Genomic DNA, 54,996 nt, shown 5'->3' on the forward strand with positions numbered 1-54,996 from the left:
GTGAACAAAGAGAGGGCATGGGGATAGTCATTAGTGGAAGCTTTAGTCCAAGGCTGTTTCAAGCTTATGTACGGAGGATGAGCCGCAGCACATCCCCCTGAAATACGAAGTAAGGCTGACGGGAGTTTAATGCATACTGGCTTCAATGCAGGAGTTTCTAAATAAATATCCAGACAGCCCCCAGACGGCGCTTAGATCTTCGTCAACTCTCCTCCATCTCTCCCGTCACTTCACAGACAATAGCCATGATGACTTCGTCATTCCCGTTGATGTCGTTCCCCGAAGAGATTATCGAAAACATATGCCGACAACTGGCCAACTATCCACGATCACGCTATAGCCCAAAGCCTCTGTCTAACCTCTGCCAAGCATCAAAGACTCTCTATCGCATCGGCACACCTGTACTTTATTCTTGCTTCGATTCCAGCGAGCGCTTCAAGAAACTTTCCGATTTCCTTCGAACCATTGCCCTGCGCCCTGAACTTGGCGCGCTGGTACAGGACTTATATCTTAACGCGTTTTACTGGACCGAATTCGACAAGAGTCACACCGAAGCCTTTGAGCTTGCGACAAAAAGGCTGGGCGTAAGTCTCGATGGCTGGATGGAAAACAACCCGTGGGAGGCCATATCGCAGCTCGTCATCGCCTACACGCCGAATGTGAGGTCCATGGAAGTCATAGCGCACGAGGTTTACTGTGATGAGGGCGTTGGGGCTTTCACACTGCTTGAGCAAATGGCCGCTCAGGTTCCTAGACAAGTCTCACTACCGCATCTGCGTCGACTCCGCGTGGGCCATGACGACTGCCGGCAGATATCTCTCGGATACTTTGGGGGGATTCTTGAGCTTGCACCTGGTGTAACAGAGATTACGGGCGACCCAATCTATGGCTTCCATTGCAACGAGAAGAATGTGAATGATCGTATAATTCTCGACAATGTAACCCGTTTATATCTCAAGGGTGGTCACATATCCAGGAGGCAACTAAATGAGATAGTCTCGCGCTGCCAAGCCCTGGAGTACTTCAAGTACACATATCACTCTATCTACGCAGGCCTTGGCGAAGATTGTGTGACTCCAAGAGAAATCATCGATATGCTGAGGGAGCACAACCACAACGACACTCTCCGCTCAGTCTACATTGATCTAGGATTTCGGGAAAGAGCGGCCACCGACACCTTGTCCTTTTCTGGCTTATGCAGTGATGGTGACCAAATCCTGTCTCTCAAAGATTTCACACGACTCAAGAATTTCCATGTCGATGGCAGCTCAGTCCTATTTCCAGCTGTCCAGGCGCCAGACTACCGCACCGATATCCTGATCAACATGTTACCTGGTTCTATACGTCGCTTTCAACTTACCAACACGCAAGGAGAATCTGTCGCAAATATGATGACTTTGGCAACATCGCTTACTGACTTCCCGCTCCTTAAAGAGATATTTTTGACGGGAAATAGCACAAACGGGCCACTGGGCGATGTGGAAGTGGAGTTGGATGAATCGGAGATGAGCCTGCTGCGCAAAGTTCTAGATGATAATGGGATACGACTCGAAGATGCGTGGAGCGACGATGAGTCTGATGAACTATGACATGTCGGCTTGTGAGAATGCGGAGTTGCTCAGTAAGTCTGGGCACGGGCGCGTAGGTATAGATTATGTTTATTAGTTAAGAGGTAGTTTATGAAACGAATGTATTCCATGTATCAAGGTTATAGACTTGGCTCTACTATCTAACCCCTAGGCGTCGAGAAATAAGCACTCTTTTCTGATATCTGTTATTATCGTTACTCTCTTTCACTACCGCTACTCTCTTCTACTATCGCTATTCTCCTCTGCTATCCCACTTTATGCTATTATCGCTAATTTCTTCTAGACTTCTTTTGATTATGTCTGCTGAATTTGTGACATGAGACTCTGAATAGCCAAAATGGGGTACTAGTAAGCAAATCCTTCAACAATCCCTTCTCTGCGATGGATTCCAATTCTAACAGATCCTAGCGCCACTACTCGTGTTTCCAATGCAATCCAGCTCTCATCTGGAGGACAGCGATGGGTTGGTATGTGGACGCCGCCCTCTCCAAGGAGCGCTCAATGAGCCGCCAGATACAAAGAAGATCTCTTCGAGCTGGACAAGCTCACTGTTTCTGACCGCCGTGACAAGAAACCAAGAATATTGGACCCGTCTGGTCTCACCAAATATGGCGCAATCTCAACTACTGCGAGCTCTTTGGATGAAGGTGGGTGGGATCCATATTAATGCCAAATACTTCAAAAGTAAACCATTCTGTTACGCAAGCCTGGACAGCAGTGACTCTTTCGTTCTCGCCGCCTTTTCAGTATGCAAATAGATCTAAAGCACAGGCCGCCGCGTATGCTACATCATCAAATATAAACTACTTGTTACCTAAAGCCAATATGATCACGGTTCTCCACCATTACGGTGCCACCGTGACTTGAGACTTGAAGATCGGCTACGTTTTCAGCTATGCCTTTGCTCCCTGCATCGATCCGGTGTAACGAAGCTGTCTATCGTATTTTAAGTTGCAAAGAAAAAGAACACATATTGAAACTGGTGTGTAAGGGAAGATGGGAACCATGTATGTGGAGAAATCCACGCTGTCTAGCAGCTTAGCAGTTCAGCAACTATGAGAACGCATCCAAACCTGAGGCTCTACTGCCCATACAATAGTAACCCAAATATACGTTAATGAGACAATAGGTTACACTTATAACCTCATATATAGGGACAAAAATAGCAAAAAAAGGAAAAGAAACATACAACAGCCGGTGTTCGCCAGTGGTCACCCACCTGACTACTAATCTGCCTCTCATTCGCTTGACTCTGGGAGAGCGGACGGGATCCCGTATTTTCGAATGGATATGGTCGTATGTGCTTGATGTTGGGTCAATTCGGCTTGTGAGAGATCCGAATGTTGAGTCGGGAGAGAGGTGTAAGCATCGGGCTGTATATCCCCTGTCGCGATGCCCCAAAACAGGTGGGCGCGAACACAGTGCCTGACGGCCTCCTACTGAGGAAAAATAACACTCAATAAGATAAAAACCATTCAATAAAATGATTTGAAGCTGTTATTAATTTATCAAATGGATGAAGATATGTGTATGCCTCGTAAATGTATGTGGCGTGCAGTCTGTTGGCCTGAATCATCCCTCACGGTAATCACTCCAATGTAACTCACCGTTTTACTGCATTAGTCAATCAAAATTTCGTCAGCTATGAATTTTCTTAATAGCCCATAATGTGATACTTTACATAGACCAATTAATTTGTAAAATTTGTGACTATGTTTGTTGTAATGGGCTAGGTATTTCTTAGACTTGTCCTCAGCTGCGCTACCATCAACGACATATCATTTGCTTTTTCACCATTGCTTATCGCACTATGTAAATCTGAAGCAAAGCGGGGTATTTTTATTATTTGAGACCTACTACTGAACTTGAAAAAACTCTCCAAGCATTCACACTGCAACAATACCTCTGAGAGCGCTCAGCGCAACTCCTCCCCTCTCATGGACGAGCATCCTATGCAATAACCAGTCATGTTTTCCCTGAATCGTTGTCTCCCCTGAATCATTGTCTCCACAATGACGACTGTTTCTGAAACTCTTCAGCTGCATCTTCTAATGCACGTAGCCGCCAGATATAGTTGCCAATTTGTGGAGTCCACCACCCACACACATCTGTTGCATCTCCCTCCGTCCACAATCACGAGATATACAGAGCGAAAGCCAATCCTTTAAACTATTAAATTATAGCTGAACATCTCATTAGAAACCACTTACGTGCTGTACCGTTGATATCCTCGTCTTCCAATCATGCCGCTGTAGTCAGCCACCTGCTAAGTCCGCAGGAAACCGTTATCACACATGCACTAATAAAACACAGTGAATACGGCATACTACTACATCGGTCAAGCGATATATACTCTGAGGCAACCCACCCACTCATGATTGGGTTGCATCAATGTCATCCTCCTGGCACTTATATGGAGGGTTATTATACAAATATGGGAATATGTCCGCAGTTGATGCACATTGTGAATGATACCAGACGTAAAACCCCCCTCGTTCAACTTTCGTGGTGATCTCACTTCAGGCTTGTGATCGTACGCGAATTCACGAGAGCCGGGGTCATATCGCGTAGCCAGCGCGTAGCCAGCCTCGCCTGTGACCCCCGCATCCTAATCCATCTGGGCCTGCATATAAATACATAATCCTGCCTTCAAAGCCACAAAACCAGGATATTTGTTGAAACCGGCTTGAATTTGGGCGGGGTACCTTGTCTTGATATCCTGGGATGCTTGAGCTGAATCCTCAGTGAGCTGAGGCAATATTCACCGCTGAGGGGGAGGGCAAGAGAAAGTGAGCTATCAAATGTTACGTGGTAACCTTGTAAATGTATTGCGCAGTGCGATACAAAGATCTCTTATCTGTATAGCTTGTCTCTCTCTATTTCAAACTATAAATACTACCATTGGCTCCCATCACGTCCCAATCAACCCAGACAACTCGAGACAGCCCAAGATAACTGGGGGGGAAACACTCTTAAAATGTCAAACTTTGTTATAGCCCAGGGCATTATCGTCCTGATCGGCGTCCTTGTTTATTCTCTTTTCTTTCGCAAAAAGCGAGAGGCCCTTCTGCCTTTACCGCCTGGCCCAAAGCCAATCCCCATTCTCGGCAATATCAGGGACGGCCCACCCCCTGGAGTACCAGAGTTCGAGCACTGGGTTACTTTCAAAGACAAATACGGTCCTATAAACTCTGTAAGCGTATTGGGCCAAACAGCGATTCTGCTTCACGACAAAGAAGATGCTGTTGAGCTGTTGGAGAAATTGTCATTAAAGACTGCTTCACGGCCCCAACTGAATTTCATGAGAATTTGTGGCTATGATCGGTGGTTGGCTGGAATGCAATATAACGACCAGTTCCGATTGTTTCGCAAACTTATTCACAAGCAACTCGGAACCAAGCACCTAGCGAGTCAATACGTCGATACTCAAGATGTTGAGTCGAAGCGTTTTCTGCTACGGATTTTGATGGATCCCCTCCATCTATTTAAACATATAAAAACGTATGAAAAATCTTCCTATATTACTACGAGCATTAAACTCTGGAGAAAATAAATGGTTCACCTGCTAATAATCCGTATAGACAGACGGCTTCTACTATATTGAAACTCACCTATGGCTACTCAGCAGAGCTACACGGCCCAGATCCCCTGACTGCTCTGATTAACAAAGTTGTGGATAACGCTTCCGCGATTTTAATTCCTTTTTCATGGGCTGTTGATCTTTTTCCATTCCTCTCGTATCTACCTGACTGGTTCCCAGGCTTTAAGCAAACTGCTCGCGAATGGAGAGGGCTGCTTGATGCTTCTGCTGACATCCCTTACGCTTTCGCTAAGCAGCAAATGGAAAAGGGCTCGTATCAGCCATCGTACATAACCAAACTCATCAGTTCCTTCAAGGAAGAAGGCAAAGAGATTGATGAAGAGTTTGATGAAGCCATTCGATGGACAGCGGGAGTCATGTTTGCCGGCGGGGCAGATACTACAGTCTCGACTATCAAAACATTCTTGCTAGGCATGGTCTTGAACCCCGACGTGCAGCGAAAAGCTCAAGAGGAAATCGACAGAGTGGTGGGCACTCACCGTCTCCCCGAAGCCAGCGACGAGGAAAGCCTGCCCTACGTTGCAGGCGTGATTAAAGAAGCACTTCGAACTTTCCCCGTCGTACCCATGGGCCTGCCTCACGAAGCTGCGGAGGATATAATCTTTCGAGGTTATCGCATTCCCAAAGGTTCATTTTTACGCCCTTGTGTGTGGTGGTATTTGCACGATCCGAAAACATACGCAAACCCTTCGAAATTTGATCCTGAGCGGTATCTCGAACCTCGGAACGAGCCAGACCCCATGGAGTCGTTTGGATATGGCCGGCGAATATGCCCTGGCAGATTTCTCGCGCATGAAGGTCTGTTCATCACAATCTCACGATTATTGGCGACCTTCACCATAAGCAAAGCAATGCATGAGGGGAAGCCAGTTGATTTCGAACCCAGACATGTAACAGATGGTGCGCTGGACCATCCGGCAGATTTCCCCTATAGTATTGCTCCGAGAAGCGAGAAGCATGCGGAAATGATCCGAAGAGTAGAAGTAGATCACCCGTGGGATGGGGGCAGCGCGAGAGATATTCAAGGGAATGCTATATTTGACAAGTTCAAGGCGGAGTGCGCCGCTGGAATAAGCACCTACTGAACCATGATGGAGAAACTTTGGCGGCAAGGTCGTTTACAGCTATAGTACCTAGATTGATCCTACTTCATACAGGCAAATGACCAATGCAATATTCGATTCAGTGCTGTCATAATCGTTCTCGTAGACTTTTCACCCAAGACCCGGGTCGGCGACATGTTCTCCTTATCTGTAGTCATGCTAACAACGTTGTAATCAGATGAGACAGCCAACGGTGAAGCCATGTCAACTAGATCAGCAATTCCCGCTGCCGTGGAGATGTAGCGTAGCTGACGATATGTTGAATCAGGAAGATGAAACTTGGTACATAGTAAATGCTTAAATCGCATAAAACCGAGTGAATCCAAGCCCAAATTTGCCAATGGCGCATTTACATCGAGCACCTTTACATACCCCAAGTACATTATCAATGATTGCACCAACTGCGGATATGCTGTGTATACAAATGGAATGCAGCTTAAGCTAATTAATAGGTGGAGCTGTGTCGCGTTACAATTCCGTGCACACGATGAAACTTGGTGTGCAAAGAGTTAATTGAGGGTTCGTGCTTTTTTTTTCTTCTCTCTTTCGTATCCTAGCATCCTTCTCCCTCCGTGACTCCCGAGATAGATAATTTGTTTTTCTCTCTCTATGTAGTATGTGCAAAACTTGCAACAACTCGTAAAGACCATCCATAATTTGTCATGTAAACTCATACCCAGCAAATCCACTTCCCATTGTTCCCTGTCGACCAAAAAAAAATGGTAGAAAAAAATAACTCCAAGAGGTTGTGGCAAAGTTCCAGATCTTGGAGCCACAGTGCTCACATGCCAGCGAATCCAAACATGCGGTTTTGTCCGTGATGTATTTTTACTCGGGTTTTGTTTAGTAAACCTTCTTCTTCTCGTCGATGCTGAACTGGCCGGGGCCGCTGTTGACCAGGAGCAGCAGACCACCGACAATGGACAGAATCTGGAAGAAATCGTACTTGGCAAAGTCCTTGTGGGGGTGGTGCTCGTGAAGCTACGTAAAGAATTCAGTTAGTCAAATAAGAATAAAGGAATGGGTAGCACAGGCACTCACAGTCCAGAAGTTGTTCACCAACAGGTTGAAGCCGCTCAGGATGACGACAAGCAGCGTAGCGCTGTACTTGGCCTTGAAACCCACGACAACCATGACACAGGCGCCAGCGCCAAGGATGCAGACGATGACGCGCCAGAAGGACCACTGGCCGCTGAAGACGAAGCCAATGAAGAGGAAGATCAAGAGCACACGACCAGCCAACTGGAAGTACATCTTCTTGTCCTTCTCATCCAGGGTGGGGAGACCGGCAAAAGCTTTGGTCTTGCGAACCCATGAGTCGGACAAGACCATGAGCAGACCACCAATGACGGACAGGTTTCGCAGGAAGAAGTTGAGGTCGAAGATCAGACCATAGCCGAAAGCCTGGATGACGACGACGGACATGAGACCGGCAACAGCGTAGTCAGAGTACTTCCTGGCAATGACGAGGGTGGAGCAGGAAACCATGGCGATGACGTTGAAGAGGAGGAAGAGGTGGTTGAGTCCGGTGGGAACTGGTCAAGATGTTAGCTCACAATGCCCAGCAAGAAACGACGCTGGAAGGCTGGCATTGCGCCGAGATCATTGCTTACTGTGGCGGTAGTCGTGGAGATAGAGCAGCTGGTCGCTCCATTGAGTGATGATACGGAGCGCATCCTCGAGGAAGGTGACGACGATCAAGAATCGTCCAATGGCGGGAAGGTATCTGAACGATGCGCCGCAAATGTTAGCTGCCAATTCCAGATTTGCATGATTCTGGCAAGCCTAGAGCTCGCTGCGTGTCACTTACGGCTTGACGGGCTCGCTGATGGAATCCAGAGCATCCTCGACCTTGCTGGTGTATGGCCGGAGCTGGTCAAGAACGCTGCCTCCGTTGGACTCGTCCGAAACACCAACTCCTCCGACGCTGCCACCAGCATACGGACTGGGGCCGCCAATGCCGTAACCTGAGGGACCTCGATGCGACATTTCGAGCTTCTGTGATTGACCTCCTTCTTCTGTTCCTGTTCCTGTTCCGATTCCTATTCGCGTCTCCGCCTTGAGCTGTCGTCGGTGCTTCTCGAAGCTCCTTGTTGAGTGATTCGGACGACGAACGGAGCTTTCCGCTGCGATGGGGTTGCGATGCGATGCGATGCGCTACAAGACGACGAGCTGCAATGTCAAGGTGCAAGTGGCCAGCAAAGGACAGCGACGGCGCCCAGTCTCACAGGCAGGGTCTGACAAGGTCGAATTGAGTGGGAGAAGCGCAATTGTGCGACGAGAATCACGGCGAGAGGAGGGGCGAGGGAGGAAATTCCCAAAGGTCGTGACCTCAGAAAAGCTCGGATTCTTACATACCACTGTGTCCTTTCCAAATCCCGTGATGGTGCAGGCTCCGAGGTGTCCACTTTTAACTCTGGCAAGCCAGTGGAGTCGGGCTTCGAGTTTGATCATGATCCCCCCCAGCTTTGCGCAGGTACCTGCCGCTTCCCCTCCAGCGACTTTGGTGGGCGGTGCAAAGGCTAGCGACGGGGCGTGTAGCTTTGCCCAGGGATGCAGGTAGCGAGGCAAAAGCAAGCCCCCTTCTGGCGCCAACTCTGTGACAATGGCTGTGGACTGGCGCGACAGAGCACAAGTACATTGCTGGTACAGGCACTGCGTGACGCCGAGGGTCGGGTACCTTCTCGGTACGGCTTAAAACCGACGAGCCTGTCCGTGATTGCATCTGATCCATCCATCTAATACATCACAGCCCGCCCTTACATGTGGGCTCCGACTGCACCGACAAGGTAGGTCGGTAACTAAAGCGCATACCTTAGTTGCTTAGTAGGAGGGAATAGTAGCTGGAACCTCCCTAATTAGGGCCCGTGGCGAGGCTTGAAAGGGCCCCAGTAAGCCCATAGCCGCAGAGAGCTTGACTTGGACAAGCATCCATGGATGATGTGTGGAAAAGCTACGCACGCCATTACTACGGGCTGCCACGGCAAGCGGGGGTGAAGCAGCGCCAAAAATAAACTAATTCAAGGTTACTAGCCATGGCGGCAGAGCATTTCTTGGCAGTTGAGTGCTTGCAGCGGCCCTTTTGCCGTTTTGCTTAGGTTCATATTGCTTGATCGATTTGAAATGCCGTCAGAATGCTACTGGGTACCCATGTTCTAGTGGGGTTGAGTGAGGTATGAGGTATGAGGTACTTCGGGTGCGATGAATGGAAATGAATGCCCAACGGCAAACAATCGAATCAACAATCATCCATTGAATCCATTCTTATTGAGGCGCTATTGACTTAGCATCTTAGGTTTGCCGGGCAGCACAGCCCTACCAACTCATGCTTTGCGCTTCTCAACACGGACCAGATCCGATCCGGAAGATTAAGGGAAAACCCCAAACAAAAGCCCCCAACGGCATCTCTTCTTCCGATTTCTGACCTGTTATCCGCTATAGGTAACTAGCAGGTCTGATACTATTTTCTAGCCTCTTCTAGGCCATCACCAGCATCGGATAGTTCAGGTGAGAGGTACCTCGTCGTCACAAGTGCTCACCTGCCTAAACAATCGCCCCTCGTGCGATGGACCATCCAGTCCCCTCTTTTACAGAGATTTCAGAGGCTGTCTCGCCCTGCATGGTGATGCCCGCAGCGGAACATTGGAACTTTTATTCAATGTCCTAAACTGAGCAGGTCGTAAAGTTCTTGGTACAGGACACCTATCGTCAAAGTACCTTGCCTGCACAGGGCGCCACTGCGGTCCGAGACATGTGCATGCTTAAACACCATAAATGGTGGGTCAAGCATACGGTATGCATTGTTTGTACTATCGATTGACGTTATGGAGTACCTGGTAAGCGTAAACCACCTGCTAAGGTCATCTCGTACTATTTCGTAGAGTGAGAAAATGCGTGACGGTTGATTACGTGGGATTGACCATTTGTGGCTGTGATGGATGATGGCAATGCCAGTGCTGCTTTATTTATCCGTGCTATTTCTCATTACTTGCGGTATTTGGCATCTACCTTATTCTAACATAAACATGACCGACCTTCAGGGCGCGTAAAGAGGCACAAGAGCACATACCACGTGTCTACTTATCCAAGCGCTTAGTATCTCATCTCATACCATCTCTCCCAGATTACAGCATACAGTATGCCGTCAGATTCCTCCCGCTCTCCTCATACAGTCAAGATTCTCAATGCCCCCGTATCATCATACTCAACCCTCCCTTCATTGACAGCCCTTCGCATCTCCTCCCTCAATACCGTACGTTCGCCTGTTGTCGGGTCCCATTCCCAGCCTTCGCGCATCCACATCCACCGCAAGCAGGCTCGCAGCTCCTTGTCGGCCGGTTTCACCCTCATCCACTCAGGTTGAAATTCAGCCTCGCGGCCCTTTCCGTTCCAATCTTCAGCGCGGCCCAGTAATTCATCACGACAAAATATGCGCCAGCTATCGATGGCATACTTGCCCTGAGTCATATGGCCGATTTCCCACGCCTCAAGATCTTGATCGCTGCTATCTGATGGCAAATGCGACATTTCTGAATCCTCAGAGTCTCCGCTGCTGAGATCTCTTGGTGTAGGGCTCCTGTCCCGTTTATCATAGTTTCTCACTCGATATAACAGACCAGACTTTGGTGGCTGGTGTACAAAGGCCGTTGCGTACTTCAGGATATACGCAAGTCGAACATTGGATAGTCCTAGGTGACGTATCATGTCAAGGAGTTCTTCCTTGATTGATGGATCTAACAGCTGTAATGGCGTAGGGAAGCGTTCTTTTACCCGACGAAATGCAGGTAAAGCCACCTGCCCGGTCGTCTTTATGAGAAACGTAATGGCAATAAGCAGCCAAAATGGATCATGAGCCAGCTCCTCCTGGATGATGCCAAACGAGGGCGAGTCGAGAGGAGGAAACGGGATGCAAGAAATTGTTCCTGGCGGTGGCCGTTTCTTCTTCGGAGACTCCTCCTTTGGTGACGGTTTCTGCAAAAAGTAGGGAGATTTCGTTGAGCGTTTGCTACGTGGCGCCTCCTTCTCGTTCTCCAGTTTACAAAGAGAGTCGCATGGCCATAAGTTGTTGAGGCGGGAGCTGTCAAGTGACGATAATACGTTCAAAGGCTGTGCATCCAAAGTCGATGCAACACCAAGGAGAGCGGTACCCGTGCACTGGTGGACAGTCTGGCCGTATGGCCGTACTTGATTGCATTGACGATAGCCAGATACAGATAGAGAGAGATCAGAGAGATTGCCTTGCCTGTCGTTTGTTTTGCTCGTCTGGTCCAATAGCTCGTCAGACCAGTAATGAGAAGTTGTTCCTAGGCGCTGTTTCTTGACGCGTGATTGAGCCTGTGAGGATGCGCTCTTCCGGGCTGATTGTGATGTGGGCAGCGAGGGCGGCAAAACCTCGATATCTCTCTCGAGGTCTTTGGCGAGCGCAATCAGACGATCGGTTTCTCCCCAAGGCTCGGCAGGTGGCGATGTACCGTCGTATCCATCGAATATTTCCCAGACGAAGCTCAGAATGTCGCTACCGTCGAGACATTCAGGATGGCGATTTTGAACGCATCGAATTGACCGTGCACAGTCAATCAGATAATGCCAGTCCTCAGCTCCGCCAGTGAGGCTCTGATCGAAGAGACATTGCACTTCATCGTTTGGCGCATCCCCGGATTCCAAGACTTCGGAAAGAAATGGCGACGAGTCTTCCCAAACATCGAATACGGACAAGATGCTATGGCCGAATGAGGTTGGCATGGTGTCGAAATTCACGGCCCACCGTTGGGCACAAACGGCTTCGAGGTCTTCGTGTCTAGCAAGAGGCTTGGCAGTCGTGAACAGAAAATCGTTCCATGATGAGGTCGCACGGGCTGATTAAAATAGATGAAAAGAGTGAGTGAGAGAGAAGTGTCCAAAAATGTTTCGGAGCGCCCTGCAGGTAAGTATGCTGAATAAACAGCTGCTTGGGGTGTTGTTTTCGAAATGATTGTTAACGTCTTAACACCGCCGCACTTGGATCAAAAGCAACACACGACACTGAGGAAGAATAGAAATCCGAAGCAATTAGAGAATCGACATGACTGTTTCCTCTCTATTCTCTCTTCACCATCGTCTTTTTGTTTTGTCTCTTTTTGCTCTCTTCCAATTGTTTTTCTGTTGTTATCTATTACCAGTGTGTACAATTATCTAGGGGCCATGGTCAGCCGTCAACCTTAAAGATCAGTACATGAGTACTCATTCACCTCTACACACGAGAAACAATCAGACCAATTGCGGCCATTACAGCGAATCAAAATCAAAAATACACAGAGCAGAGCAGATGGTTAAATGCAGCTCCGGAGAATCCCCGATAAGCCGCGGACATGTTGCTGGTGTTTCTGGTCGGCGGTGAAAGCCGAGACGTTCGTGGGGTGCATGGCCAAACCGGCCCCCTGAATGGCTGTCGCCTGACTCATCAGACATCCCCCACCGCGAATCACTGCAGCCAAGGTGGCGCGTGATGCAATTCTGCGTTGCGCGTGTTTTTCCGATGGGACCGTGTTGGCAGTTGGCAGTTGACAGGTCGGCATGGTCTGATGTATCAATTCACTGCAGAATTCCATCTTGTCTTCCCGGGTACAGTACCTCTGGACTTGCAGTAAAGCACTGAGCATTCGAGGTTCTCGTTCGTAATGTTTGTGCGGTGTTGGAGCTCACGTGAGCGGTGGCCGAAATGGAACATTTCCATGTTGATGGAGGTACAAAGTCTCTTTTCTACTTGACAGATAAGCAATGTACCTGTTGGCCTCATCCACAGCATGATAAATACACAAGTACCTAGCACTATCAGAACTTCAATTGCAGATCCCTGTGATACATAGAAATGCTGCATTAGCACACCTCGAAACTGCTGATTATACTCACCGAGCACAACCGACAAGGGAACGTGTCTTGACGGAAGCGCCAATTGCAAGCAGAAAAAATAAAGTGGAGGAGCTCCAGAGGCAACGCTAGCAGCCACTTACCGCACCACGAAAAGGTACGTACCGGGCGCCGGATGTCCAACTGCCAGCATTCAGGCGAAAAACGCGAGTCACGTGGGCGTGGCCTATCAGACCCACCGCAATCGCCCATTCTCTCTGGCCGTCTTGCGTCTTGTGCCTCCACCCCGGAACCTCTTGTTTCCATTCCATCTTTCGCATTCCCTCTCCGGCGCCAACTCCGACCCTTTTCGAGTCTGAAGCATCACCACCACAACCTCAATCATCCAAAGGATGAGTAGTCGCGGCGGGAAACTTGCCCCCGAAGTCAATCGGTGAGTTTTTTCGGCTTTCCTGCGAGTCTTGGCGTCGCGGCGAGGCTGCAAAGGCGTGTGGTCTCGTTTCTCCGACCACTCGGCCGGCACGTCTCGCTGGATGCTCGGCTGAAAAAGTGTCAAAAGAGTCCTTGCTAACTTGCTCCTCATAGCGCTCTGTTCGTAAAGAACCTGAGGTACGCCTCCGTCGATAAGCAAACGCCGAATCTAAACGAGAAATACATCTGACGCTGACTTGCCGTAGCTACAACGTTACTCCTGAGGAGCTCTTCGACCTCTTTGGAAAGTTCGGACCTATTCGGTATGTCCAAATTCACGCGCGGCTGATACTTCTGGCCTGCCGCCGTTATTCTCCTCTAATATGCTTTTTTTAACACCTTTGCAGCCAGGTTCGACAGGGCATTGCCGGCAACACCAAGGGTACAGCTTTCGTGGTCTACGAAGATGTCATGGATGCGAAGTCAGCCTGCGACAAATTGAACGGTTTCAACTTTCAGAACCGCTATCTCGTTGGTACGTAACGACGTGTCCATTTTCTTTCTTTTCTTCTTTTTCTTCTCTTCTCCCCGCCAACGAACGCCCTGCTGACACGCGATATAGTATTATATCATCAGCCCGATAAGATGGTAAAATCTAAAGAGGATCTCGACGCCCGCCGGGAATCTTTAGCGCAGCTCAAGAAGCAGCACGGCATCGATTGACAATCCGACCGGTCTGTAGGCACCCTGCAGAAGAAGACCCCTTCTTCGTCTGCGGGCCGGTCTTCCTCATCCTCATCGTCCTCGTCAACTTCGTCAGAGATTAAGACAATCCTGCGAAAAGAGAGGTCGCCAGCCAAGGCCACTCTAAGCAGTGGGCACTCTCCCACCCGAGCCGTCCGATTTGCAGAAGGACTACGCGCAGCTCTACCGTCGTTTGCCTAAAACACAGAGCATTGGACGCCGTGCCCACAGAGTGCATTATTATTCTAAACTATTAGCTTTTTTCTTCTTTCCTCTTCATGCCTTGGCTGGCACATTAGCTTCTTTTGTTACCTTAATGTCAGTATTTACCGGATCAGTCACCCCTCAGGAAAGAAACAAATCACGAATGCGAGTCTTTTATCAACGGAAAGGGGAGGAGAGGGTACAGATTGGGGGAGCTGGGAAAATCAAAGGGTGTTTATTCGGCAAGTGACGACATGGCAAGTCACAAATGAACTGCTTTATTCGGAATTTGGGCGGAGCCAACTTTGCGGCCATGTTTACTAGCGAACATCTCCTGCCTCCCGAGGCCTTAACCAGAGAAATCAACAGCATGTCTCAACAACGCAAATGCAGTTGCACCTTTGATCAAATCGACCGAAGCAAGGCGTGGGGGTTTTGTTTTTCCATTTGAGTGAGCCCGTCTCAACGTTTTACGCGATTTGCTGCAGCATTTTCTTTGTCTGGCAGCTGAGAAGGACGATTGTCGCTGTGGTGGAGGTTTATGGCTTTTCACCGTGGCGCGTTGCACTGCGGTTAAATGACATATGATACATGGCGTAGAACCAAAGGAATCAACTTTGACGTCGCAACGGTTGCCTCAAGGGACGTGCCTGCTAGTAGACTTGTATTTTCAGCCTCCAATGCGTTAGCACCTGTTTGTGAAACCACAACGAATGGCCAAAGACTCGTTGATATTTGCCTGCCTCAGACTAAGGCAGACCATGCATCAAGTCTCAAGATAGTAGTAGGGAACTACGACAGTAATCAGCAACCCAAGTCTACTTTCCAGCATCCCATGTCTCAAGTTTAAAGCTACTTAGGTGGTGATAATATCACAAACTGAAGAATACGGCCATAGCAGCAGATACTAACTGAATGTAGCAGCGGTAACAGATGCTTAAGTAAAGTATCGACAGTGGCAGAAAGTACCTATTCACCCGAATCAGAGCCCGCGTCCACCTTGAATGAGATGATGGACGAGCTCCAGGTTGATCACGGTATTAGTTATCTCCGCTAATTCATCTGAGGATGATGACGATTCTGAGGATGATGATGATTCCTCCGACGATGAAGACGGCTCCTCTGACGAGAACATGGATATCGATGAACCTAATGGGAGATACTTCACAAGCCGGGTATGTCGTGTCCTGTGAACCCACAACAAAAGAGCAAAAGCATCTGCTTACCTACCTCGGACTAAGGGAGGCCAAGTATCAAGTCTCATGATAATGGTAACCCTACACAGGACGATTGTACTCTTCATCTGCTTCATGAAGCAGGCAGACATCGGCGGAGACTTTGAATTAGTGCTACCGGATCATTGAGAGTTGGCTTGCCTGCTAGCTGAATATGATCGTAGTACGTGGTTGTTGATAGCGTTTACCAACGACTGGAGCTATGAACAATCCTTTCTCCAAGTGAGTACATACTTGCATCACATGGTGAAAAAAACGCCTTGCGAGTTTGCCAGCAAGTCGCGAGACCATTCCAGCATTCGATTCTACAGATTCCTTGGGATCCAAAGTGTCAGTCGCACCAAAAAGCTCCTCCTAGGCCGCAGACTTGGTCTCCCTGGCGAGGGCGGTGTTTTCTGGAATCGCAGCTTGTATGGACTGTCCATAGCTCGACGAGAAGCGAAGATGGAGACCGGGCCGCAGAAACGGCCGGACCTGGTGGGAATCCAGCGGCGGTGCAGCAGTGCGAGAGAGCGCTGGAGCTTCGCTGGAGCGCGGTGCCGGGGGGTTCTGAAGCAAGCGAACCTCAGGTTTAGAGCTAGAGTGGTGCTGTAACGCCGTAGCGAGGCCTAGAAACGGACTTGAGGGTTTTCCCGTGGCGCAGCACCTTTTGCGGTCGCCTTTTGCGGCCAGCCGGGTGGAGTCGCGCTTATCCCCATATTCCTGAACTTCCAACCAACAACGGCCGACACTTTTGGCCATCTCGTCACCATTTTCTTAACGCCGTTGCAACAACTCGCGCAGAAACGGTCGAATTCCAAGAAAGAACGCCTGGAGCACAGCTTTTTTTGGGCCTCCCTTTGCGGTCGAGTGTATCGAGATATAGAAACAGCAGGGCTTTTTCGATTACGATTGCCGGCGCCAAGGGTCATTGTCCCGGCCTGGCCGTGCTCTAGGAACAGGAATAGCATTCAGATCTACACAATGGGCCTGGGAACAAGGCTGATAGTGAGTTCATCGTGAGCAGGAAGCCTGACTTTGTCCAGACTAAAGACAGGAGATGGCATCATGCTGGCAGACAAGATGCTTGATGGCCCATGCTGATTGGTGATTTACTTAGGTCTCTTCGTCTAACCGATATGGAGACGAAGACAAGTCGTGCATAGAAGCTGGTCATGGGCAGCCCAAGAGTGGCTTGTTGTTCAGCTCGCAGAAAATCGACGATCCAATGAGCATCCTCAGCCTATCATCTACATCCCAGTAGTTAATATCCCAGGCCCAGGCATGCCACGACACGTTCGTCCTATAAACGCCATCATACACCGTCCTCCGGCCCGGACCCACATCGCCGGCTGAGGCCCCGGCCCTCTTCCGGAACTCTTTGAGACCAGTAAGAAGTCGTTCCATTGCGCTGGGATTAGGCTTCACTGGTTTTGATGCGTTCACAGCCCCTCCGCAAGGTGTCTTAATTTCCTCCCTGGCCGTCAGCCGACCGGATTGGTCCTTTGGATGAGGCTCGATATGGGCTCTCTCGCGAGCAGCCTTCCCCCCGGGCGTTCAGCCTCTCGGCCAGTGACATACCATAGGAGGACACGGGTACTTTCGCTCCTGAGGAACTCCTTCCATTATTCAATGTATTCATGGCTCCTTCTGTATTGGTCTACACGTACCAGAGAGAGGGAGAGGCTCGGTCATTCCCCCTTGATGTTGGTTCGCGTTGTTGGTTGAGACTTGGGTTCGATTTTCCCCTTGACATGATGCGTTTGCGGTTCTCTATCTCTATAAAGCTGCTTCAACTTCCACTTCCAATCCATCGTTTCATGACATTCAAGTCATACATCCAAGAATCTGAAACAACAATACCTTCTTGTCAATACTGATCAAATCCAATGTCGGTGCCAGTCGCGCCATTCAGCAGACTGTCCCTTGACGAGATGTCTCCCACCAGCCAATCAGATCCACACGCTGCCCTACAAGGCGACACCTATGCGCCAATCGTGGAAGATTCAAGCTCTGACCTCGAATCCTACTCAGATTCCGAGGACGACGATGACGAGCTCTCTATGGTTGTGCAGTCTCCTACTAAGCTCGCCTACAACATCAACCATCTTCCAGAAAAGGCTCAAGGTGCCGTGCGCGAAGTCTTTGGCGAGCCTCCCGCGATTGCGCTACAGCAGTGCCGTCTCATTGATGATACATATGCTTTTCAGATGACGGAGCTCGTCACACAGTCTATTCGCATTCGGGCCAATGGCAATGGATCGTCCCAGCTCACATGCTCGTGCGGACGCGGAGACGAAGCAGAGCCATGCTCTCACTTGCTATGGCTCCTAGATCGGCTCACGAAGCAGATGCTCTACGACTACGATCCCAAAACTCCTCTTACCATGACCCAAGATGGTTTCGCCGAAGAGCTCGGTGATCCCTTCACGGCCATTTCAGAGCATCACCTTGATGTTCTGTCCGATGGCCTGCACTGCCAAGTCATCGACCCAGAAGCCCTCTCTGAAGACGATCTGGCTTCGTACCGCGTCCAAGAGTCGCGTGAGCTTTTGTCTGCTGTCTATGGAAAGACTCCAGAGGACTTCCGTCCGGACATCTTTGCACGGCCGGTGCTAGGGAAGAAGGTGCTCAAGCGCAACGACCTCGACTACACCGTCTTCCGCATGCTGCTTGACAATCACCACTTCTTCAACTACTTCCAGTCCGTGTCTCGGCCCAGAGATCCCATCAACGATCCGTTCAGGAAGCTCGCGCAAAGAGTCGACCGCGTGCTCCGTCGCTTCGACGCATACGCCTCCGATCCCGCACCCACGCGATCCTCCGCAGAGACGCTCCCCAACGTCGCCTGGGCGGCGAAACACCTCCTCGGCTGCATCAAGCTCATCAAATCTATTATCTACACGCGCGATCGGCCCCTTCAGCCCTCGGAAGCCGCGTCTGCCGCCCGCACACTGGTGCACATTCTTTCCGCCGTCGCCTCCCGCAACCACGACGTCGTCTCATCTGGTTCGCCCACGGAGGCGCCGCGGACAGAGCGAAACTTGTATCTGCGCCTCATCGGGGACAGGGACAGGGACTTTGTGCTGGCGGAGCTGAATCTGCTTCCCGAGGCGGCGAGCCAGCATTTGCATACCCTGGAGGCTGTTTTGGAGGACATTGGGATGCACGGCGCCCCGGTGACATTCGTCGATAAGTTCAAGGCACTGCTGGCGAGATTAAGGGCGCCAAAGAGGAGCTCTAGTCTGAAGAGGCAGGGTGATGATGAGGGAAATTCATCTCGAGGCTCCAAGAGGATGAAGTAAAGGGAGGGATGCTTGTACATGTGTTGGACTTTACTTTTCATTTCTTGTCCCCCTTTTTCCTTTTCACTTTCTTGTATCGCACTTTGTCGATATACATATCACGCTGGCCGTGATGTCATTGTTTTACTATTTTCTTCTTCCGTCTTTATTCTTCTTCTCTCTTCCCCCTTTCAATTTTCTCAACCTCCCTTGTTTACACTGGGGAGCTACTGTATATGTACAGAGTGTGCAACATGGCATTCATTGTATACTATGTAGACTAGCATTCACGCGATTCTGTTCGATTTCCTCTAGATGAGTTTCACAAGGCAATAAAACAAAAACTTCAAGAAATGGTCAAGATGAACAAGTCAATTAAATCAAATACACAGCTAGTAAAGTCATTTCCTCGTGTATACCTCCTCCAACGTTGCATGCCAAACTTAAGGCTCAAAATTTCCTTTCCTCGCGAAGAAAGGGAAACCCTCCTGACTCAAAACCCCCACAAGCGCAGACCACCCCTTGGATCACATGGAGAGCTAGGCGTCCCTATAGAGTGGCAAACTAGTAAAAGAGATGGCTGTCCTCGAGAAATTTGGTCAGCTCCTCGCGGACCTCGCGCAGGCTAGGTCGATCATAGTAGTTCTCGTTCCAGTCGCCCCTCTTCATGCCCTCCGCGCGCTCCTTGAGCCACGCCTCCGAGTCGGCGATTTCCTTTGCCCACCAGTCGCGCGCCGTCTTCTGGACCTCCTTCGCCGTGGACTCGCCCGTATTTTCAAACTCTCGCAAGACCAGCTTGTCTCTGCGGCGGACGATGAGCCTACTAAGCCCAGCCTGTCGGCCGCGAGTGCAGCGGTCGATGAGATCTCTCATGGCGGGCGGTGTGCGAGTGTATCCGGGAAACTCAACCAGGGGCTCCCACCGGTACGAAAGCCACACCGCCGCTCGCTGGGGAGCGCTGTTGGATTCAAAGATGCACCACAGGACTCGCCCGAGCATGTACACCTCGCAGGCCTCTTGCTCTTTGGGGGTCAAGCAGGCCCAAGGCACGTTGTACCCCTTGGATGGCCAGACGTAATCTTCACCCTGACCCATCTCCTCCCACCCGGGAAGCATGTCCGTCAACATAGCAGCATACTTGTCTACAATATGCGAGGGGATCTCGTCGTCGACCGCCAAAAGTCGGACATATTCGATGGCGTTGACTTCTGGGGCTGCAAATTCGCACCAAACGCCACGCTGCTCAAAGTCAACCATGACAACATCCCCAGATTCCGACAGGACAATGTTGTCAAGCCTGAGGTCCGGATAGAAAATGCTGGATGTCTCACGCAAATGCACCAAGGCGGACGCAAGTTGGACAGACCATCTGGCCTTGTCGGCTAGCGACACTCGGTCATGCACCTGCAAATAAGGAATCAAGTCACGCAAGCTGCCATGGACGTGAAACTCGAGCGTGAATCCGAGAACGGCCGTCTTGCTGCCAAAGCTGCACTTTTTCGTGATGAGGTGAACCGGTCGTGCCACAATGTTGGGGTGAGCCTTGATGGAGAGGAGCTGTCGTAGTTCATGGTACAAGTATTTGGTGTAGCTGGTCAGGGCCTTGAAAATCCATGTTTTGCCCTCATATTCAATAAGACAGACACTGTCGTGCAACTGTGACAGATACACGACGTCGTGAATGTCGACCGTCGGGGGAAGGTCCAGGTGCGACCCCCAGAAGCTTTCAAATGATGCCACAGAGAGCATTTGACGCTCGAGGTAATACGTTGGAGCGATGCATACTTGGACTTGGCTGACATCCCTGGGAAGGTTGTTGAAGACGATCCTTGAGCCAAAGGGGATATTTTGATATATCTGAGGCGGATCATCCAACGTCGACGTCCAGTACTGGAGCAGCCGGAGCACATGTTGGGTAACGCCAAGCTGTGAGATGCGGGATGCGTCTCTTGTGTAGAAGGCCACGTCCATGTCGAGGACGCTGCGCAGCTCGCGAGAGAGGGTCGCTGGCTCGGGTATGAAGACATCAATGCGGAACGGGGGAATCGAATCCATGAAGAGAGGCACGGCATAAAACTGAGTTCCAAATGCAGTACAGCCATCAATACGCCACAAGGGCCGCGCTGGAGGCTCCAGACTGTCGATGCGATTCTTTGGATTCAGTGGAGACTCATCCCACGAGGTTTCTCTCGCAGCGTTGACAGCGGCATTAGCGGCCGACTGCTCCCAGATGCTCTCATCCGAGAAGGCTGCGGTTGGATGGATGACATCGTGAATCGACTGTTGGCTGAGCTCCATGTTGTGCAGATGCTATATGTCTCAACGGACAGGTGCAGCTTCTACTGTTACTAGAGAGGGCAGTGTCTTTATCAGTCAATTTGGCACACACGAGAGAAGAGACCGAGAGAGCGGCGGCCACCGACCTAGTACTCGTACCTCTTCCACTTCCACGTGCAGGCTCTCGCTCTTGTGCTTGATCAAACCTGAGCGAGAGGAGTCATTCGACTGCCAGCCAGCTCTGGGCCCAGGCAGCTGCTGTTTGCCGTCACAGGCGGCCCGTTGCAAGGCTAAGGCAGCGATGGATTCAGCTTCTTCAACCCCTCCCAGCTGGAAAGACTGGCCGGGCTTCCGATTTGCACAGGACCGAGGACGTCGATTGTGTCACGTCTTTTTGCGAATCGAGCTGCTCAGTTGCTATGCCATGCATGAACTGGGGGGTTCGTGGCCAACAGCCCGCTGCATCTGGCTTGATTTGGCTGCAGCATTACCTTATGCCTGATCACATGATGCGGCCTCGAAGTACCAAGTACACTTGCATTTGCATTCCATTCCATCTGATTTTCGATATCAGGCGTGGAATTGGCCATCGTCTTGGAAATGCTGAGTTGTGCTCTGGTTTGCAAAGGCAAAGAGCCGATACAAAACTGCTTCCCAGCCGCACTTGTGCTAGACTGAGTTTTTGGCAGCTGGGGCTAAGGTCATGTTTGTTGCCCAAGCTCCGCAAACACACAACACCTTTGAGCCATCAGTTGTGCAATTGCTACGTCGGACAGGGACATGCACTTCGGCAATGGGTGGCTATTTCAGGAGCACGGCATGCTGGGAGGCTGGCGACGGGCTGGGATCCATTTCGTCATTAGGTTGGTTGAAAGACGCTTGATCCGTCTGCTTGCTCTTGTGCTGAGAGAGCAATGCCGTTCCTATATTTACGAATGTCTAAAGCTCACGCAAATGAGCTGAAGCAAGCCAAACTCCGGCAGTCAAATGGCTTGAACGAATCAACCAAGCAGGTTTCCATCGGTTATACACTTCGTCGCTACTGGTGCCTGCGAAGAAAGGCACACGCGAAAGAGTACAAGCAGCTTTGCGGCTGCACATCCCGTCAACCAGCCTCTCTCCTTTTCCTGTCCCCGTATCCGTACTGGGATTTGTTAATCTTGTTGCCTTGGATATTAATATAGGCATCATACATGGCCGCCGCCACCGGCGCTTCGTACACACGCGAAGAGAATGGCTTTTTTCTGTCTCTATTTTGCTGCAAGTCCCTTGTTTGCTCAAGCCGAGCCGAAGTGTAGGATTGAGTGGAGCAGGGAAACTTTGGCCCCCAAAGCCATGGCCGTCTGTCTCTCTTTTTTCCTCCATGGTAAGCAGCCGATGGGGGCAGAAACCAGCAATATTCAGGGTAACGGATGCATGTCTTGCTCAAGTGTCAAAGCACACCTTGACAGTTTCAACCTATGGAACACTCCATAATAGGATATTTTGTGGCGTTAATAATGACTCGGGGAACCCATGCTATGCATACTCGTACTCAGTCATCTTCAGCCGCAGCAAGCGATAATAGCCGTGTTTTGGAATAGGAGGCAAGATATTCGGACAGGCCCGGTATGCGGCCCATGATGCTATTGTTGAGCCAGAGGAAAGCTTGACAAAATTATCCAAAGCTACGCCATGGAGACGCAGCACAAAAGAAGCGGAGCTCAATGCATATGTTGTCATTATGCTGCATGGCATGGTCTCTCACGTACGACTATAGCAGCTTGTCAGCGACAAAGAATCTCCCAAATTCACTCATTTATATGATAGTTACGTAGCATCAGGCGGCTCGAACTACAGCGGACCATCTGATGCTGCTTCCTGCCCACTCACATGTCTTTGGCACGCACTCATCGCCATGCGAATGGCAGCAGGGCAGGTGATTATCCAGATCTGAACTGATCGCCAATTTCATGGAGAATAATGCAATCTCCGTCAATACTTGCATTGACTGATGTCATAACGTGTGTCAGACGCATGTTGTCATCAGTTGTGAACGGGTTTGCTGGCGTGAGAGGCCGTGCTGTTAGCAAAGATGCTCTTACACACCCATCCCATGCAAATAGCTCATCCGAAGTTGCCAGCCGGTTTCTCTATGGGCCGTCGGAGGAAGATGCAAGTCACTAGGGTGAATCAAAAGTATCGTCCTCCTCGCTGTGACTTGTTTGAGGGGGCCCATGGTACCTTGCAGTCTGGTCATGATCTGGATAGCATAAGCCACGGCCCTCTCCATCTCTGCCACTCGACGGCTCAAAGCCCATGTTGGCACCACTGCATCTCCCTAGCCCCGAGAGGGCCTGGCTAAACTCACATGTGCTAGTGGTTTTGTGGCGTCCATGCTAAATGCTCACCGGTCGGCGAGGGCTGTTAGACGCCTTTCGGAACAGAGAGCAGAACACCAGGGTCTCTGCATATCGCGAGAAGGCCATTTGATGCGGCCAGCCATATACGGGCAGCTTAGCGGGCTTGGGAAAGTAACATGTAACACATGATTACTCACTCTTTTGGCGGTATGAACTGTAGTCCCTTTTGTGCAACGACAACGGCACCAGCACCATAGCTGCTTCGAATCAAAGTCCTGCACCTCTCACATGACTACAGCTTCCCTCTGGCCTCGGAGTGGACCACGAGAATGTCGAGTCTGGCTGCATATGCACGACGCACCAAAGGACGGAGACAGTCCGTAGACATCCCGCACGGCCTTTTGGTACTACTAGGTATCCAGTAGAAGATGGACTCATATTATGTTGTGTAGCTTTGCGAGAACGGCGTTAGCTGGGTGATGAGATCAGAGTCAAGCCCTATTGGCGATAAGAGAAGAAACCACCGACCAGTCCAAACAGCGGTGTTGATAACTCGGGTACGAGTATACGAGCAGCAACACGAGTGGTTTTGACAGATGTATTTTCGTAATATGCATGTCGCCGAGACAATTTCGAAGCCACAGCAGACGAAAGACTAAGGCATGGAGTTACAAGGTTAGGGTAGACGATGATGGTCTTGGAGGCCATGACGTTGTCTTGCATCGGCCCTGAGCAACTCCACTAGCCCGAACAGTTGCAGCAGCAGCAGCGGGGGAAAGGCAGAAGCAGAAGCAGGAGATGAATTGCGAATCGGCGCAAAGAAACGGACGTTGAAGCACCTCCGCAGCAGCAGCTCGTCAGAGGCTCTCTTAGAGGCTCATCGGAGGCTGATGGGCAGGTTCATTTGCAGGTAGAGGCAACTTGATGCCTTATATTGGCTCAACATGGAACCCAATTGGATTTCATCCCGACGACGATGATTGGCTGGCTAAGCAGAGAAGGCTCGCTCTGGCCCTGGTGGCTGGCACAGGGCAACTCGTCCTGGCTTCCTTCCTAACTAAGGCATAGCGCAGGCAGGTCCGACTCCAGGCGGAGAAATAATGGAGCAAGCACGGGATTTCAGCTAGGGCCATCCGTAGCAGGGCCGTTGCAGTGGAGGCCCTTCCAAGGTTCCTTGGCAAGTTTAGCAGTGGGAACAGCCAATTGATCTGCTAAGTCTAGCCCCCGCGGGCGAACCACCGCGTTTCCGCACCTTAAGTCAACATCTGACTATCGACATCTGCTTCACATGGCACGGCATCTTCGCCCTCGGGACGCCCAGTGGAGGCGCTGCTCCGTTCTCCGGAGAATTTCGAGCAATGATTCATGAACCACGCAGCACGAATCAGCCACAGTCCGTGTGTGCAATTTCAATTCCAAGTCCAATTTCGCAGCGAGGGTGGCACAAATGCCGCCGAGGCGTGGGGGAGACGCAATGTCTTGTGTGACGTGACGAGACGAGACAGCCACGCGAAAACACAATGAACAGCCGCCCACCCTCGACTCGACCGACCTCTTTTCCGATGGGCCGTGTCGCTGGGAAATCCGCACCGGGCTTGGAGCTCGACCAAGCTGCTCGACCTGGGACCGCTGCGAGTTTGTCTTCGTCCAAGGCCTTGCCTGCTGGACGGGCTTGAGAGGTTTCCCAAGATGCTCACCCCCCCTGGCACAGAACTGCGGCTACCGAGCCGGAATAGATCAAGATCCCCCGTGGTTGCGTGTATGCATCTGCTTCGTGACTGGGGTTCCAAGGCCGTGTGGGTGCAGTTTAATACAGGCCTCGCTCACCGGTTCCCCACTCCTAAGCGGTTCATTCTCGAGAACTTCCTCGTGTGGTAGCACGCACAGCTTTTAGCTCGTGGATTAGTATGTTCGAGCCCAGCACCGGTCCAATGCACAAGCACCACCAGTCAAACCACATGTGCCTCGTCTGATCTCGGCTCTGGCTTTAGCATATTGGACGGGCAATTCTACACTGTGCGAAGTCTGCCATCCGACTCCTGAAGTCTTCAATCATCAAGCAGAATGTATCCATCTGAAAAGACAGACGATGAATAACCCGGCGTCTGTTGTTCTTTCAGGCGGACAGACGGCCTGTGGTTGAATCACTTTGCTGCAGCGTTTTCCCAGGTGCAGGTCGCAGTGCATGTGACCCGCCCGCGTCGAAATGAAAGAGGCGTATAAGCTGCAGTTGACAAAGCTCTTGTGGTACCATAATAGCCTTAGAAGATAAGGCGACTTTTCATTGGACTGGGTCGCAGTCGGACTCCAACCTGCTCTGCCAGAATCCCTTCCTGGACTGCGCATACTGGCCGTCAGCTCCCCGTTGGGCGCTACGGCTGACTCTTCTCCCGGCCTGAAGACGAGGGCATTACTTGATGCCCGGGTTGTTTACCGCTGGCCCCTTCGTTCTCGTTGGCCAACTTTGTCATGATGGCTCCGGCGCATTGCATCTTGCTGGAGTTTTACACACCGTCAGGGCCGTAACTGCGCAATGACATCTCAGCCCATTCATCTCGCGATCGCATGTGCCCGCTATTTCTCAGCAGCTGTATGGTATGCCGGCCCGACCAGGCTCAATCTTTGCTTCAATGAGACGACGAGGAATTAATTGGGCACTGCATCCCAACTACTCCCCCCTCCCCCCTGGCCGCAGCCGTAATACCCCTCAATTCCCATTAAATACACACAACCTGTTTAGCACCGGGATCCATGACTTCTGCTCTCTCACCGAGTCGCTTCTCTCTCTTGGAAAAACAGCTATCGTCGTCTAGCTTTGAATCCAGCCACTTAGACCACAGGCCAGCGCCTATGCACACTTCGGCAACACGCCCCAGATTCTAGCCCGCACTACCCATCACCCCTGCTTTACGACCGGAGGAGAACCCTGGGCATCGAGGATACAGCCGGCAGCGCATCAACAGCAACACCAGTGTCCCCAGAGCACATTCATCATCGGTCACCAGAGTGGCGGCAGCACGAGACCTCTTGGACAAGTGTAGCCAGGCGGGTGCGCTTCGCAGGTCGGCACCATCATTGGACTGGACCCAACGCTAGTCGGACTCCTTACTTACATGCCACCTCTGTCTCTGTCTCTCTTACTCTCTAGTCAGACTGTTCCATACACCGGTAAACGAACCCTCGTCTTGGATATTTGCGGCTCACTGTGTTCCCGCTCCTGCTCCTCCTCGACCGCACAGCGTCCCGCTCCACCTATCGTTTTACACAGCGGAAGCCAAACTCTGCCCCCAGGCATGGTTCCGGTGGCACCTTAGCCATCCACCCCCTCCCCGGCGTCGCTCAACCTCACCCGCTGTCTCGGTGCACAGCTTTGGTGTACCTTGTTGATATTGCCTTGTCTCTGGAGTCTAGCTGATACTTGGCTTTCCACGTGCCGGTACATTGGATCCTGCTCTTGTTACTACGCCGCATCTGTCCAACACACCCCATCTATCTATGAGCATCATGGTAAGCCGACTTCCTCACCCCACGGCGGTAGCCTGCATGGTTATATCTGTAGCCGCTTCCCGTCCCCTATTGTTTGAGTTTCTTTTCACAATGCCTTCACCACTTATGCTGTCTCCTTCTTGTTGATTCCTATATCCTTTCTGTACAACATCAAATCTATTTTCCTCTCTATTTTTTCCCCTACTCCAAAAGCGCAGTCAAGTTAATCATCACATAGGCTCCCCGTCGAAAGCGTGTCCGGTCACTGGGCACATTTGATGTGTCAGTGCCTGCAGAGTCTTCAGTGCCTCTGGAACCTCTAGTTCCTGCCGTGAATACGGAATTTTCACAATTCCCTCTTAATGATCCGCAATTCTTGGTAGGACAAGCGACGGCAGCTCTCGACTATCCATATGGTTACTCTGAGTATTCAACTGGATACACATTAGGCTATACGTCTGGTTATTCGCCTGATTTACCCCCTGCTTGTCCCTCCAACTCTCCAACACACTCACATAAACGCAGACGACTAGAAGGTTTCCACTCAATGCCTTCTGTAGACGAGCCATCGTCATCTGCCGTTGACTATCATGAGAAAACACCTGTAACAAATTCTCATGATGACCAGCAGGGTCATGATGCAACGTCAATTATACCACGATGGGCACCCGCCATGCCTGATGTTCAATCTCTGAGCTCCCCGTTGACATGCATGGCAGAGACTATGTTTGCCTGCTGTAACTTTCCATGGCAGCATCCTACAGGTATGCATGCTCCCCGCCACCGCTTTTCGACTCCTCTCTAGTACCAAGGTGATGGCTAATGGGTTGACCCAAAGGATACCAATTTCTCCCCAATTCGGCGGCCGTGGTATATGAGCCTCCGCAGCAGTATACGATGGAAGTGACACCACCTGTGCCAGCCCAGGCGATTCACCCCGTGCAGCACCTGGTCTCAGGCACTGATGTGTTACCTCAACATACACCGGCGCAAGATCAGCACTTGAACTTGGATACCCTGCCACTCGACAGCTACCCCGTCCTTGGAGAAGGGTCATTGCAGCCGCTGCTCCAGCCTGTGTTGCAACCTATCCTGCAGGAGCCAAGGTGCATTGCAAATACGGGCGATGATCCTTATCTGGTAGACCAGACTGGCCATGAGTACTCTAACCAGCTGGCTTCTTCGAACCTATACAATTATCCAATAGTCACGGCACCGATGCCAATGCCCTTGCCGCTCATTGATGAGAATCCTATGGATGCGAATACTTCACTGCTGCCGTATGGTCCAGCCCCCCTTGTACCACTAGTGCAACCTCCTTTGGTGGTCATTGAGCCCACATCCCCTGAGATACATAACTGTTATGACACTCCTGCAGCGCAGAATTTACCTCAGCCGGTCCAACCTGAAGATGGGGGCAATACAGTTGGCCAGAGGCAAGATACAAATCCCGACACCCTGCAACCCACCCAACGTAGTGGTAAACGTGGCCCTTTCAGAGACCAAAGTCTTCGAGAGCAAACGGCGCAGACAAGAAAGATGGGCTCGTGCATAAGGTGCAGAATGCAACGCATACGCGTAAGTGGCATCCCCTGATATCGAGGGGCGACGTACCCCGTCTCGTGTTACACAACAACACTCGGCGTGATCTACGTAGGCTAACGCAACACTCTCCTTGCAGTGCGAATTCAACTCGGACATTCCAGGCGGCGTTTGCCTAACGTGTAAAAAGGTAGAGAACACAAAGGCGGCAAGGCTACCATGCCTCCGATACAAGATCACCGACATGATACTCTATAAGCCGGGCGCAGTCCCAGGTTACGAGTGGACCCAAAGATGGAACAAGAACAACTCGGAACCCATCCAGCTTTGGGCTGAACGTGAAGTCAAAGTCATTCACATATCTGTTTACTTCTCAAACTCGTTTCTCCCACTGCCGGTGCGTAAATTCGTTCCACAGGAGGGAGACAAATTAGAGCGGACATGGGATTACCAAGGCACCAAGAAGTCGGTCGCCATCCCGCCATACGCACTAGTCGACCTGGAAGCCGGCAAATCGGCATACACCAGATATATCCGAGACTCCATGACCGACATCTTTCGGAACTTCCTTGGTGACACCGATAGTCTCTTGTACAAGACGTACCTCCAAGCTTGGCACATGTGGAAAGACCCAAACATCTCTACAGAATCCTTTGAGCTACTCAATTGGACGCTTCGGCTGTGGATAGCCGTCCGCTTGTCAACTACGTCGTGTTTTATCGCCGGTAATGAGAAGCTAGGCATGTCGACCGATATTCTTGACCAAACCAATCCAAACCCTGGAAAGATTCCACTCCCCCCCGTTCTGGGAGCACAAATGGATATGATATTGATCCAGCACATCCAGAGCAAACTTAGACATGAGCTGTTGGACAACCTCCAAAAAGTAATGCTCAAGAATAAGCCATCTAGCTGGCTGGTGACTTACTTGGTAACTTTCATTCTGCTTCACAATGTCGCACTTATTACAAAGCACGATGCTGCATATGCTCGCAAGCATGGCATGAAGGTGAGTTTACCCAATGCATAGGGTAAAGTTGGCGGCCAGCAGCTTTGCTAGGGGCGCGGGGCCCCGTCCCCTCGTCCCTCCTTGGCACGTAGTACCAATATGCTGACGAGATTGCCCTTGCAGCGTCGTTATGCTCGCGAAGAAAAAGTCCAAGAGTATCATCTGGGTGAGACCGGCCCCTCCTCCCGCCGTTGTACGCTGCCATAGTGACTGACTTTTGGCTTCTAATGGCGATGGCAATACAGGAGCCAATATTATCCTGGCCCACTTTCACTACTGTAACAAGGGTATTGTGCCCTTCTCGGAAGAGTGCGAGGATCAAGATCTTCGGACGTTAGCGCATCTAGATGAGGAAAAGATCAAGTTTGTTCGTGCGACCAGGGCACACATTCAACGGCACAGTGAGTCTCCGATACCACCACACTCCCCAGCTAACCGGATTCCCGGACTGGCGCTAATACAGGGGCCAACCCTTCTTGTACAGAGCAAGAGTGGGAGGACATGCGCGCCAGAAAGGCGTACGAGGAGGACTACTTCTTCGTCAGTCAGTTATTTGAGGAGAAATGGCAGCCAAGAACCACCGTCTTGTAACATTTGTTTTTGTTTTTCACCCTCTTCTTGCTTTCTTTTTTTGCCATAAAGCCACCTAGTAATACCTTGAGGAGGTCGAAGCGGTGAGGTGTCGGTACTACGCGTTTAGTTTGGATGAAGGGGTAGACTGCAGGATGCAGTGCCCCGAGGTGGAGATTGGCTCTGGCAAGTGTCAATCGAGATACCTTGTTCCGAGATGAAGTAGTACAGGTATGGTAGCTACCATCCAGGGGCATGCAAACTACCCAAGATGGTAAGTGGTACGCTAGATGTTTCGCAGGTCTACACGGTCATGGGTGGCTGGGAGGAGGACACATTGTTCCCGGTATGATATGTTACGTACACGATGGACGCTGAGTATACGAAGTACGAGTAATGGATAAAAGAAGCACGCTCCTGGGCATCAAGTTTGTTGTCTCTTTTCTCCGGCGATCACCGATTAACCATTGCCCAATTCGTACAGATTAGCGTGCTGGAGCCAATCCCATGCGAAGCAATCACGAAGTCGGCGGCGCATTGAAAGCTCCTATAAAGGTGATGGCCTCCCGCTAGCAGTGTCGCTTTCCCCGGGTAGCAAACATCAACGCAATGAAGCCAAAACAGAGGTCCTTTCGCAGCTCCTCCTACGGGACTGTACATTCCCGTCTACGCCAAGATAGCAGACATGTATACACGATAGGATAGCGGCATCGCCCCCGGATATCTGCTGCACTGAGCCGGCACTTGACCGCTTGTTCTGGGCAACAAGAGAAGGGAGAGAGAGCCGTGTTTTGGCTTACTTTCCTCGTTTTGTTTCTTTTTTTTTTTTTTCCTTTCTTTTTATGGTTTTGTTTTTACTTTTTTCTCCGGTGGATGATGTGGATCCCGGGGCTGAGATACAAGCTTCAGCAGGAAAAAGGAAGGAAACGAGGACAGGGGGGGGGGGGGGGGGGGGGGGCAAACTCGCCTAAGAAAGGAAAAAGCAAAACAACAAGCAAAGCAGCAGAGAAAAGAGTCGACAAAGCAGATGAATATCTGGCTCATTACGAATGAGTCTACTCTACCCTGTTCAACGTCCGGGGGCCTCAAGCACGCTATGCTCTCTGGTGTCTTGCTATTGCCATCCCCTACGCTACCAAGACTAATGTGTCTCAGCCGGAAGCTCACATTAAGAGGCAATCTAGTACGAAGGCGAGATGGGCCAATGCAAGGACAATCATGGCCACAAGACGTAGTGCGGTGACGGATACGGGCCGTAAGTACGGCAGGCAGCAAGCCGAAGGGCCGGCTCTGTGATACCCGGCCTCTTGTCCCGCCCGGAACGAGTCCGCGGCCGGACCCAATCGAACCAGGCAAGGGCCAAGCTTGATATTTGCTGTTTTTCTTTCCTTCTTGCGGTGTCTACTAGTCAAAGGCTAGTTGCAGTTTGAACCCATATTGGTTTCAGTGGCTCTTGCCAGTTGAGACATTCCAATTTATTTGCTAGATTGGCGGTCTGTCTCGACGTATAAATCATGGCCTCTGTCGTGCTTTCCCAAACCATCAAGTCCAACATTAACCGAGTCCACACCGTTGTTTGACAATTCCAAAAATTTTATATATTTTGCCTCCTCATCTCTTCTTCCAAACTCCTCCCTCACCACACACATTCGTTCTCTTCTGACTCCAGAGTCTTTGCCATTCTTTGCCTTCTGCACTCCAATCCAATTCCAGTCCTCTCTTCTCCCTTCCAACAGCCAACATATCACCTGTGATCATTCGCAATGGCCGGTACCGCTGTTGTCAACTCGGAGCTTGTTGCTCCTCATCAGGAGCTCAAGTTGCGTTCTCCCCCCGCAGAGATGTCGAGTCTGCCCAATGGCTTCCCTGCTGTCTTGAACTCGCCTATGGCATGGACTGGCCAGCAGTTTGAACAGCAGCCTGACTTCATTCACCACTTGGATGCCGAAGAGCTTCGAGAGATTGACGCCGCTCTCAAGCACTTCAAAGGTGAGCCAGCTGCCATTAGCAGTAGATACCCCTCCATCCAGCTTTACTAATGCAATGACATATGCAGCTCTTGAACTTGACGGCGATCTCGTGACTCCTGACAACTTCCCACTTCCCACTGTTGGTCCAAACGTGCTGAAGGGCATGCGCCAGGACATTTACCAAGGTAAAGGGTTTGCTGTTCTCCGAGGCCTCGACTCCAAGCACTATTCGGTCGAGGATATGACGACTATCTACCTGGGAGTCCAGGCTCACATTGCCAATCGCTTCGGTCGTCAGGACAAGAAGGGCAACATGCTTGGTAAGAACGAAGAAGCCCGAGCTGGGCCTTGAGAGAGGCTAACACATTTCCAGTTCACATCATTGCCGACGCCTCATCCAAGGAAAAGGCCGAGCACCATCGCCACTCCACTTCTCCCATCGTAAGTCTCCTGCAACACAACCTGCCCCGCAATCACTTGATGGCTGACGCGAGTAGACGTTCCACAACGAGGAAGCTGGAGACATCATCAGCTGGCTCACGAGAAACGCGGCCAAGTCTGGTGGCAAGTGCATCATCGCCTCGACCTACACCGTCTACAATGTGCTCGCTGCTACTCGACCCGACCTCATCCGCACCCTGGCTCGATCTGACTGGCCTTTTGCTCTGTAAGTGTCTTGGACTCTGATGATGTGATTGCATGGCGCAAGGGCTAACGTGTTCGTGTCTCATCCCCTAGGCCCAAGTTCCAATGCCGACCTGTTTTCTTCTACCAAGATGGCCATCTCATCACGAACTTTGGACGGGCTGCTCTCATGGGAAGCGCCAGCCACGCTCGACCGGCCCACTTGCCTACACTCACTGCTAGCCAGGTTGAGGCCTTGGATGCGATCCAGGACATTGCCGAGGCGACCAAGTTCGAGTTCACCACCCAGCCAGGTGACATCCACTTCATCAACAACCTGGCGATCCTCCACCGCCGCGCGGGATTCGTCAACGGCTCGGAGCCCAACCAGCGCAGGCACCTTGTGCGTATGAGACTTCGCGATGACGAGATGGGATGGAGCATCCCCCTCGATCTGGAGAGCGAGTGGAACAAGGCTTTTGGTCAGGCGGGAACCCGTGTGTGGCATCTCGAGCCCATGCCCTCTGGCTACTTTCCTCTGCGATCCCAACCTAACTAGGTTGGCCAGCCAGCAATTGATATGATCTCGCAAGCTACTTGAGAGGGTCGCACCTAGGGGTTGCGACAAAATGCCACTAATGGAAGTATTGGTGAGAGGGCATTGCATTCGTGTCGGCGTCTTGAGAAAATCACAAAAGAAGAAAAAAAACTATAGACCGAGTTTTCATGGAGTTTTGGGCCAAAAACTCCTTCGGCTTGCTTTGTTTGCTTGATTGTTACATACATAGAACGGGTTCGGATCAGATCCGCAAAAGTTCAGCAGTGGCACGGCATAGACTAGAAACTACTCCGTAGGTAGTCAGATTGGACCAAATTTACATATTCTAGCACTTGATTGTCTCCTCACAAGCACTTGGGAGCTGCCCTCATCACTCACTACAGGCCTGTGTAAACAAGGAACCAGAGGCCTCGACTGCCTCACAGCTTTTGGTTACAAGGCCAACGCAGCCATTTGTCACATTCGGCACTAGCTTGCGCACTCAATGCCCAATTCGACGAGGCTGGCAAAATCGGCGTTTGAAGCATCCGGAGCTCATGGATGATGTCGAGAGTGGAGCCCGCCTGACCTGTAACTGAACCAAATCGTTGGGATGCCGAGACACGGATGGGTCACGAGACTGGGGGAGTGATTCAGCCGCTTACAAGGACTGCAGCTCTGACACAACAAGGGTGTCTAGACGCAGCAGTTTGATATGAGAGAGAGGCAGGGAGAAGGGCACAAAAAAAGAAACGAAAGAAAGAAAGAAAGAAATGGACGGGAACTGTTTTGTATGTCTTGGGCGGGTAGAGAAAAGCGGCAGAGGGTTTGAACTGAGACCGGCCGGCGGCTTTTTTACTGGAATAAGTAGATGCCGGGGGGCTGGAAAAAGAATGAAGGGGTGGTTAATGAAGCCCGAAGAAAAAAGAAAACATGCCTGAATATTCAGGAAAAAGAAAGGCTCTGGTGTGACATCCTTGTTGTGATTTGTAGGGGGCTGGGGTATAGGAAGGAGATTTTTTGACGGCGTCGGCCGCGGCGTTTAGCCAGGTTACACAGGCGCCTGTTCCTGTCTTTCTTTCTTTCTTTCTTTTTTCCTTTCCGTGTTTTAACTGATGCTTTTGTTGGATGTTGTTAAAAAAAAAAAAAAATTCTCCTGTCTCCCTTGCAGTAAGCCGTTCGGTAGTTTCAATGCTGAGAACGGAAATATCCCGTGCGTGCCTTGTATTGGGCCTTTTCTTTTTTCCTTTTTTGTGACAAAAGTCGCAGATTGGGGGGCGGGAACATTGTAGGTTTGTTCTCTCCCCTGCTAGGTTTTGTGACAGAGATTGATCCATGCCATCTAAGTCTAGATCCCTGGGCGGGTGGCAGTGATTAAGACACACACTTAGACAGAGAGGAAAGAGAGATCTAGGGATGGCGATCGGATGGCGGGGACGTGGGATCGGAAGAGGCTGGATGGTGTGCTCGTATGTCATTTGATGTCACATGTCGATGAGATACGAGATGTGAGATGGGCTGCATATTACTATCTTAATGTTTCTTGTATAAGCCATCAATGTGCAATGCGAGGATATCATATGGAAGCTATATAAGCACGCAAAGTACGGAGTAGTAGTAGCATTAAGGTTTTTGGTGAGACGAGTTCGTTAGAGTTGACGTGAAGTTTATGCGAAAACAACGGTAAGATGAGATGAGACGAAGGCGAGGCAAGGGTACGATGCCAAGTCAAGGTTTCGATACGAGTTTAAATGACGTCCAGCAGCGATCACGACCCCAGGAAGCTATCCATGGCTACATGTAGCTCTTATCACACAGCTCACTCTCCAGGTTATAAAGCTGCTTGGACGAATTTGCACAGTGCCGCTACTGACCCGAAACGGCGGATAGCTTCCCCGTGACCTGGCGCCAGCGGCCACGGCACTTGAGCATCCACTGAACCCATGGCGCAGGCGCTAAATCACGGGGCCGCAATGCCAGTACAGTGTCTAAATGGGCCAGCTCTACACTGTAGACCAATTGAACTGTGATTCTTAGCTACCCCCTGCTTACGTGTGGAGTCTTATGTCTCACCTAACAAGCAGCATGTCTTCAGCTTCATCCCTACCTTACATACCTATCGTGACGGCATCCAACCTCCATTCTTACGGCCACTGCCTGGGACTCTTTGCAACTTGCCCAAGGCTGTGACGCGTGAATCGGCTCCGGCAGAGAGGACGCGCCACCACTCGGACCAACAGCGTCGCATCGAATCGCGCATCCATCACATCGCATCGCCTCGCATCGCATCGTACCGTGCCGTCGGATTGATTTGAGACAAGGGGCCGGGGCGAGGCCTTTGAGAGTCCCGGCATTGCTTTTGCTAGCAGCACCTGTACGTACGAGCCCAGGTTCATTATCCAAGTCCATGCATCAGCCGCACGTCACGGGCTGAGACCCGGCGTCTCGTGATCTGATCCTTTCATCTTGCCTCCTCCTCTTCTCTTTTCTTCTTCTCTCTGCTCGTTCTCCTCGTGCTGATTGGCCCGTTCTCACAGCACCTTTGCGACGCGGGTCTCTCTCTCGTTTATGTCCCAAGTCCGGAATCGAGATCGATCACGAGCCATGTCGACCTCCAAGCCAATCAGCAAGCCTGGCCGCGCCGACGCCTCAGACTACCGGCCAGTCCACCAAGACGACGACACACACGATGCCAACGAGGAGGAGGAGGGCGTGTCGACCTCGGCCTACTTACCGCCGCGCCGGTCGCGCGCAGATCGTCGTTACCGCACCACCATCCTCGCTCTTGTTATCGCCCTCATCATCCTGCTAGCGACCAACCTCTACCTGTCTCTGCCCTACTTCTTCCCCGGTCACGGCCCCGGTTCCTGTCCGGCTCCTAGCAAGGTGCCGCAGTACTTCCAGACATCGCCGGAGCTGTGGGCTGGGCCAACAGCCACCGGCAATGCCGCCTTCTTAGCACAGACAAGGACCTTTGACCCGACCGCGACCTTTGTGCCCAATGAGCCGCTGCAGACGGCCATCCCCGTCCAGGGCATGAAGCCCGGCAACGAGACTATTTTCAAGATGATGGGCTACTTGTCTCCCTACTTTCCCTCCCCTGGGTTTGGAGTCAATGAGTACCCGCTTCCCGCAGGAGCAGAGATCGTCCAGGTCCAGATGTTGTCCCGTCATGGCGCCCGCTACCCTACCTCTGGTGTCGGCGTTGTCAACTTCGCCCAGCGCATTGCCAATGCCTCTAGCGACTTTAACCCCAAGGGGCCATTGGGCTTTCTCAAGGGTTGGGAGTACCATCTTGGGTCAGAGATTCTAGTGCCCAAGGGTCGTGAAGAGCTGTACAACTCGGGTAAGCATAGCAACAATATGCAATGCGGGTTGCCACGGAGAAAGCTGACATTTGCATAGGAGTTCTTCATAGCTACATGTATGGCAGTCTGTATAATCCAAACAGCAAGATTATTGTTCGCACAACGGTAAGGCTCACGGCTTAGCAAACAAGTAGTACTAAAAGTCGATTTCGTTGCGTACTGACAACTCGATATAGACACAAGATCGTATGCTCAAGTCGGCTGAGAACTGGATGGCTGGCTTTTTTGGGTTGGAATGGTGAGAATTTCAATATGAACTACTTTCATTGTGGGCCATGACTTACAAAGCCTAGGACAAACAACGCAACAATCGAAGTCATCATCGAAGCTGCTGGTTTCAACAACTCTTTAGCAGGTTCCCTCAATTGCCCCAATTCTTACACCAAAATATCGGCAAACGAAGCCAAGCAGCAATGGATCAACACCTACCTTCAAGATGGTATGTATTCGTCTGGTCCTATCTGGTTTCAAAAGTATCAAGACCGCTAATGCCAGGTAGCTCTTCATCGTTTCAATGCGTTGACAGATGGATTTGAATGGACCATTGACGACGTATACAATGCCCAGACCATGTGCCCTTACGAGACAGTAGCGTACGGCTTCAGCATGTTTTGCGACTTATTCACCTATGAAGAGTGGCAAGGTTTTGGCTATTCGATCGACGTGTGGTTCTCAGGAGGCAATGCTTTTCACAGTCCTACCGGAGTATGTATCTGAATCTCCCATCTCAGCACAAATTGACGCTCGGAACACTAATACTTTATTCTCGACGCAGAGGGCAATTGGCATTGGCTATCAACAGGAAGTCCTCGCTCGGTTGAAGAACCATACCCTCGGCTACTCTGGCTCGCAAATCAACGTCACCCTGGATAACAACACGGAGACCTTCCCCCTTAACCAGAGCCTCTACTTTGACTTTTCCCACGACACCAACATTGTTTCCATCCTCACTGCATTCGGTCTCCGTCAATTTGCCGAGGAACTCCCAGCTGATCGATACCCCGGAGCGCACAACTTCACCGTCGCACACATCACCCCCTTTGGCGCCCGTCTCGACATTGAGATTATCAAGACGCCGAAACCCGTCTCGCCCAACCGCGATGGTTATCTCCGCGGCGAAGAGCAGAAATACGTTCACTTCATTCTCAACCAACGAACGATTCCTCTGGGGCTAAGTTTTCCCGAATGCGATGCAGACCGTAAAGATGGCTGGTGCGAATTCGATACCTTTGTCAAGATACAAGAAGGCATGTCGGAGAAAGCGAGCTACGACCATGCCTGCCATGGAGAGTACGATAAGGAGCCTTATGGAAAGATTACCGATGGTGCTCCAAACTGAGAGAGACAAGATTTTATTACTTGGGGGAAAGGAAGAAGATTTTATAACAACTTTTTTTTAATATGGCGAAAGACATTGCTATCGATTGGTAAACAGAGTAAAATGTACGGCGCTTACGGAATCTTGAACGGGATTTAAATGTTCTTACTTTTTTGGAGACTTGGAAAGAAAAGAAGGCGCGGGTTATAATAAAGACGGTGTTTGGAACGGCATGGCTAGTCAAATTGTCAAATGATGATCTGTTTTGAGTTACGACTTGGTTCTCCCTGTCGTCGGTTTAGCATTCAGCTGGTTTAAGAAATGACATGCAACCGTGATTGCGCTGTTTATAAAAGTTTACGTCTGAAGACAGATCTACAGAATATCTAAAAGCAAGATGGTGAATCAATTCATCAATATAATTCCCATGAAGAGACCAACACAGCCATTCTCCTATCCTCATCATCGTCTCAAGTTTCATTCTTTCAAATTCAAACGTCTACTTTTAAAATAACACGGCACATCACGTTGATGATAGCAAGATAGAAACGTTTGATCCAACTTTCAAGTATATTCATTGATAATCATCCACACGCTGGTATCTACAAAAAGAGTTTGCGCTCTATATAAATCATGCCATCCAATCCCTCCACGGGAATAAAACCTCAAAACGCCCGCTATGTAAAGCCCCGGATAGATATGTGTTCAAACAACAAATACAGCGCCGCAGTGGAAATTAAAAATTGCGGACAAATATAATAACATGAACAAGGAACGGCTTTTGTATAACCTCCCATTTTGTGAAAAGGAAAAAAAAAATTGAAACAAGGCGTATACACAAGACAGCAGCCTTAGTCGCGCTTCTCGTTGCTCTGACTGCCCTCGGTGGTCTCGCTACTCTCCGAGCGCTCCCTGGCGCGATCATCGAACGTCGATGCGGGTTTCCTCTCTTCGGTCTGTGTGTCAGCCAAGCTGGCAGAGCGAGCCATGTTGGCATGCTCCTGGATGCCGTGCTGAGGCTCAATCAGGATGGTGCTCTCGTGGGCAGGCTCTTCGCGCTGGGGGCTCCAAGCCAAAAAGTCTCGTCGGACCTCAACGTAGTCGTATGAAAACTCGCCGTGTTGGTCGTCGTCCATACCGAGGAGCTCAGCTTCTTCGGAGGCACGCAGCTTGAGGCCGGGGATGAGATCAATGATTTTGGCAATGATGGCGGACATGACAAAGGCATAGGCAGAACCGGCGACGATAGCAGCGATTTGCCATCCGATGAGGACATAGTGGCCGTCGACAAAGCCACCAATGGCACCACTGTTAACTCCGTCGAGACCGATGATGCTACCGCTAGCGAAAAAGGCGTTGAAAATGAGACCGACCATGCCACCGATACCGTGCTCAGCGAAAACGTCGAGAGAGTCATCGATTCGAATAAGGAATTTGACTGTTGAATAAATGTTAGAGAACTGTCTCGATACTTTCTCAAGGTTTTCATTGACTATAAAGGTCAAAACTTACTTTTGGTGCCAAAGTTACAGCAGACGCCGGCAACGACACCCAAGATGATGCTAGCCCATGGGGTAATGAAACCAGACGCAGGAGTGGCAGCAACCAGGCCCGAGATGGTTCCGGAACACCAACCGACCATGGACCACTTCTTGGCAAGACGGAAATCGAGGAGACACCAAGTCATGGCGGCGAACATGGCTGTGAGGCACGAGTTCCAGCAGGCCATGACAGCTCGGAGGTTGGCACCGAAGGCAGATCCGCCGTTAAAGCCCAGCCATCCGAACCACAGAAGAACGGTGCCGAGAGTGATGAGGGAGATGTTGTGGGGCCGGAAGTTCATCATCATCTTCTCGTTTCGGCGGCCCAGGACCCAGGAGTAGGCGAGAGCCGAGACACCGGAGCCGATCTCGACGGGGACACCACCGGCATAATCGAGGACGCCGTTCTTGAAAGCCCAGCCGTTGGCGTTCCACACCCAGTATGCCAGGGGGCAGTAGACGAGGGTGGCCCAGAAGAAGCAGAAAACCATGCTCGGGACCACCCGGCCACGTTCGGCAACGGCTCCGACAGTCAGGCAGGCGGTGACGGCGCAGAACATCATCTGATAGAAGGAGTAGAGGAGGGCCGGGATCAGGGGAGAGCCAATCGATGGGGTAGCCAGGACCCTCTGGAGCCCAAAGTGGTTGAGGTTGCCAATGTAGCCATTATTGGAAGTCGAGCTGAAGGCTAAAGAGTAACCCCAAAAGTACCACTGGAAGACAATGACGCTAAAGGACATCATCGTCACCCAGAGCATGGAGAGGGCGGACTTTCTGCGAGCGAGGCCCGAATAGAGAAAGGAGACGCCAGGTACCATGAGAAGCACCATACAGGCGGCCACCAGGATGAAGGCCTGGTCTCCGGATTGATACCATTGGTTCAGGTTTTCGGTCCCTGAAGCAAAGGCTTGTCAGTGACCCCGTGGTCCATTTCATCTCGGAACCATGACTTGCATATTGGGAGATAAGGGAAATCGGGTGCTACATGAGGAACGGGGTCAAGTCAAGGCTACTATCGTTACATACTGGCATCACCCCCGAGGGAACCTGTCCCATTAAACACGGTCGGGGCCCCAAGATGGGCGTAGGACATGATGGGCTAAGCGAAATCCGGGGTTTCGTCGAGTAGATGTTGGAGAAGCAGCCACGAGGACCAGATAAACGAGCGATAGGACGCGGAGTGAGATGAGACGAGGAGAAATCGAGGATAGGTCGGATGCCGGCACAGGCAGGGCGAGGATCCGGGAAGCCTGAGCTACGGCAAAGCGTTGTGATAAGGTTGCAGGAGGTGAGATGCCTCTGGAGGTTCGACCAGAGATAAGACGTGCAGGAGAGGAAGAGAGATGAGAGGAAGGAAAGGGTAGCAGGACCAGATTAGGAGGAAAGACGGAGGAGGAGGAGGAGGCTTAGAGATAACGGACAGGCTTAGATCCGTTGTATATAGCATGCACATCGCCTTCAACACCACTCAGGCAGTCCCCGATTTCGACAGCACGGCGACAAACCGGGAGCAAGGACGCTGGGGCCCTGTCAAGGGCCACCACGCCTCTTCTTTTTTTCCTCTCATCAGCCCAGCCCTGGGGGGGGGCCATGTTGGAGCCAATTACCCCAGACAGGGTCGTCCGAGGCCAGAGATAAGACACCAGGGGTGGGCGGTTCTGGCTGCTGTCTTGTTCGAAGAGCGTTGTGCCACAGATTGGGATTATCTCGGGGAGGCCATGGGGGTGTGGCCACAAGCGAACGGGGGGGTGGTTTGTCTATCTCATCTCACTGTTCGTTATCTCGGGGCGAAGGGCTGTGGATGCTGGGGCTAAGGGCTTAGTTCGAAGCGCGGCGCGAATCTGCATTGCTGAGGCATGAAGGCGAAAAGCAACTGGGTCGACAGCGACGATGAATGACGCTTGTAAATGGAATGAGTTGGTTGAAGGTTCGTGGAGAAGGAGGAAGTGATTTTCTCGTCCGTCTGTTTGTTTCTTCTGGTCGAGAAATTCTGCTTGGATTACTTAATCATCAAACGATGAGGAAAACAAGGGCAGGAGCAAGACAATGAAAAAGCAATCATTCGGGAAAGCGCAGCGCCACGAACGCGGATTATCGACCCGGAAGCAGCAGCGAAGAAAAAAAGGATACAAAGATACAAAGTGACATTGGCGATAGTAAGGCCAGAGATAAGGTGGGCGTGTATAATCGAGGTACGTACGACAAAAGCCAAGATACGGTCATCGAAATCGCCAGGTACGTATCTTTTCCGCATGTGGGCGGGTGAGATAACGCTAGTCGGAAAGCGTTCTAGCGGCGAGACAACAATAGAACATGTAAATGCAGCACACATTGCCGCGCAGCCCAAGTATCGGCCGAGTATCGGTGAGGCCGCAAACAGGGGAGTCTTTTTCTTTTCTTTTCATTTGTCTTTGTCGTTTTGGCTGGAGCCGGATAAGCAGCAAATCTGCAACCCTGAACATTTTCGTTGGATTCTTCTTATTGTTTTTTATTTCTCTCTTAGTCGTTCGGTTCCCACGCTTGGTAGATAGGTAATTGATTGATTGAAAAGGGCGGCAATTCACCCGGGCCTATTATCCATCAACTAGAAAACAATCGGCTTTGTCTCGCCTCCTTGACAAAAGGCCGTCATCGGCATCGCCAGCCCGAGACAGAACACAACTCATGTTCTTCCTCAAGACAAAGTGAGCCGACAACCCGAACAGATAAGACAGGTTTCTTCTGCGCTGATGGAGCACGAGTACTCGTACAAGCAGAAAGTACGAGTATATACATTCTGCAGTTAACCAGGGGGTTGCATTGAATCAATGTCCCAGCCCATATTACTAAGACGCCTCACCCACAAGGAATGCTTCCCTGTCCTCTTCAGCTGATGCTGAGAAGAGGAACTCGTACAACTTTTACCGCCTTCCCCCAGCTGGCCCGTCAATGCCGTCACTTCATCATGTAAAGCCTGATAAGCCCACTCTTGACGGGAGCGAAGCCGGCGAGGTTGGGGCCCTGCAGTGGGGGGAAACCCGCGCCCTTGGCCGTACCTTGCTTAGCTGACTTGAGTCTCTCCTCTGTGCACGTCAAATTACCTATTATGTACAACTAAGGTGCTGATAGAGAATGGTGCCTGAAGTACCGAGTTTACGATAGCCCAGGCTCCGTGAATAGATACGATTCAGAAAAAGGGTCTCCGTTACGGCATTCTCGTCTGTCAAGGGCGCTCCGGCGCCTTCGGGCGACCCGCCGTGGCTATTTAGTGCCATTGAGTGGCGGCCCAAGTAAATATCGCTGCTAGTAATAAGAGTATACATTGGCGTCTGTCAAAAGCGTGGGCTTGCGACGAGCCGCGGGTTTTGCCTCTCTCTTGAAAAAGTCGCGTGTACTTTGATGTTTCACAATTCAGCGCGCATCACCAGTTCTCGACGGCAACCTGCACCGGCACGCTGGCTCCTGGTTGAGACATGTCGTCTCGCACACGCAAGGGAGAGAAAGATTACAATGAACCAGTTTTACAGTAATAAGAAATGGAAAAGAGTAAAATATTCCACCGATCTTCCGTAAAGGCAAACCCCAGAGTTTCCCTCGGACAACAAAGTAATACCTCACGTGCACACGCCGATTCTTCCCCGGGTTCCTCCAGAGAAACCCCAAATCTCATCTCCAGTAAGGTTACTCAATAAAACACCCCCATGACCCAAACCCGGGAAAATCTCGTGCCACCAACACACAAACTCGGAAAACACAAGCAAGAAAATAAAATCTCAGTATTCGCTACCCCAGCCCCAGCCTATCCCTTCCCTTCTTTTCCCACCCCCGCCCGCCCTCTTTGTCTTTCCCCCCCATCGATCCGGTCGATTTTGAAGGAATAGATCCTCGGTTACCCGTGCATTGGCATGTTTTACTAAGCCCAGTAGCACATGAAAAAATATTGATCCCGGGGGAGGAGGGGGGCGCAACAAGTAAAAAAGTACGTGAGCCCAACTTTTCGTTATCAGAAGATTGTCTAGCCAATCACAGCCCCGCTTGCTCATTACGTTCGAGAAACCCCGATTTGGCGATTTGCGGAGCAGCGCCCGTGTTGCCTATCGGATCATCGTCCCGCTGTGCTGGATGCGTACAAGCACCAACGCTTGGGATCGACTTGGCAACGTTTCTTTCTGACTTGCGTTGCTTTTTGCCTTTGCCATGTTTTGCGTGTCTTGGCGTCTTTCGCTTATATCTGTGCTTAAAAGTCTATGAGTCTGTATGTAGCTGTAAACATCCAAGAGTAGCAAACGGACTGTAGAATGTTGTGCTAATACTTGCTTCACACGTGATACTCGGAATAGCTGCTAACATAGATATCTCCCTCTTTACATGCCCCTTTGCCTTGCATGAGATCAGTTACGGCAACTCATACAGTTGCTCTTCCCCTGTTCTCTTTGCAAAATTGTTGTATATGACAGTTAAACTCTTCTTTCAACTAATAGCCTCCTCTCCTATCCTCTCCTAGCGACTGACAACCCATCCTAGCGGGAGTTAAACCAATATTTGGTTAACCCTGAAGCTTTGAATCTAACAACCTGAGTTTGAATTCGATTTTATCAAGGCCTAATCCTCCCACGCCCTATCATACATACAATCTACCATATTCCCTTTTATCCCGCGTCGTGAATCAATCGGTACAGAAATTGCTCGACTTATTCTAGCTTCTTCAATCACTCGAGGATACCCTATAAGTCGCCAGTTTTAAAAAGAAGCACAAGTCATCACGACTACAAACTTACAAGTGAAGAGAAAAAGATGAGCAAAGAGACAGGACACGAAATTCTACCGTGTAGCCGGCTCCATGTATTTTATTCATGATTCGATAAAGAGGCTATTGATTCGCTAAACCGACCATCAAAAGATGCAAAGTCTCCCAGTTTGTTCTTTCCTCGTCACTTCGTACGTAAGGATATCGTGATTCCGATAATGCAGCATTAATCTATACCGCTTTGGTGCCGTTGCCCGGCTCGTTCTGTCGCCATACATACGGTCGTCGTCCTGTACAGGCCCAACCGCAAGCCCGTGCAATGGTCGTAACACTGGTCGGCATGCCTCCTCTTCTGATGATCGAGGCAGAATGCATTCTACCCGAAGCCCATGATGCCACATCCCCGATGTCTTCGACGCAACAGGAGACCTGAGTTTCGTCGGAGTAACACAAAGAACCCGCCCAGTAGGCGACCCCACTACAACGAGAGAGAGCTCAGGGATGTGAAAGACCATGCTCAAGCGGCTGGTTGCGCGGAAATAGGGTCTTATGCTTCGTTCCTGAAACCAACTAAACGTGACGGCGTCGGGGCACAGAACCCCAATTTCTTTTGAGCGTGTGTCATGCTCTTCTCGAAGACTCCTGAGCTCCAGGTCCTTTTCCAATGTTCGAATAAAATGGTATCGCTTGGTAAATCTTTTGAGGCGGTCTTCCGCTGCTGGGTCCTTGTTGTCATCTTCCTTGTTTTCATTGAACTCAATCTTCCTCCTTAAGAATTCAACAAGCTGTGTTGGGTGTCTAGGGATGACTTGAATCATCCCGCTATGAGGAAAAAATGCCATGTCGAGTCGAGTAGGAGGTGTACTAAGTCGGTTATGACTGCGCCGTCTCAAAGTCGTGACATTGGAACTCTTTCGCCTTTCATCCACTGACATGACAGTGTCTTGATCCATCGGTGAATCCTTTGCCTGGGTCAATGCCGGTTCAGGAGTGTCCGGGGAAGAGATAGCTTCTTGGAATTCCTGTACAGCGTACGCAAGCTGTCCGAGTATTTCATCTATATCGTGTAGCGCTTGGTCTTGTTGGAACTGCAGTCCTGCCGGTGGATGTGGAAAGAGCACTGCGCTGCCGCCGTGGTCTGCGGCAACGATTTCAGGAATTCCTTGGGCGGCAATATCTTGTTGGGCATCTTCTGCTTCGGTTTCCTGGCCCATCTCGCCGCTATCCTCTTCATCCTCCTCATCCTCCTCATCCGACTCGTCGCTGTCATTTTCTAGCTCTTCTTGTTCGACCTCACTTTCGTCGCTGTGCTCGCCCATGAGATTGGGAGCAATGGCATCGCCTACGAGAGATTGTAAAGATTGGTTATGAAACATGTTCAGAACGTTGGGGAAAAACTGACCCGCCCTGGCTCCAAGCATGGGAGGAGGGCATGGGTTGTCCGGGATGGCTGCGAGGCATTCTGCCACATTCACCATCGGCTGCAAGCATCCCGATCCCGGCTGGAAGATGCTGAGCGCCTCCTCGGGTAACCCAAGCATCTCCTCGAGAGTGTTGACTGGCACAAAGGATTCTTCAGAAAGAGCCAGTACACCCCATCCCCTAGAAGAAAGAAAAACCACCATCAGAATCTTGCATCAAATAGGTCGTTGCGCTCTCCAAACGCTTGCTTACCGTGATGGTGCTGGCCAGAATTCTTCACTCTGCAGTATAAGATGTTTAGATGGCGGAATCTGGACTACAGGCTGGGAAATTCTCCATATATCTGCTATCCAGATGACCCCATTGATATCTACTGCGCATATCTTCTCAGCCTGGCCGTCCTCGCTATCGGCGAAGCAGATGTTGGGGATGTTGGACGCTTCAGCCCCAAAAGCCACCACGATCCTCCAGTTGCGTGCCCTCCTAGGAATACTTGATTGGGTATTGCCGCTGCTCTGGCAGCAATCGCAGAATTCTCGTATTCTTTTTGATTTCTTCTGACATGTGGTGAGGGCAAAAGCAAAAACCGTCACCTCGTATCGATTCGAGCTCACAGCTATAAGGCGAGACTTGCGATGGATGGCCAGCCCCCAAGCCGTATGGCCGACATTCTCCTGAAAGAAGCGTCTCGGCTGACGATGGGCGTGCGCTTTCCCAGCGCTTCTCTTGGTTCTGGAAATTGAATCTGCAATCTCCTTGACATAGTACGCAACCACATCTCCATCATCGTAGCAAGCGACTAGAATCTCTTCTCTCCCGAGGTAGCCCGTAATAATGTGATTGATGATATGCGGAGTATCAGGATCGATATAACCACCAATAGAAAGAGCTTCTTTACTTGGCCTAGGGTAAATTTGGAGGTCGGGGTCTCGGGGAATCGTTTGTTTCGGAATGCTTCGAGGAGTGTAGGCGAATATATGACCTTGATATGCGACAAAGTAGAGCTAACATCAGAAAACTCTTGTCAGTCATTTCCATTTACGCCATTTGGCTTCTCTCCCCTCACGCACCCACGTACATTGTGAGCTTGCGATAATGCCGTCAAATTGTTTCGATAGTTCTGCATGCTTGGGACGAGCCGATATATCGAGTCTTTGGGACGGCGCCTGTCTTCCTCGAGACCCGGAAGAAAAGTTTGCTGGGTGGATGGCCAAGCAAATGGCGATTCAAGGCCCTCTGGCTCCATCCCCAGTGAAGTTCGCTCTCGATCCCGGATCGCGCCCTTGGCTTCATTGCCAAACTATCAGGTCATCGTCCACGTCAGCTCCCTGCATCTGCGAGTCACCACCACGACCTAAAAACGACTTACCCTGTCCGTCGCTGTTTGTGTATAGCATCTTCCTACTGACAGGGTGCGAGGGCTAGGGGTCGGCGATTTCTTCGATGGGCGATCCATGGCCGTCGGGTGGAGGGGAGCCTCGCCACTGCGGGCAGACTGCGCGATCTCGGGACATGTAAATCAAGCAGTAGCAGTAGATATAGAAGAGCCGGATGGTGAGGGAGATGTTCAGGCGTGGGCGACTAGAGAATATAGAATATTTGATTGCGGACGACTATATCGGAGGCGATAAAAAGCAAAGTGGTGGGGAGTCAATTTGAAGCTTCCAAGAACCAGAGCGATGCAGTTGATAGCAGCGGCGACCCCACAATTTAGCGCATGAGATCAGCAAGGTGCTTTTATCGATAAAGCACCGGTCACTTGCAGCTACATTACTAAAGATTTGATGGAATTACGGAACAGCATCAAGTGAGAAATAATGGATAACAATAACTTCATTCAGTTTTATTTATTCTCTAACATAATATTGTAGTGTATAGGATAGGATCGTAAAGTAATGCGTGATGATATACGCCACTATGAAAACAATTAATACATCGGTAGGTCAATAGATACCCTGCAATGATAAAGCACCATAGGTACCTCCTACCTAGGTATGTACTTGCAGCTGTTACTAAAGATTTGATGGAGTTACGGAACAGCATCAAGTGGGAAAACAGTGGACAGCAATGATGTAACTTCATTCAGCTTCATTCATTCTCTAACATAACATATAGCAGCGTACAGGATCGTAAGGCAATGCGTTATGACGCATGTCGCCATGAAAATAATTCCAATACGTCGGTGATCAAATAGATACCTGGCAACCCCATGCCCATCCAAACGCCTCCAAAAGCGCCAGTGCATGTGCTCATCAAACTGGGTATGTAACCAAATAACTCCACTCCATGATAAATCCATCAAACGATAGTACAAGCAGGCAAGATATCCTCTGCTTGCCTATGAAAAACAAACCAAAAAATTCATCCCAATTCCAATTCATTGCCTCATCAGCTCCTGCAAATCCTTCATGCGGTAGTCAAGCACTGGGGTGACCCAGTCATCGTGCAGCAGTGAATAAGACTCCTTCTCGTTGTTCTTGGGCTTGCGCGGGTTCAAAGCCCAGTATCCGAAATCTCCATCAATGGACTTGAGATACTGGAGCAAATGTTTCCAGTAACGCGCATCACCGACAGTAGGGTCGTTTGGCGCTCCCAGCTCTCCAAACCAAACCGGCGCAATGTCCAAGTCAAGCAGATACGCCCAGTTGCGACGCATCGTCTTGACGAAAGACTTGTAGTTCCGCTGGGCAAATCGGCCCTGCCAGCTTCCCCAGCCAGACCACTTGTAGCCATGAGCAGAGTATACGAGCCGGTTCTCGACATCCAGTCGGACCGGCCGGTCGAGAGCGCCCGAAACATCGTTGGCCGACTCGGTGCCTTCGACAATGATGAGCCAGTCAGACTTCATCTTGAGCAGGCGATTGCCGCATTTCTCTGCGGCGGCTGCCCACTTGGACCAGGGCATGGTTCCCCAGAGGCCACGGACCTCGTTGCGGAGATCAGCTCCAATGACCAGTGGATTATGCACGAATCGCTCCATGACCGACTCCCAATGCTGAATCCACTCCTCCTCTGTCTGCTTGACGCGGCAAAGCGGTCCGAGGTGGTCGTTGGCCCAACCGGCATCGCAAGGGTCCGCTCCACAGCACCAAGTTGCGCTGGTGATATGGTTGTTGATGATGACGGCAAGTCCAGCATCCGTCAGAGCTGTTGTCACGGCTTCAAACACGTCCATGGCGCGAAGGCCCTCGAGGTCCGGGTTCGCAAGCACCAGCCGTGGCTCAAGAACCGGGTTCTTAATAACAAGCTCGTCTGAGTAGGGAAGCCTCACGCTGTTGAAACCCATCTTCTTGATGGTCTCGGCAATGACGCTTCGGTGCTGGATATCCAATCCGCCTGGGACGAACAGCTCATCACTGGCGCCGTACCAATTGATGGAAGAAAGCTTGAACCGATGGCCATTCTCGTCGACAATGTTCCGTCCCTGCGTCCTCAACGGCAGCTTGTAGCTCGATATCCATGTCCTCTCCAGAGGGGCCGGCAGGGGCTTCCGGCTGAAGAGAAGCGACTCTCGATCGGGCATCCACTTGGCATTGAGATCCTGCTCCCGGGCCCATAGAACGGTCAGGTAAAAGACGGCCGGAATCAGCAGCATGAGCATCGCCATCATGAATTTGGATCGCAGCCGGTACCCAAGCCCAAGCCAGAGCTTGCGAGGCGATGCCCTCCGCTTGTTCGCCCACGCCCGGCTAACATTTGCTTCGGGTGGAGTATACAGAGGCAGGCTCTCGTCAGAGCTGGAAGCGTCCTCATGGTCATCGCTTGATTGGCTCCAGTGAACATGGCGCTCGGGCTTGTCGGGCTGAGAGCCGTTGGCATCGTCGATATCGCCGCTGACTAAGGCAGCCGGAGCCCGCCTGTCCGCCATTTGATTGCTTGTGTGGTACAAGAGGATTCCAAAGTGGTGCTTACACAGCACAGCGATGTGATTGGAAAAGAATAGCAGAGAGCTCCGAGGATCCCGTAGAGTGAGGCAGAACCAAATCGCCCTTTTCTATCGCTCGTGATGTGTGTCTCTGTTTGAGTATCCTTTTACCCTTATTTCTTTTTCTTTTTTTTTTAATCTCGTGTTGAACTGTGTGGCGGGGTGCATCAACCATACAACTATTCAAAGCATAGGTAGATGTCGCGTGCTCATATCCGTACCCAAAAGGCCTTCGGAATCGTCGGGCAGCCCCAAATCAAGTGAATGTCGAAAATCACCAAAGGCACACTTCAGGAGGATCAAAAAAGTGCGATGATCCCGTAGGCTATGCAAAAAGCGAGGGAATAGCTCCAGGTCAGTAACACACAGCCCAGCAACGAGGGAGCAAGGCAAAAAAGAGTCGAGGTTTGTCGTCCCGACAAGAAAAATAACAAAAAAAAGTCGCCGCCTTTATAAACAAAGCAAAACGGCAGAGTTAATTCCGTTCCTGTCACCGCATCTGGCCAATCGCACCTGCGAGGCCAAGGCCAAGGCCAAGGGCCGCTCCGGAGAACCCGGACACAAGTTGCTATTAGTTAGCCATGACCTCACCTTCGAACCAGAAAGCAAGCTCGCAACGTTCGAAAGCGCATCTTCGGCACTCTTCGCCTGTCCGATGGGAGAGCCAAGCCAAAAGTCGTCCCACCTCGGCAGGTACTTGTAAACACACCGCAATCTTGCCGCGGATACGCGTATCCATTGTTCAAAGAGTACATGCGCCCTGGCTTCGATGATCGACCTGGCGCGCCAATTGGCGAGACGCCCGCAATGTCTGTAAGCGGAAAGACAAAAATCACACGAGACATCCGCGCATCAACAAAACCAGCATCAATAACCACAACGACAGACGATGTTTTCATGAATATTGAAACGGATTTGAACTCTTGAATTAATTAATCCAGACACTCGTAATAAAGTATCCAGGCTTTTTGCTCGGTATACATACAAGGTATATACATAAAATACGCTGCGTAGCGACCATGTGCTTCGTGCTATGAGGTAGGCGACCGAATCTGCCGGTAACGGGTACCTAAGCTGCAAGCCTCCCCCACAGGCACTAGCACACTTTTTTTTCTTCTTCTCCTCTGCCGTCTCAGCTCCTGCACACATCCGATCCGCCGCTTCCGGATGCGCCTTTAGTTCCCGCGTTCCGCATGCCATCATCTCTTTCTCCTGAGCTACTCGTGACACTTTACATAACAGGTTTGTTTACCAGAAGATGCTGCCAAAGAAATTCAACAGGCGCACGTGCAGATCCCTCGGGGATTTTTTGCTCCAGCCTCTAGCCATTAACGGGGGACTGCCTCGGAGATGTGAGGGCTGGATTCTCCAATCAGGATAAGAGAACCAGCCTCTTTCATCGTGAGCGTCCGCCCCCTTTTTTCTAAGGAGTGTATAAGAAAAGAAAGATAAAAAAGAAATATGGTCCAATATGTACAAACAAATGATATGACCGTGGCGCCACGCTGTCCTGTGTCTTAGAGAGGGTGCCGTTCGACTGCAAGTAGAGACCTTTTGTGTCTCTAAATGGTCAATGGCTGAGGGATAGATAGAATTATAATAGAAAGGGTGTAAATGAGCGTCATCGACGCAACATCATGCCGCACCGTGAGATGCTGGACATGTGGCGTCACCTCCAGGGTATTGTTGTTGATTCCATGGCTAGCCGTGGAGCGGGTATCTAAGCATATGCTTCAAGTCGATTCGTTTGGCTGTGGGAGAGAGGTTGATCCCCTCCCCCTTCCTCCCCCTTTTCTTCTGACATGCCTCTTCTAATTTTTTTCGTTTCTGCTTCATTGCGAGCGGTTCGCTTCTTTGCTGCTTCTTGCTTCTCGAGCCGACGCTCGGCGACTTATATGCGGTTCATGGCCAATGGGTTCATATCGCGGCCTTGCGGGGCGGCGTAGGTTTGCTGCGCATTCCACTCAGGCCGGGAGCCCTGTGGTGGCCGGGGGTTCGAGTAGGATCGCGCCGGTGCGTTGTATCTGGCTGTTTCGCCAAAGTAATCGGGGGCTTGATTGCCCGCTGCGGATTTCACTGGATCAAGTGGTGTTACCACGGCGCTCGTATCTCTGGAGAGCATCTCGTACGAACGTGTATCTTTCTGATTATCATATCGGGCATCCACCGATACGAATTCCTTCTTTCTGCTATTGAAAGGAGACTTTACCAAATCAACCCAGCCGGTAAACATGGTCCATCGACCAAGGAGGAACAGGATCCAAATGCCGTTCAGCTAATGCGCCAACCAGGTCAGTAATCTAGAGAGTTAGGCGGTCAGGAGAACCTTGGTACTTACAGAAAGCAGAACAAGCACGGCAGCTATTGTCGCTTCGCTGACGACTAGGGAGCCGGTATCGTCAAGACACTTTGTCTTGTCGCCCTGGGCTCCGATGAGGCAGACAATCCACTTCTGAGCAACCTTGGGGTCATCGGCGATGGATTGAACGACGTTGTCCTGGAAGACGAAGATGACGGAGAAGAAGATGACATCGGCAATGATGATGAGGACAATGGCAATGCCTCGCCATTGGAGAGCAATAACTCGGCGGACTCGGCGGTAAGCCTGTCGTGGGGACATGGTGATGACACTGTTTGAGTAAGTTGGGAGGCTGGATCCTTCGGTCGACGCGGCGTTGTCGTTCAGAGAGGCGAGATAGACCTTGATGCAGTAGCCAAAAGTGGTGAATGTCGTCACGACAGTGATGCTGGCAAAGATGAGAAGCGGGATCCAAAAATCTGCCAAGCTGTTGTTGTGGTTGATATGACACGTTGCGCCGAACCGGAAGGAAACTCCACTGAAGACCAGAGCGAGGATGATGCCAATGGTAGGGATGCCCCAACCAGCGGCTTGGGCGAAAATCATAAAGTTGCGGCCCACAAGAACCTGCCAGCAGATCTGAAGGTGAAGGGAGAGGGAACGAAGGAATGCCCACATCACGGCGCACCAGCCTCCTAGGATCAACATGGCACCCGACGCTCCACAGACACTCAAAGTGTGCATGTCGTTCGGAGTGATGGCATCAAAGCACTGATCCGGCTCGGCCGCTAGCGGAATGACGAATCCCAACTGGAATCAGCGGTTAGCGACCAAGTCTCCCTTTGTGTAAACGACCGTCACTCCACCTACATTCATGATCAAGATACCCAGGGTAAAGCAGATGCTCAGGTAGTGACGGTTCGTCTTTTCCACTGGCAGTGTTGCCCATGATACCAACAGGAAAACGCAGCAGATGACACTGACGGTTGCGATCCAGTTGGCCACGGTGCCGATTGTGGTGAAGCTGTCTGGGTAAACCCAGTCTGTCATGGGACAGGGCAAGCAGCATTCAATGGTGCCCGAAATCTTCTGGCACAATCGGCCGCTGACATCTACATCTCAAGTCAACAGATCGATCCAACACCAGTCTTTGGGCGTCCATTTCTACTTACACCCTCCACCACCAAAAAGCGTCGAATCGATGAACGGAGCAGGGCAAAGGTTGATTCCTGTAACGTTGGCCATGATGGAAGATCGTGTCCGGCAACGGGGGCCTTGAATCGGGTCGAGAAAGGGTCGTTCGTTTAAGCTGTGCCCCTTGATGGGATTTCGTTGCTGATCGCCTTCCCAAGGTGCACTTTAAGGCGTAGTAGAGGTTATGGATAAACAGGTTGTCGTCGAGGTACAAAATCAAGGAGAGGGGGCGTCAATGAAAGAATGCGATACTATGGGTATCGTGATGGCTTCGCGCAAAGTCGAACAGATACGTAGTCATATGACCCAATCGATCAGATAATTCGAAACACTCCAAGGTGGCGTAGGACAGTCGATTGATGTGATGAATCCTCTGACTAGTCGGCGGGCGTGCGTTGATGAATAGTATAGCCGTCGTGATAGTATCACAGCATAGTGAAGCCAAGAAAGGAAGTTGTGTGTGGCGATATGTTACTCAAGAGAGTATAAGAGAGCGGTATTATCCAAGGGATAAGAAAAAGAAGAACAAATAGACAGGAATACAGAATGCCCAGACCCAGACCACAGCAAAGACGACAGCATTCAGGCATGAATGCGAGGGCATGCGGGTCATAAAGTACTACTCGTACTTGGCTGAAGAGTCAGATGGACTTCGCAGAGCAGCTGCCAGGCAAGGAAACTAGTCTCGAATACAACGTTCAAGTCGACCAAGAGGCGGGCTGACCCCTGTACGTGCAGAATACCGGGGTCTCTCATGTTCCTGGTAGGGTCGTGAGTTTTGTGGAGCTGCATGGGCTCCGAAAGCTGGACAGGGGCAGTACTTGTCGTCCGCACCGGAGCTTTGTCTTCTGAGAGGTCGCCAGCACATACTGTACTCCGGCCAACTGGACCACACAACCCTTGTGAGAGAGGGTACCTCCATAAGGTGATGAGATGCCACAGGGGCAGAGCAAGGCTTGTTTGGATTGCTGGGGCCTAGCCCAAGGAGAGGCTCCAATGGGGCTCTCTCCACTCGTCTCTGGGATGTTTCTTTGGCGAGATGCATTGTGGTCTCAAGGATCTCGCGGGCAAGTAGACTGCGGCTTGGAGCAGCTGTCCCTCACGATTGGAGGACTTGGCCGGGGGTCTTCTTGGTTACGGCCTTCTAGTCACAATTATTTAGTGGCAATTAGTGGCAGTGTTGGTCAACTATCGGTAGCAGAGGCACTTGGCAGGGGTGTGTGAATTTGTCGACAAGAGGCAAACCAAGTTGCGCGCAGGCGCTTGGCGACTCCCAACGGCGGTCGCGCAATCTTCGAGAGCCCAGCCAGTAACGTGGGCATACGAGTACATATTCGGCTGCTGATAGTGCCGAGAGAGTGTGTTACCAGAATGGCAAATCAGCAAGCAGTGTCCGTGCTTGTGTTCTGTTAAATCATGCCTGCCCTTGGACGGTTCGAGCTGAATCCGCGCAGCCATGAAGCCCCAAAATCGACAATCGTAACAGAGATGTGACCCCTGAAGGTCGTTCCTGGCTTGTCCAAGTAGGCTCGTGGCGGTGGGGGCGTTCCCGGGCGAAAAGCTTGAGCTCGCCGGCGGCTTTCGTACGAGTCCCAGTAGTGGCATCTGTATGTACTGTATGTATGGAGTACTTGCATGCGACGCTGCTGGGTCAAACACTTAAGGGGGCTGCCGGGCTGTCGTCCAGGGGCTTTTTTCCTCACTCGATCCCACACAGTACCCTCTGTCCTGAAGGCGAGCGGGGAGAGAAGCCTTGAGCTCCACCTGGGACTGCAGCTCGGCAGCCTTCTGATTCAGAACGGTTGAGAGAGCGAAGAAAGATCCAGGGTCAAGGGCACCAGGCGAACAA

The 54,996-nt window shown here is 51.0% G+C and overlaps 15 protein-coding genes across 15 annotated transcripts; 7 read left to right on the plus strand and 8 right to left on the minus strand.

The window, feature by feature from the left end:
- Nucleotides 1–245: 245 nt before the first annotated feature.
- On the plus strand, nt 246–1,589 carry T069G_07000 (uncharacterized protein; the record flags this gene model as incomplete). Its single annotated transcript, XM_056174210.1, has 1 exon — nt 246–1,589. The coding sequence occupies one exon, from the start codon at nt 246–248 to the stop codon at nt 1,587–1,589; it is 1,344 nt and encodes a 447-aa protein (XP_056027789.1).
- A 2,977-nt stretch (nt 1,590–4,566) lies between these two features.
- T069G_07001 (cytochrome p450 domain-containing protein) lies at nt 4,567–6,275 on the plus strand (the record flags this gene model as incomplete). Its single annotated transcript, XM_056174211.1, has 3 exons — nt 4,567–4,782; nt 4,975–5,090; nt 5,171–6,275. 3 exons carry the CDS (start codon nt 4,567–4,569, stop codon nt 6,273–6,275), a joined length of 1,437 nt encoding a protein of 478 aa, XP_056027790.1.
- Nucleotides 6,276–7,136: 861 nt separating this feature from the next.
- T069G_07002 (SURF4 family domain-containing protein) lies at nt 7,137–8,747 on the minus strand (the record flags this gene model as incomplete). The annotated part of the gene is made up of 5 exons (XM_056174212.1): nt 7,137–7,274; nt 7,335–7,828; nt 7,907–8,019; nt 8,104–8,450; nt 8,652–8,747. 5 exons carry the CDS (start codon nt 8,745–8,747, stop codon nt 7,137–7,139), a joined length of 1,188 nt encoding a protein of 395 aa, XP_056027791.1.
- Nucleotides 8,748–10,457: 1,710 nt separating this feature from the next.
- T069G_07003 (uncharacterized protein) lies at nt 10,458–12,035 on the minus strand (the record flags this gene model as incomplete). The annotated part of the gene is made up of 1 exon (XM_056174213.1): nt 10,458–12,035. The coding sequence occupies one exon, from the start codon at nt 12,033–12,035 to the stop codon at nt 10,458–10,460; it is 1,578 nt and encodes a 525-aa protein (XP_056027792.1).
- A 1,496-nt stretch (nt 12,036–13,531) lies between these two features.
- T069G_07004 (RNA recognition motif domain-containing protein) lies at nt 13,532–14,273 on the plus strand (the record flags this gene model as incomplete). Its single annotated transcript, XM_056174214.1, has 5 exons — nt 13,532–13,572; nt 13,725–13,748; nt 13,817–13,873; nt 13,958–14,085; nt 14,173–14,273. 5 exons carry the CDS (start codon nt 13,532–13,534, stop codon nt 14,271–14,273), a joined length of 351 nt encoding a protein of 116 aa, XP_056027793.1.
- A 1,814-nt stretch (nt 14,274–16,087) lies between these two features.
- T069G_07005 (uncharacterized protein) lies at nt 16,088–16,474 on the minus strand (the record flags this gene model as incomplete). The annotated part of the gene is made up of 1 exon (XM_056174215.1): nt 16,088–16,474. The coding sequence occupies one exon, from the start codon at nt 16,472–16,474 to the stop codon at nt 16,088–16,090; it is 387 nt and encodes a 128-aa protein (XP_056027794.1).
- Nucleotides 16,475–17,601: 1,127 nt separating this feature from the next.
- T069G_07006 (uncharacterized protein) lies at nt 17,602–19,017 on the plus strand (the record flags this gene model as incomplete). The annotated part of the gene is made up of 1 exon (XM_056174216.1): nt 17,602–19,017. The coding sequence occupies one exon, from the start codon at nt 17,602–17,604 to the stop codon at nt 19,015–19,017; it is 1,416 nt and encodes a 471-aa protein (XP_056027795.1).
- Nucleotides 19,018–19,560: 543 nt separating this feature from the next.
- On the minus strand, nt 19,561–21,294 carry T069G_07007 (uncharacterized protein; the record flags this gene model as incomplete). Its single annotated transcript, XM_056174217.1, has 1 exon — nt 19,561–21,294. The coding sequence occupies one exon, from the start codon at nt 21,292–21,294 to the stop codon at nt 19,561–19,563; it is 1,734 nt and encodes a 577-aa protein (XP_056027796.1).
- Nucleotides 21,295–27,774: 6,480 nt separating this feature from the next.
- Nucleotides 27,775–30,243, plus strand: T069G_07008 (uncharacterized protein; the record flags this gene model as incomplete). The annotated part of the gene is made up of 6 exons (XM_056174218.1): nt 27,775–27,865; nt 27,940–28,679; nt 28,783–29,652; nt 29,776–29,818; nt 29,898–30,053; nt 30,137–30,243. The coding sequence occupies 6 exons, from the start codon at nt 27,775–27,777 to the stop codon at nt 30,241–30,243; spliced, it is 2,007 nt and encodes a 668-aa protein (XP_056027797.1).
- A 1,742-nt stretch (nt 30,244–31,985) lies between these two features.
- On the plus strand, nt 31,986–33,375 carry T069G_07009 (taurine catabolism dioxygenase tauD, tfdA family domain-containing protein; the record flags this gene model as incomplete). The annotated part of the gene is made up of 5 exons (XM_056174219.1): nt 31,986–32,211; nt 32,279–32,512; nt 32,566–32,633; nt 32,690–32,859; nt 32,931–33,375. The coding sequence occupies 5 exons, from the start codon at nt 31,986–31,988 to the stop codon at nt 33,373–33,375; spliced, it is 1,143 nt and encodes a 380-aa protein (XP_056027798.1).
- Nucleotides 33,376–35,958: 2,583 nt separating this feature from the next.
- On the plus strand, nt 35,959–38,061 carry T069G_07010 (histidine phosphatase superfamily (branch 2) domain-containing protein; the record flags this gene model as incomplete). Its single annotated transcript, XM_056174220.1, has 6 exons — nt 35,959–36,700; nt 36,760–36,827; nt 36,899–36,960; nt 37,016–37,161; nt 37,222–37,427; nt 37,498–38,061. The coding sequence occupies 6 exons, from the start codon at nt 35,959–35,961 to the stop codon at nt 38,059–38,061; spliced, it is 1,788 nt and encodes a 595-aa protein (XP_056027799.1).
- An 830-nt stretch (nt 38,062–38,891) lies between these two features.
- T069G_07011 (ammonium transporter family domain-containing protein) lies at nt 38,892–40,674 on the minus strand (the record flags this gene model as incomplete). The annotated part of the gene is made up of 3 exons (XM_056174221.1): nt 38,892–39,478; nt 39,553–40,476; nt 40,608–40,674. 3 exons carry the CDS (start codon nt 40,672–40,674, stop codon nt 38,892–38,894), a joined length of 1,578 nt encoding a protein of 525 aa, XP_056027800.1.
- A 3,779-nt stretch (nt 40,675–44,453) lies between these two features.
- T069G_07012 (CRT10 domain-containing protein) lies at nt 44,454–47,185 on the minus strand (the record flags this gene model as incomplete). The annotated part of the gene is made up of 4 exons (XM_056174222.1): nt 44,454–45,909; nt 45,982–46,733; nt 46,808–47,029; nt 47,099–47,185. The coding sequence occupies 4 exons, from the start codon at nt 47,183–47,185 to the stop codon at nt 44,454–44,456; spliced, it is 2,517 nt and encodes an 838-aa protein (XP_056027801.1).
- A 921-nt stretch (nt 47,186–48,106) lies between these two features.
- Nucleotides 48,107–49,597, minus strand: T069G_07013 (cellulase (glycosyl hydrolase family 5) domain-containing protein; the record flags this gene model as incomplete). The annotated part of the gene is made up of 1 exon (XM_056174223.1): nt 48,107–49,597. One exon carries the CDS (start codon nt 49,595–49,597, stop codon nt 48,107–48,109), a length of 1,491 nt encoding a protein of 496 aa, XP_056027802.1.
- Nucleotides 49,598–51,545: 1,948 nt separating this feature from the next.
- T069G_07014 (uncharacterized protein) lies at nt 51,546–53,198 on the minus strand (the record flags this gene model as incomplete). The annotated part of the gene is made up of 4 exons (XM_056174224.1): nt 51,546–51,929; nt 51,993–52,763; nt 52,824–53,065; nt 53,126–53,198. The coding sequence occupies 4 exons, from the start codon at nt 53,196–53,198 to the stop codon at nt 51,546–51,548; spliced, it is 1,470 nt and encodes a 489-aa protein (XP_056027803.1).
- Between the last annotated feature and the right edge of the window lie 1,798 nt (nt 53,199–54,996).

Source organism: Trichoderma breve, chromosome 4 (assembly GCF_028502605.1).
Source record: "Trichoderma breve strain T069 chromosome 4, whole genome shotgun sequence".
Taxonomy (NCBI): Eukaryota; Fungi; Ascomycota; class Sordariomycetes; order Hypocreales; family Hypocreaceae; genus Trichoderma; species Trichoderma breve.